General features: G+C 44.0%; 1 protein-coding gene and 1 long non-coding RNA gene across 3 annotated transcripts; both read right to left on the reverse strand.

Annotated features, from left to right (window-relative positions):
- Positions 1 to 14,109: 14,109 nt before the first annotated feature.
- On the reverse strand, positions 14,110 to 14,436 carry LOC123611378 (40S ribosomal protein S27-like). The gene has a single exon (XM_045503225.1). The coding sequence runs from the start codon at positions 14,416 to 14,418 to the stop codon at positions 14,164 to 14,166; it is 255 nt and encodes an 84-aa protein (XP_045359181.1). The 5' UTR covers positions 14,419 to 14,436; the 3' UTR covers positions 14,110 to 14,163.
- Positions 14,437 to 46,544: 32,108 nt separating this feature from the next.
- On the reverse strand, positions 46,545 to 58,575 carry LOC123611380. Of its 2 annotated transcripts, none has more exons than XR_006718641.1 (4): positions 58,069 to 58,575; positions 52,725 to 52,885; positions 49,294 to 52,282; positions 46,545 to 47,384 (listed from the first exon to the last, which is right to left on the reverse strand). It is a non-coding gene; the product is annotated as an uncharacterized LOC123611380 (long non-coding RNA). The 2 variants fall into 2 exon arrangements; XR_006718640.1 differs by having other exon boundaries at positions 52,725 to 52,889.
- Positions 58,576 to 72,089: the final 13,514 nt, after the last annotated feature.

Here is a 72,089-nt window from a genome sequence, read left to right on the forward strand (position 1 = left end):
GGCAAGGGCTTGAGGCCACATCTCCTGTAAATCTAGCAACCGTCAGGCCCCCAACCGCCAGCTCTTACGGCCTCTATCTGGGTCAGAAACTTTGCTGAAATGCCAGCCCTCCATCACAAGTCCTGGCTTTGATTTCTTTCTTCATTCCTTGCACCAGAGGAATTTTTTTCTGCCTTTCATGTCAAAATTTTATAAAATTCTTTTTTTTCATTCAGCCTTTCAATGAATCTGTTCTGCCATGCCGTCAGAACCAAAGATTACTTTGAAACCCTGAATTTCATACCCAGCATAAACTGGAAGGGGGCTTATGTGATTCTGCTTCTGCCCTTGCATAGTCAGTGAGAGAATCTGGCTCACAAACTGAGGCCAAAATGCAGCCAGTCTCAGGGGCCAGACTTGGATACCTAACCAAGTGTGAGTCACTTCTGATGCTAATCTAGTCTCATTGAAGGTGATTGGCACCAGGAGGCAAGGTGGAAATGAAATATTCATTGCCTATTCAATATTACCTAATTTGTATGTCCAAGTGTTGACAAAAGAGAGGCCTTTGCTGTCTACTTTATGAGTAATTGTAAATTAATATGCAACCCTGCACCCATTCTAGTGAGAAGAGAATAACTTCCATTTGCCAACTGTTCGACCACATGGCCTGGTTTCAACTGCAGATGTCACCCATCCTGCTGGAAATTCAGAGGGATGGAGAGACTTCCTAAGAGGAGCAACTTGGAATAACATTACAGAATGTGGAATCTAAGAATCTTAAATAGCCGAGGTCAAAAAAACAAACAAACAAACAAACAAACATTCAAGATCATCTTATTTAACAGGTGAGGAAGATGAGGCCCAACTTGGATTTCAGGTGTAGACATCTCTTCCAGCACCTTTACGGCACAGCCACACGGTCATTTTGCTCCTGAAGTGATTTCTCACTATATAGCTTACTAGACTTTGTTTTTCCACTGAAAAGTTGTATTGAACAGATCTTTGAATGTTCAATGCCTACACAGAACTTGCAGGCAGGACTAGCGTGTCACATCCATCAGGATGACATCCAGCCCAAAGACGGCAACCTGTTCTTCATTTGCATAATTAATACATCAGGCCTTAAGCTTTCCCAGGGCTTGATCAGGGAGGAGATGCCCAGGGCTTTGACACTTTGCAAATGTCAGTTTGAAGTTCCAGACATTTCTGCTAACCTGTAGGTTGTCAGCACAGGAGCCAGCACCCCCCCCCCCCCCCCCCCCCCCCCCCGCCGAACGCCAGCACAAAGCAGTTCCTGTATCACCTCCCCGCCAGAGCCCTCTTTAGGGGGTTTCAGCTCAAGTCAAGAGCTAGGAGTTCTGAATCTAATTTCTTCATTCAATAACAGAGGCAAGAGCCAGTGGGAGAGGGTACCAGAGGAATCAGGTGATGTGGGTGAAGGAGAAGGGAAAAGCAGGACTGTAACTGGAAAAGGGGAAACCGATCCTGATAAAACTGGTAGGCGTCGTTTGCGTCCTTTGCGTTCATTATCTTATTTAACCATTACCAAAATGCTGCGAGTGAAGTACTACTCTTAATCCCATTCTGCAGATGAGAATACTGAGGCACCAGGTAGTGGAGCAGGAGAACACACAGCTGGTTAAGTGGCAGAACCAGAATTTGATTCAGGCACTTTGACTTAAGAACCTCCAGTCTTAACCACTATGGGTGTTATGTCCTGTACTCTGAGGAGCAACATCATTCAAACTAATGTGTATCTGTCCTTGTGACACTTCCTAGGCATGCTCCCTTCTCTTAGTTTTAGATTTTAGTAATAGCAATGCCTAGATACTTCTGATAGAAAAACACTGAGTTGGAATAAATGCTTTATATGCACACCTTACCTCATTTGTCCTCACTGCTCTGTGAGATATTATTATTCCCATTTTACTGATAGGAAAACAAAGGCTGAAAGGAGGCTAGGTCACTAGCCCAACAGCAGACAGGTAGTAAGTGGTAGAGGCCACATTCAAATCCAGACCTTCTAATGTCAAAGTCTGATCTCTCGTTGCTATGGCAGTGGATTTCAAACTTCAATGTGTACCCTGAGAGTCTTTTAAGAAAGCAGATCCCAGGCCTCTCCTCCCAGATTCTGAATCAGTGGATCTGGGGAAATCCCAGGAATGTGCCTTCTTCAGCTTTTCAGAGCTGAGGACTCTGCTTTTCCAGCCCACACTGTGCCATAATGCCTCTATGACTGTAATAGATCAGGCATAAACTGGTCAGTTGGATTTTAGCTCTGACAGCATAGTATTGCTAAAACCTGCTCTCTGCTCCTGGCTGGATTATCCAAACCTTATTGCTCACTGTATTTGCTCAACACATTACGGATGTTCTTTTCTTCCCCCTTCCTGCACATAGCCCTGAGTACCAAGGTATCCGTGTTAGCTGGGACATTTTTCATTGAAAATGACAAAAATACAATTAATACAAAGTTTAGTGAAGGGGGAGAATTCAGTGGCCCACTGAACCGAAGACTCCAGGGGTGATCTTACCTTCAGGTATGGCTTGATCCAGGTGGCCAACTGGTGTCACCAGGAATTCATCTTTGTCCACTTTTCAGTATTGTTTTCCTCTGTATTTGCTTCATTCTCAGGTCCAGGCTCTCTTCAAGAACTGATGGCCATCTGAAACTTCAGGCTTACATTCATGTAATTTAGTGACTCCTGTGGAAAGAGGGAAACTCATTCTCAATTGTTTTGGCAAAAATCCCCAGGATGAGTCTCATTAAGCTGTGTTGATTTAAATTCTCATTCTTGAACCAAATACTGTGGCCTCTGGCTGTAAAATACTCCAATTGGCTAAACATTGTCTGCCCCTGGGAGGTGGGGTTGGGATATGCAGGAGCAGCTGGACCATAACCGCATGACCTGAGATGAGGGAGAGGTGGTTCTCTAAAAAAAGAATACTGAAGGGCATAAAAGGAATAGATAAGAGGCAGGTGAAATTTACCCAGGCCCAGCATTAGAGCAAGATGTCTGATTCCTGGGGCAGAAATAACCAGGCCACAATTGATTCTTCTCTGGGAAATTGACTCTTCAGGCTTTTCCCGTACTCATAAGCAAGTTAGGCTGGTTTGGGGACCCTAACGTTTTGAGTACTAACAAAACAAAACAAAATAAACTTGGCCCTTTACAAATGGAATAGAACACACAATAGAATTTCAGAGTTGAGAAGGATCTTATTGATCTTCCAGTCCAGCCATTTAATTTTGACATTTTAAAAAATCAACAGAATTAACCATTTTGAGTTAGAAAAATCAATAAACCATTCACTGAGCACACAAGTAAGGAGCAGGTTTGTTGATGTCTGTGGAAACAGCACTAGAAGGTTTGGAGTCTTGAGTTCTAGTTCCAGATGAAGGAGGCAGGTCCCTTAAGCAATGTGGGTCCCACCTTCTTCCACCTGGTGATTGGTGACACTTTTCTCAGTGACAATCATATTGGAGTCAGGACCACAACCCACGTCCCCTGGCCTAGAACTCTTTCTTTCGTCTTTGCAGTCCTTTTTTTTTTTTTTAATGTTTATTTGTTTTTGAGGGTAAGGCACACACATGCAGGAGTGTGCAGGGCAGGGGAGGAGCAGAGAGAGAGAAGGAGACAGCAGATCTGAAGCAAGCTCTGCCCTGATAGCCGAGCACCAGATGCGGGGCTCAAATTCACTGAACTGAACCAAAGTCTGATGCTTAGTTGACTGAGCCAGCCAGGCGCCCCTATCTTTGCAGCCCTGGTGGGAGCTCATGTCCCCTCCCTTTCTTGGTCCTACTTTCTTTGCTCTTTCCTCCTGTTATACTTTCTGCCAATCAAGGGTTTGCATCGCTCATGCAGCTGCATTTATGGACTTCACGAAGCATGTAAGGAAAGGAGTGACAAGGGAGACGCAGTTGGGCCCTCGAACGTACAACTGGGATGTCCTCAAGTTTCTTGGGAAACACTTCTTTCCTGCCAGTTCGTCCCCATTGCCACACAACCCCCTCAGTCTCAACAGTTCAGAGTCCTCCCCAGTCATTCTCATTCCTCAAAACACCTTCCTCCTCAGGGAGGTTGTGCAGAGACCAGCTCACTCCCTTTCTTGCTTTCCTGCCCCACAGGCACAGAGTAACCTTTCTCCAAGCTCGTTCAGGACCACCTGACACCATCCGTTAAAATTTAACGGCAAGTGCTTAGCAAAAAGATGACGAGCTTTACTGGCAATTCAAACCAGGTTATTGGGCACCATCTGCCTTCCTTCAAATTAATGGGAAGAAGGAATGGATCCTTTGGGCCTTGTTTATTTTTAGATCATTGCAAAGGAACCCAGAGGGCTGCCTCTTGATCATGTTAGTCCCCAGTTTAAATGAGGCCAAAATATCAAGAGGGAGAAGAAGTGACCATAAATAGGTATCTCTTCACATAGAGTAGTTGTGGGAAAAGCAGAATAAAGTGTTCCGGTGTCCCTGTCTTCCCTCTATCATCCCCACCCATCCCCGGACTCACTCGGAAAAAAGCAACTAGATGTATAACCCCAAGGAGGTAGCTGATTGAGACTTTGCTGGAGTAACAGGAGTACAGCAAGCACATCCCATCTCTCCAGCAGCCTACATCAGATTCAGGCCAAGTCAGTGGTTATAATTCACCTTCAATGTCAGCTCCTAAGGCAATCAGAACTCCAGAGACGAATCTCTCTGGAAAATGCTAGATAGGTCAAGTTTGGACTTGACTGAGCTTAGAAGGATGATTCCATAGGAGCTGTGGAGGAGACTGGGCTCCCATGGTTTTCAAACACGAGTGTGCACAGGATTCCTCTGGGACACTGTCAAAAGGCAGATCCAGACCACATTTGCAGAGATGTGATACAATGTATCCAAGTGAGAGGAGGGCGTGTGCTTTTAACAAGACCCTGGATAGTTCTGAGGCAGGAAATTATTCTGGGGGCCCCCTTGAGAAATTCTCTCCATCTCATACCCTCCTGCCCCCAGGCTGCCTTTCTAAAACTCTCCCCCTAGCAGGCATTGCTCTAGAAGGCTCCCATTAAAAATCAAACAGATTCCCCCAATGATGAACCAGTAACTCGTTAACAAATGCTAACCCTTCTACACAGATTGATGAGCAGACAGAAGCACTGCACTTAGAGGGACCAGTACAGGACTGATCAGGAATGAGCTAGGAAGTCCTGAACATGGGCCTCCCAGGAGCATGAACAGAGGGAAAGGAAAGATGGGGAAGGCTGGGGTGGGGGAAGGGGGATGAAGACACTGGGTCTTAAGGGGTTTGGAGACAAAGGTGGAGCCTTGCCAGGATAAGAAGAGAAGAGGGAAGTGATGGGGAGTTGGAAAAGTCATGGAAAAGGATAAGAAATTTCAATATAATTTTGGCTACCTTCCCATTTCTTCTAGCGCACTTTCTCCAGGATTGGAAAGAACAGCAGCGCATATGATTTTCCCATCCTTGATAAGTACCAGGTATTTGGGAGGGGGGAATATCTGTGTTAGCAACATTCACATTACTACATTACTAAGGGGCATCTGGGTGGGTCAGTTAGTTGAGCATCGGACTTCAGATCAGGTAGCAATTTCTCAGTTTGTGAGTTCGAGCCCCACATCAGGCTCTCTGCTATCAGCACAGAGCCTACTTTGGATTCTCTAGTCTCCTGTCTCCCTCCCCCACCTCTCAAAAATAAACAAACATTAAAATTTTTTTAAAAATACATCAATAAAATTATCCTATTGGCCTAACATGTTTATACATTATAAAGTATAAAAACAACTTTTGGCAATTCATTGGCAAATTATTTCATTTATTTATATGGCAATTATTACCTTCAGGAGCGTTTTGTGAGATCTACTTAATGCATTATATTTTACAAGCTCCCATTGGTGTCCTGTCAGAACCTCATCATTATAAAATTGTTTCATTGTTAAATAAGCTTGGGAAATGCTAAAGTCCAAATTGTCTTGTTTGCATACACCCAGTGATGGGGAACTCTTTTCCACCAGCAGTGAGACAGCTCAGTGTGCTGCTGGAAAACTCGACCGGGAAGAGCATTCTTCCTTATGTCCAATTAATGGTTCTGAAATTCTAGTGAACACCAGAATTAGTGGCGGGTTGGGGAAACACAGCTTGTGGGCCCCACCCCCAGAATTTCTGCCTCAGTACGTGTGTGGTGGGACCTGAGAACTTGCACCTAGGACATGTTCTCAGCTGCTGCTGCTGTGGCTGCTGGTCCAGGACCACATTTGGGAACCACTGGCCTAACCCTGGGCACCTCCCTGTAATTTCCACTCCATCTTCCCTAACTCTGATTCCCAGAATGACTGAGCAAGTCTAATTCCTTGTCTAAAACAAAGAACTTCAAACATGGGGCTTCAAACATGCAGCTTCCCAATGCCACGTAAGCACAAGCGTAAGGCTGGGTATGCAGCGTTCTCCTTTCTTTATTCACAGTGGCTCAAACAGTGCTGGCAACTTAGTGTGCATGCAAGAAAGATCTGTTGATTGACTGGCTGGCACACAGTAATCACTATATAATTGTAGCTCATTATTCTTATTACTTCTGAGGAATAATAATCTCACAAGGCAGATCTTCTTTCTAGAGGGCTCCAAGATAAGCTATAAATGCACTCTGACCCTGTCTGCTGCGTTTCCAGACCTCAGTAGGGCCTAGAACCATGCAAGGAGTGTCCTTTTGCCTCAGGGTAAGGAATTTCTAGAATTTTCCATACATGGGCCTGGCTCATATTATTCTACATTTCTTTAAAGAATGGGCTCACAAAAGGAATGATGTGATGAATATTTTCAGCAAAGAATTCTCTTACTGAATGGAAGAAAAGTGTGGAAGTCAGCAATCGGATGGGAGATGAAAGTGTGAAACCAGTATCCCACAGGGGATGTCCTCCAGACATCCTCAGTGTAATTTACCTCAACCCTCCACAGCTGAAAAAGAGCAAAAGAGAGGTTTTGCAAAGAGCCTGGGGTGTGTGCACAGCAGCTTCTTATTCAAGTCCTTCCCAAGGGAATGAACCTCTATCCAGTGTCATTTGTCATTATCAGTGTTCCCACCCTAGTGTTCACATCCCATTGTGTCCCTCGGTGATGAAGTTGGTTTGCATCTTGTAGCTGGCCTTGGTGGTTCACCAACCTGGTGCTTCAGTTTAAGGAAGAAGAAATAAAAAGGCTTTCAAATGACTAACTATAAAAGCAATTCATTTTTGTCCTAAAGCATAAGTAGGGTCTGGGAGAGTTGAATGGAAAACTTCCTTTTCAGAGCTCTTCCCAGGCTCAGGAACAAGTTATTCCAAAGCCATCACAGGCAAAGAGAAAAAACAGAAGAAACTATTGCTATAATTATTGCTAATTACAATCTCATGATTCCATTTAATCTCCACAGAAGAAGTTCACCAACTGGAGAATGCCATTGATCCTCTGTGCCCAAGCCAATTAGATATTTTGGTCCAATCCAGAATGGTTACCCAGCCTTTGCCAGAATGAAATTGTGTTTAGAATTTTATTTTTATAGTCTCTGAGGCATCCCAGATTTTAACAGGACATTGGATACCATCCATTTGTGGCACATCTGCTCCAACAAGATCTGCATATTTCAAAAATCATTAAGAAGTTAATACCAAAACCTGTTTTAACTCTCTCTCTCATGACAAGTGTTTTTTTTTTTTTTTTAATGTTCAAGCATTTAGATTTCCCTTCGAAAAATGAAAATGATTCCTTTACCTTGGGATTTTGATCCAGATAGCGGAGGAGGAAAGAGATTATAAGTGACATCTTAATTTGGGGCACCTCATTAGTCAGGGGGACTTGGTTTTTGATGATGCTCTTCTAATTGACTATCTGCAGACGGCCATTCTCTGGAGTGTTGGAGAACTCTAAGAATCCCACTTCCAGTCCTCCCGAGTTTGGCAGACTCCTGCCTTTCACTGCCTGAGGGTCCCTGGAGCTCCAGAAATCACAGAAGGGGGTGGGGCCTCAGTCATTTACCTCCCTGTAATCTGAAGCAAGTTGTTTATACCCTCTGACCCTCTGCTTTCTTGAGGTGTAAGATGAATAGAACGCTCCCTGCCTGAAAGTTTGCTGTGAGAATGGAAAATACAGCATCTGTTGTCCTAGGGCAGGGGACAGGGTCAGTGCCCAAAACAAAACTGTGTGTTTGTTTATTCAACCAAAAGTTAGGCACAAGAGTGAGTGCACAGTATATGGGCCCCGCTTTCCTGGTCATTATGGTCTGGTGGAGAAAACAGATTATGAGTCAAATAATCACTCAGTTTAATTAAAGATGGAAGTAAGTACAATAAAGGAGAATTTACAGCAGAGAAACTGCTACTTAGTTGGGGGTGAACAAGGGGTCAGGGTGGGGATTAGGGAAGAGGAGGAAGTAACTTTTGAGCTGAGATCTGAAAGACAGGGGTGGGGGAGCCACACTGCAGGGACCCTGGGGGACAGTGTCAGAGAAGCAGGCCCTTGGAGAGAACAAGGGGGTAGCTGCAGACGTTGGCCTTAATCAACCACTGGCAATTTCACATTAATCACTAGCAAGCTTTAGCTGGGGAAGCTTTTGATTTAAATGACAAAATTTTACAAGTATGTCTTAAGAACAAACCTTTAATGTTGTGTGAAATAAGATTTATTGACAGGAATACTTCTTGAGCCATTTCACTAATTTCTCTGAAAAAGTAATTAGTTTATATGAAAGAAAAAAAGGAAAAAGTATAGTTATATATAGCTACTTCATTACATACAGTAGATAGATAATGCATGAATGCATTAAAATTTATCATAAGTCATAAGGATAGGTGAACTGGAAGCATTTGGGATAGAGGCTCAACCGTGCTCATTACGAGTTGTATTATCTTTTTTTTAAAGTTTATTTTTATTTATTTTGAGACAGAGAGACAGAGAGCAAGTGGGGGAGGGGCAGAGAGAGAGGAGACAGAGGGTCTCCACACTATCAGTGCAGAGCCCAATGTGGGGCTTGAACTCACAGACCATGAGACCATGACCTGAGCCAAAATCAAGAGTTGGACACTTAACCGACTGAGCCACTCAGGCGCCCCACTAGTTATGTTTTCTCAAGCAAGTTGTTTACTTAGGGTTTTCTCTGCTTTTTTTTCTGTTTTTCTCTGTTTTCACTGTACTAAGAGCTTACATGACATATATTACCGAAGGTTCACAACTATTCAGTGCTATCAACGTCCTCCTCCTCATCATCATTAGCATTGTCTCCACTTTATGGAAGAGACAGAGGTTCAAAATATTAAGTAGTATGCCAAGTTTTACCTAGGTAATAAATAATAAGATTGGTATTTTAATCCTGGCAACCATTTCCCAAATCTGTGTTCTTAAAACCACAGCATCATTTGCTCTGTCCAGCCTGAAAGGTGGTCATGAACATGAAACAGTCGTGAAAGACACAACACCAATGTAAGAGACCACCAGGATGCACATTTCTGCTTTCCTGCCATGAAACCAGACCCTGTCAGGTTCGCCTCACCTTGATTCCAACCATCCAAGCTGGGACTTCAGAAGAGGTTTTTTAGCAGATGTATGCCCAGGGGCTCATGGGTCCACTGGAATCCTTGGTGAGGTATTCAATACACGTGCAGATGTACATTTTTTTTTGAGGTCAGTCACCCAAAACACTTACGAAGTTTTGGTAAGAAGAAGCCTCTCTCCAAATAATGACCCAATGAAGTGGATTAAGGACAATAAAGGACTGAGTTCAGGAGAGATTTTTAATTCAGTCTGGTCCCAAGCAATAAGCAATAATGACCTGCTCACTAGATACTTCAGGTAGGCCAATAATGTGCTAGTCCAGGGTTCTAACTGCAGTCAGACTCCTTTAAAAATTATTTCTGGCTTACACCCTTAAAAAAACGCTTCCTCAGTCCTCTACATAAATTTATACATTTAAGAGTTAGGTAACCTTGCAGAGAAAAAAAGAGCCTAAAAGACATTGAACTCTGAACTATCCACATCCTTCAAATTCTGTGCAGTCTTTGACAATATTTATTAAGATGACTTGCACAGCACTGTGATCAGTATATACATTCCCCTTTGCAGTGGTTTTTCATAAGTGGTATTTCACGTGAACACTTTCTTACATTCATGTGGTCCACACACTTGTGATTTTAATAACCTGATAGTATTCCATTCTGTTAACATTTCCTGAATACATTTAGGTCTCTTTACAAAACAGAAACCCTCAATTTTAGATCCTTAACTCACAGGTTTTCATTTTAAGATTTAAAAAAATCTGATATAGAAAATGCTAACAATGTATAACATAATGGTTTCCGAGCATGGGTCTTGGAACCCAACAGACCTGTATTTGAATCCCATTTCTGTCTCTTATGAGTTATGTGACGTTGAGCAATTCACTTAAACTCTCTGGGCCCCAGTCTCCTCATTGTAAAACGAGATAATAGCAATATCTCCCACTTCAAATTGTTGCAAGATTAGCAATATGAAATGCTTAATGTGTTTTGCCGAGTGCCTAGTACATGCTAAAAGCTTGGTAAGTGATAGCTATTGACATAATAGAAACTAGAGAACAGGGCCCACCTAGGGCCATTTCTTTAAGAGAGGTGAAAACATTATTTTTTCCAAGGTCACAAAGAAAGGAAATCTGGGGAAATAAGGAAGTTCAGTTGGCCACATGTTGGTATAATTTTACTTGCCAATTCCAAGTTTGGGTGTCTGAAACGAACATTTTCAGTCCTAAAATAAGATGGCAAACTTGGGGCTGGTGCACATGAATAAATATAGCCAGAGAATAAATACACCCCGCGTGTCCCTGGCATGGTGCATCTGTTCAGCCTTACCAATCCCCACCTCCCCGCAAAGCAAATTCTTCCAAACCAAGTCAGCCCTCCACCATCAAGGAGGATTTTCGGGCACCTCCCCCAACCAAATGCTTGAACATACAAGTGAGAAGAACCACAGCGATTCTCTCTTGTCCAACTCATTCACTTTATAGACCAGAAAAAGGGAGGCTTGGGCAAGTGACGTGCATTCCCAAGGTTGCATAACTCCTGAAGAGCAGAACTGGTCTAGAACTCCTTCCTGTTATTTTATTTAAGTGTGGACCTCCTAGACTAATATTTACTTAATTTTTAATTATCTCTTTCTTTTTTTTCCTAAAAGTAAATGTGAAAGGGAACTTTATATTACTATTAGTGGAAAATCCAGTATTACTCAACTTAAAAGATAATCATAAAAATAAGTAGCAGAACAGTGACACTGAATTCTAGCTAAAATATACAATGGTCTATCAAAAGATTGCAGCCTGAGGTGAAGCCTCTCCTCCGCAGAGAAGGAGATTAGCAAGAGTTCAAGTGCAGCTGAACAAGGACCACCAAACTTATAAATGAAAATGCCATCAAACTTTTCTCTCTGAGGGTGGAAAAGGAATGAGAAGGAAATAACTGCCTTGGCATGGTATGGGGGGTGTGAATTTGGAAACACCAGTCTGCTCCATTTTGCTTGGTTACTTTCTGGTGTCCCTACACTATTTTATGGGTCACTCAACTTAGAATGTTCCCTGGAAGCCTTCATTTTGAGGTCGATGCTAAGCTCCAACAAAGCAGTCCAATTCTTTGCTTCCCTTTTCAATCTCAAAGCTCCAGTCAAACCCTCAACATCCCTGTGCAGTTAAATTGTTCTCAGCCCACTTTGAGGCTCATTTTAGCCTCAGGTTAGTCTTGTTTGTATGCATTATCATATTCAATCTCCAATGATTTCTTTTTCTTTTTCTTTTTTTTTTTTTAGTTTTTTTAAAATTTGTTTAGAGAGAGAAGGAGCATGAGTCGGGGAGGGGCAGAGAGAGGAAGTGAGAGAATACCAAGCAAGCTGCACACTATCAGCACAGAACCTGATGCGGGTCTCAATCCCGCAAACCATGAGATCATGACCTGAGCCAAAATCAAGAGCCAGATGCTTAACTGATCGAGCCACGCAGGTGCCCAACCAGTGATACCTTTTTAAGTAGACACTGCTACAATCCTCATTTTACATATAAGGAAATTGAGGCTTGAAGAAATCACTGAACTCATCCAAGTCCTTAGCTGATAGCTCAGAGCTATGTGATTCAGTATTCTATGCTCTTTTTTTTTTTTTAAAGGTACTTTTTTTTTTTTTCAACGTTTATTTATTTTTGGGACAGAGAGAGACAGAGCATGAACGGGGGAGGGGCAGAGAGAGAGGGAGACACAGAATCGGAAACAGGCTCCAGGCTCTGAGCCATCAGCCCAGAGCCCGACGCAGGGCTCAAACTCATGGACCGCGAGATCGTGACCTGGCTGAAGTCGGACGCTTAACTGACTGCGCCACCCAGGCGCCCCTATGCTCTTTTTTTTTTTTAAGTTTATTTATTTTTGAGAGAGCAAGAGAGAGAGCATGAGTGGGAGAGGGGCAGAAAGAGAAGGAGACACAGAATATGAAGCAGGCTCCAGGCTCTGAGCTGTCAGCACAGAGCCCTATGTGGGGCTTGAACTCACAGACTGCGAGATCATGACCTGAGCCAAAGTCGGACGCTCAACTGACTGAGCCACCCATGCGCCCCATGGTATTCTATGCTCTTAATCACTGTGATATATTACCTTCCAGTCTAACTTCTATTATTTAATTTGCTTCAAAAATATTTACTGAATATTTCTTATGATCCCATCAACAGACTCAGTATAGTAGGGGCGAGCAAAGAAGGGTATAACACAGTCCTGGTCCTTGAGTTTTATATGCCATTAATACATTCAGCAAATACTTATTGGCCTACTGCCAAGTTGTAACCTTGTTGAAGACCCAAGACACATACACATAAAAAAGTGCATGAATAAATAATATAATCAAATACCAATATGTACGAGTAGTTGGTAAGAGTTGTGAGCAGGTCAGGAAGGAGATGCATTATGTGGTCTGGCACTACTGGGGAAGGCTTTATGGAAGACACAGCCCTTGGAAGGAGGGAGGACATTCCTTGTGAAAGTACAGAGTGAGCAAAAGGACAGAGGTGGTGGTACTAAGCCCAGGGCGACAGGAGGCTCCTTTTCTTAATACGTGATAAATTAACAACAACAGAACAAACAAACACACAAACCAGCCACAGGCTGGCAGGGTCTTACACTTGGCTACAATTTTCAGGAATCAGTTATAATAAACCCCTTGAGAAAAAAAGTTCCTCCGGTCTAAAGAGTAGCATTGGGTCAAAGGGGAGCTTTCCCCAAGGATGCTTTACATTTCAATTGTGTGCCTGAGAAAGTTCTGCCACTGGCATGGCCTAGCATATCAACTCAGGGGCAGGAAGCTTTCAGGCAGCCTCAGTGCGGTAGAAGGAGGAAAAAAAAATCTACTTATTAGGATTGTTCGCCTGAGAAGCCTTGAGGTACACTAGCAAGGCAAGAGCTTAGGAAATAAGACCTGCTCCTTACAGTTAAATGCCAAGTGCTGTCAATGACTTAGGGCTGGCTCATTATGGACCTATTTCAGCTAATCCTCCGCAGGCAACAATCCTCCTCTTTTCAGGGACTATGGAAGCCTGGGGAAGGCCATTTCTTTTCCAGTCAGGTGTGAGGGCAAAGAGCCATCCATCTTTAATAAATCTCTAGGCTCACAGGATTCTTCTCATTGTAGCTAATGCAGAATTTCTAGGTCTCTGAAATGTTCAACATCCATTCTGCCCCCTACTGATTAAACAACAACAGCAACCTGTCTATCTGACATCCTATCTCCTCTATTAGATGCTAAGTTTCTAGAATAGTCATCTATATATTCCCTTACCTGTGCATTAATTCGATCAACAACTGAGTACCTCAATTGCATGCACCTTTATGTTAGCACCAAAACACTTGATTGTACTCGTTGCTATTCGGGGTCTGGCCCTTACCTATATCTCTAGCTTCATCTCCCACTCTCCTGTGCCCAACCCTCTAGATTCCAGACACGCTGACTCTGCTCCCTCGTCTGACAGCCTCCTGCTTACCATAACCAACTCTTATAAGCTAACTCTTCTGCATGGACAGGGAACAAATATTCCTTTCCACCTCCCCACTTCATCTGGTTAGCTTCTCTGTCTCTGTCTCTGTCTCTCTCTCTCTCTCTTTTTTTTTAAATCCAAAATGTGTTTATTGGGATAGTTTCCCACTCATCTTGAGTCAAGGTGCTTTTAGTGCTGCTTCCGTCTGAAGGAGCATCCTTCTGTGAGCCTTGCTTTTCCTCCTGTAGGCTGGCCAAGGAAAATGGAGCAGCCAACACACAAAACTAGTGTTTGTGCCTGGCTAAAGATGGTGGTGATTTTGTAGCATCCTGGGCACTTCCCGTCCATGGAGTAAGAGTTGGGGCTGTGCACCAGGCACTTCTTCCTGTGTTTCCTCTTCTCCTCTTCTGGAGATAGGTGAGGGAGGCCCTCTGAGAGGGACATGTTCTTGTGGGGAGGCTGTCACTGCTGGAAACTCATCTGGTTAGCCTCTTCTCCTCATTCAAATCAGCTCGGGTCTTGCCTTGTCTCCCAGGCCTGACTCCCAGGCTAAGCCATGTTCTTGAGTTATAGGCAGGTGAACCTCTGTGCCCTCACTAGTCTGTGAGCTCCATGAGGCAAGGATCTTGTCTGCTTTTCTTCCCAACAGTTAGTGCAGTGTCTGGCCCATAGTAAGCATTCAACATAATTTGTTGTTTGAAGGAAGGATGGGAAGGAGGGAAGGAGGGAAGAAAGGAGGAAGGAAGGAAGGAAGAAAGTGTGGTCCTTTCACCCAGGATTCTGTAAGACCTTAAAGGCAGTGTTGGCATTTCTTGGTCCTAGTGCCCAGCACAATGCCTGGCATAAGAGCACTTAGAAAGTATGTGTTGAAACAAACAAAGAAAACTTCCCTGTGCAAGTTACCACTTCAAGGTACCGTGAAGGACCAAAAGTAAACAAAAAACAAACATTAAAAAGACAGACATATAAATACATGGTCCTAAACCTTATGGGGCTTTTAGTGAAAGAGAGGAAAGGGGGCAAGTACACAAATTAACCATAATACATAGTGAAAATAAATAGGTGTCTCAAGAGGAGTACAGACAAAGGGGCTTGGGAAGTTCAGTCAAGGAAGATCACATCTGAGGAAGGGGTTGGAGAAGGGGACAACACATGGCACAGGGAGATGAATGGAATTAGGCTTTAGGGAAGATGTGGCCCTAAACTCAGCCACTGTTCTAGTCTTTATCTGGAGCCATGTGTCCAGTGCGGTCGTGTAGGGCAATTCCTGGTCTGACTTGAGTGGATGGGCTACCCATCCATCACCACCCCACTTCTAAAGCTTTTCTCTATTTTATGAAGGCTCAAAACAGGGCAGACAATTTAAAAGACTACAGAGGCCAGAAAGCGAAGATAACCACAAGATATAAGTTGGCTCTAGGACCCTGGCCAATTGCAAAGCATATCGCTTGCACGACAAGCAGAGGCAACTGATTCTCAAATACTGCCAGTTGTCGTCACGTGTGAATATGGGCCCTCTGGAAGGATGTCTTCCCATTTTTCCCCCAAGGAGAAAACAGAAGTCTGGATTCTTTGGTGAAAGCTTCCGATATTCAAATGTTGGCAACTAATTCAATTTTTTGGTTCAAAAACTACCCTTTGGTCAAACAAAACACATCCATGGATGGCATGCAGACCGCAGGCTTCATGCAGCCATGCACAACCGGTTTGCAACCTCTGGCCTAAACAGATTGGACTCATGAAAATTCAAACTGCCATTTTGCACCCACAAGATTAGCAAATGTTAGGAAATCTGTTCAAATCAAACCTTGCCAAGAAAGTGGAGCAACAGGAACGCTCGGATGCAGCTGCTGTGGGTGGTGACTGGGACAGCTACTCTGGGAATCAGTGGAGTGATCCTGTAAACATAAGGATTTGCACATCCTATTACCTAAAGTTCCATTCCTATGCATAAGCTCTAGTGAAATTGTTGCAGAAGTGCACAAAGAAGCATATATGGGAATATTGATAGCTGCATTATTATAGCAAGAAATTGGAAACAAACCAAATGCCAATTTCCAGAAGAATATATAAGCTGTGGCACACTTGTAGAAGAGAATGAAAATAACCAAAGTGCTATGGATTAATATGGATCTGATGTCTGCAGGGATTAGGTTCATGTGACCTCTAACGTATTTCCATCTCTAAAATGAAGCTTTCCTAGATATTACTAACCTCCTGTTAGCAGAATTTTTATTCATTCAACAACTATGAGCATCTATATACCTGGCACTCTGCTAAATGCTGGGGAAGCAGTGGGGACCAGACAGAAACTGTCCCTGCCTTTACAGTGTGGTGGGAGACAGCAATACACAACCAAATAGGCACATAGAGAGTCACAACTGACGGAAGAGCAGGGTGCTCTAAGGGAGCACAATAGAGGAGGAGTGGTGTAGACAGCTGGGGTGGGCAGGGAGAGTATACGGAGTCAGGGAAGTCTTTTCTGTAGAAGCGATATTTAAATTGAAACCTGAGAAGTTAGCCAAGAAAAGAAGGCAGAAAAAACACACCGGGGCCTTCTCAGGGAGGGAACAGTCCTACAAAGGCCCTGAGTCAGGAAATAGCTTAGATGCTCAGGAACTGAGAGAAGCTCAGTGTGGCTACAGCATTGTGCACTACCACTCCAAGGCCTGCTAGCAATGAGGAATAATCGGTGTTCATTCTTCTACCCATTTTCAAGATGGCTGGCAAGCCAGAATAATGTATGAAATCTAAATAACAAAACAAAAGTAACTGGCTTTACCAGACAAGCTCTTGCTGCCTTAACATGGAATTCTACTAAACTACCCATCAGCTAGAAATAAGAGACTATGAGGTAAGCTCAAATGTCTTCCCTCTGCTTGTGCAAAGGGACCATGGTAAGGCTAAGTCTAGACATTCAGAGGATGAGAGTTCATGACACAAAATAGTTTCAGCTTTTGAAGATAAACAAATTCATGTGAAACACTCAGCCCCCTGCAAGAAAGGCATTACAACCAATGGTTGCTTTTCTCATGGTTTCTAATTCACAAATTGTTGTACCTGTGCACCATTTCCATATATCTCAACACCCATGCATACACATCTACCACCTATATACACAAATAACATCAGAATCTAATTTAAAATTTTTCTGTCTTCACTGAGGCAGGCTCAGTGGTTAAGTGTCAGGTGGCTCAGTTGGTTAAGTATCGGACTCCTGATTTGGGCTCAGGTCATAAACTCACAGTTCCAAGAGATCAAGCCCCATGTTGGGCCCCATGTTGGACCTCATGCTGATAGCACAAAGAACCTGCAAGGGATTCTCTCCCTCTCTCTCTCTGCCCCTTCCCCATTTGCTCTTTCTCTCTCGTTCTCTTCTCTCTCATAATAAATAAATACAATTAAAAAGTTTTCTTCTATCTTCACTGTTTAATTCTTGCTGGTTTGGCCATGAAACTTCAACTGAGCACAGCTCATACTACAGTTCAACTTGTTTTAAAAATTTCATCTCCTAGGTAATGGGAATGGGGCAAGAACAGTGGCCCTTGCAACGGTTCCCCAGGGGCCTCACAGTGTGGACCACCACCTTTTAGGAACAGGCAGGCAGTGTTTTAATCTCAGTAGTGGTTTTTGCCAAAAGCTCTCCATAACTAATTTTGCAGTCAGATTCCACAAGACCTATTCAGTGTCTGGCTAAATCTCATGGAACATCTCATTTCCTTTCAATTTTTCATTAGTTTGAATTAAAAATAAAAAAAGCTAACAAGCGTGGCTTGCATGGATATTTCTAAATTAAAACACAGCAGCATTCTTATTCGTTTTGTTGTTTACAGGGCTGACCCCCACCGCCTGCTCTCCCCCAGTCTGAACCGCCTCCAGTTTTGCAGTGACCTCTTTGTGCCCTTGGAGAGTGTGACTTGACCTTGTTCCAAGCGGAAGATGAGGATAATGGCTTCCTTCCTATCACACAGTTCTTTGATTTGTTAGGTGCTGGGCAATGAGCATTTGTGTCCTAATCTCACATTCATAGCTCCCATTTCTAAGGGATCTAAATGAAACTAGTAAGCAAGAAGGGGTGGGGTTCAGGGAGGATGCAGGGTAGAAGTGTCTTGGAACTTTGGACAAATGAATTATCTTGTAGGATCCACACCTGAAACGGGTGTGTCTGTGAGATTTCCCATGGAAAGAAGGTAGAAAATACTGTGCAGTCTAGTCATATGACCTCAGTGCGTTCATAAAGTCTCCTGTTTTCTGCTCCCAGATTCCTTTTGGAGGTCAAATTTTCCTTGAGTTTCTAAATACTGCGTGTCTTTTGATCTTCTCCTACCTCTCTGACCACGTTCATTCATTCATTCAACAAATTTTTTAGCACCTCTTAAGTGCCAAGGATTGTACTAGGCACGAAGATTATTCTGGTGGGATGGGGTAAATTATTGCCGCCAATCACACACTCCTACCACATCTCTATAAGAGAATTACATGCTCACCTAGCACCCTGCAACTTGCTATGCTTTCTGGAGGTTACTTTGGGCTTGGCTATGGGTCAAGCTCTGGCCAATGGAAGGAGGGCAGGCATGGTATATCCCACATCCAGGCAGAAGTTTTAGAGGCATCACCTGTTCCCGCAGACCTCTTGCTTCTCCTTTCCTCCCTGAAAACAGCATGTCCCAGCTGGAGGTGGGTTCTCTCCACCAAATCCTGGAGTGGGAAGACACATGGAGCAGATGGCTGCCTTGAACAGAGTCACTGCTGACCTACAGTGCAACATGCATGTTACAGGAGTGAAAAAAAAGTGTCCATTGGTGAAAGCCACAGAGATTATGAGGTAGTTACTGCAGCAAGCCGGACCAATGCACTCACCAATGCAGTAAAAGCAGACTTGACCCTTGCTCTTATGGATCTAATAGTCTAATCAGGGGAGCCAGACAACAAAGCAGATGAACCAACTAATAATCATGTAAGTATATAATAACATCCCTATGTTCACACTAACTCCTCTTCCTCACCCAACCAAATGTAGCTCCTGGCCCTCCTCTGTTATGGCCACATTCTCTCCTTTGACAACTCCATCTATTCCCATAGCTTCATATCTCTTCAAACGACCCGTTAATCTAGTTCCCTAGTCTGGCCAGACCCATGTTCCCAGCAGGCAGCTGGTTATCATGTCTGTAGGATCCATTTGTATACCTAACCTCAGCATAATTGGAACCAAATGCATCAATTATTTATCATGGTTTCTGTGGGTCAAGAATTCAGGAAGAGCTCAGCTGGGTGGCTCTTCTCTGGGATCTCTGAGTGGTGCTGGAACAATGAGGGGCTGCCCCCATGGGTCTGTTCAAGCATTTTCTCCCTTTTTCTGGGTTTGCTCTTAAGGTCTCTCTTTGTGGTTTTTCCATGAGGGCAAGTTTGGGCTGTCAAAGGTAAAATTATTCTAGACAGCAAGGTAGCACTTGAGTCACTTTTTATGACTTATGAGAAGTCACATGCGCCACATCCACCATCATTTGCAAGGAAATGATGAGCCCGCTCAGATTCAAGAGTAAGGGAATTAGACTTTATTTTCTTATGCGGTGGGAAGGAAGGCAATGTTGTGGCCATCTTTGGAAAATATAATTTGCCACATCGTCCCTCAGGTGCTTTTCCTGACTTCTTTTCTGTGACTGGTACCAAATTCTGCCATTTTACTTCCACCGCTTCCTCTGTTTTTTATTTTCAGAAGGCTCTCTTCATGATCAAGTTCCAGTAACTTTCAGTGTGAGTTAGTAGTGATGCTGTCTCTCTACTCCAATGTCTCTTCTTTCCTCTCCACTGCTACACAATCTCTTTTTCTAAAAGCACCACCCTGATCTTGCCGCACATCTGCAGTGTGAGCAGCACACAGTAGGTTTTCCTGGACAAGGGGCTTTCCTGAAAAATCTCTGAGGACCCTCCATGGTCTGTTGAATTAGGTACAAAGACGTTGTTGGCTTGATACTGAAAGTCTCCATAAGATTCACCAATTTATTCAACGAATATTTATTCAGTTTCCACTCTGCCAGACACTGTGCTAGGAGCTGGGAGAGGAGCATGTTTCCTGCCTTCATGGAGTTTCTGCCTAATGGGGAAAAGGGGTAAACCTTCATTCATTCATTCAAAAACTGTTTAACGTGTTGAACATACAACTGTTCCCCAGATACAGTCCTAATCTGCCCTAAGTGGGACAACGTTCATATAACATTAGTATGGCCACATTGTATCTGATTTGCCACAGTGAATTGAGTTGAATTGCCTTGAAATACACGTTCTGAATAACCCAGACTATCCATTTATTTTCTTTTTCTGCCCAGAAAGTTTCCATTTTCATTTTAGAGTATGCTGGTCTGTTTGTCTGGAATTCTCATTTCTCCCCAGGCTTCAAATTCTAACTCAAATCCTATATATTGTAAGGTATGTTTTCTCTACTCTGCAGTGAAGTGTGGGCTCTTCTTCCTTTACACCTCCCCAGTGTAGTTTACACCTCCTTCAGGCCACCTATGATGTTCTGCTTTATAGGATGGGCAATTATGTATGAATCTTGGCTCCCCTGCTGGTCTAGTAGGTGCTTGAAGGCAAGGAATGTGTCCTACTTATCTTTATTGGTCTTTGTTACCTATACTTACTGCAGATACTCAATATTTACCGAATTAATGGATAATCTGGGAACAAAGTTGAGAAAGTACCAACCTCATCCCTTGTTTTGAGACAAGGAGTATTAGCAGACTTGTTTGGTTCTAAGTTCCCAGAAATCCAATTCCAACTGGCCCTAACGAAAAATGAAAGTATTGGCTGATGTAACTGAGAAGTCCGTGGATGGTTCTGTGCCACTGAGAGTCCCCTCTCTCCCTCTGTTGGTTCTGCTTGTTACTGTGGCGCTTTGTTCTCAGACAGGTTCTCCAATTGTCCACAAGGCTTATTATCCTATTAGCTTAGCAACTCCTTAGGAAAGAGAATAATAACCTTTTGCTAAGTTCCAAGATCCAATGTCATTGGCTCGGCTGAAGTCACATGCACAACCCTGGACCAATCACTGTGGCCCAAGGCCATGGTCCTCTGCCTCGTGTAGGTGTTAGAGGCAATGCAGGACTGTCGAGGCTCTGGAGCAGAAGCAAGATGAATTGTCTAGCAGAGTTGTGAGGAAAACAATCCGATGGGAAAGCGAAAGATGGATTGATGACAATGACAGACAAAAGAGAGGAGTCCAAGCCTGGGACCTCAATTCCCACTCTGCGGAAAAGACCAGACAAAGTGGAGGAGCAGGAAGCATACAAAGAGACCTAAACCGAGGGGTGCCTGGGTGGCTCAGTCAGTTAAACCTCTGACTTCCCCTTAGGTCATGATCCCACAGCTTATGAGTTCGAGACCCGCGTCCAGCTCTGTGCTGACAGCTCAGAGCCTGGAGCCTTCTTCAGATTCTGTGTCTCCCTCTCTCTCTCTGTCCCTCCCCCACTCATGCTCTGTCTCTGTCTCTCAAAAATAAATAAACATTACAAAGAAACAAAACAAAAAACAAAGAGACCTAAACTGAAAGGCCCTGGGCAGCAGCTGAACAGGACTTACCGTCAGGCCTACACAGCAGCAAGGGAATCATGGATCGACAACAGAACAGGAGGCAGGAAACTTGAGTCACATCCCTGCCTCTGCCACTAACTCTCATGATCTTGAACAAATCACTTAACCTTTCTGGACCTCAGTTTCCTCGTTTCTAAAATAAGCTGTGAGGATTGCTGGTCACTGACTTCCTTTTCTGTTGTGACATTCTGCATTGCTATTTCTGGAGATGAGTATAGCTGATCCTTCCTTCATAATAGCTCTGGAATTCACTTCTCCCTGCCCAGTGGCCTAGGTCCTCACAGAGCCATTAAGAGTATGACTCCTTCCACTTACTAGCTGTGGGATCTCAGGCATATCATCTAATCTCTCTTGGCCCCAGGTTCCTCATCTATAAAACTTGGATAGTAACTGCCCCCGTCTCTTTGGTTTGCTGTCAGGATTAAATTAAGTGAATATATGTAAAATGCTTAGGACAGAGTGAGGCAAATTACTAAATCACTAAATAACTGTGAGCTATTACCAAAATTATTCACTGTGTTGTTTCCTGACTTCTCTTAGGATGAGGGACCCTTGAAACCAGGACGTGGGAAGGTGGACATTGTCTGAGAGTACAATCCCCTTGGTCATGTGAATAATTCAGGAGTGGCCATGGTGACAATCTCCTTTGGGCTTGAAGAAGTAAAGCAGTTCTTTAGGGGTACGGTGACCATATTTTCAGAACCTCAAATTAGGCCGTCTGATTTTACAAGTCTGATTACACTTATTAGGCAAGTGGGAAAGATCATTTGAAAGGAAAACTCTCCTACGTTCTTGACATACTTAAGAGAAGATTTCATTTGCCTGTATCCATGTTCTGTCCCTCAACAAACACTTTAATGGCCCAAAAAGAAATGCCACTTGCATTAGAACCAGACCCAGTCATACCATGCCCTTGCTCCCTGAGAAATGCTTTCTAGATGCTTCAGGGACAAAACAGCACTTACGGACATAAATCACACATACACACACACACACACACACACCCCTCCTTTTTTTCTCCCCAAGGCTGAAGTTCCACCAACTTCAGGCTCCTCCAGCAAATTCCAGATGAGTCATTTTCCAAAATCTCCTCTGTCGGTACTGCCTCTTAGTGCCAACTTCCTCTGTGCAGAAAATAAAATAAAAATAAAATAAAATAAGACATGAAATTGATGGGTCCTGCAGCCTTCTACAAACAACTCCATTTCATTTACGATGGTTATTGAGAATTGCTTCCAAAGCCCAGGTTCTTATGGTAGTGCCCTCTACTACAAAGTGGTCATGAAGCTGAGGGCAGAGGAAGAGAGACCCCCATTGGCCCTGAATGCTGAGGGTCTTGGTCCGAAGAGCAGTTCACATCTGTGTTTATGCTTCGAGGGCCTTTCATGTCTACGACTATATCCATTTCTCACATGTACCCTGTGGCTACATGCTATCATTATTGCCATTTCACAAGAGAGGCAACTGAGGCTCAGAAAAAGGAAAGGACTTGATAAAAAAAAAAAAAAAAATCCAAGTTTATGTTTCAACTGGACCAAAAATCTGTGTCTCCTTGGACTTCTACTTCATTGCTTTTCTCAAGAATAGCAAATAGGATTTTCCTCATGTGCCATTTCTAATCTATGGTGATGGTTGACCAGTGATTTAACATTGAAAAGGATTCAAAGGCCATGCCTGGGCTGTGATTGATTAATAATGTCTGACATGCCCTGGGTAAGAAAGTGGTGGTAAATGTGCCAGACATTTCCATCTTATGCTGTGTCATGATATCTATATTCTTAAACTGATCCCTGGATTCCAGCAATCTACACAGTTACATCTCAGAAGTGTCTCTTTTCATTGCAAGTAAGTTCAAATACACTTAAGCTGAAAAAGGAAATTTTATGATAAGAATACAGAAGTGTCTCTTAGAACCAATGACCAGAAATGCTGACCGGCCTGTCGGTGGACTAAAACCAAGAACTGGGATTGTCATTAGGAACCCAGGCAGACTTTGCCTGTTGCTTTCCTTGTCTCTGTCTCGTTCCCTCTCTCTAACTCTTTCTAGCCCCATCTCCACCCCCACTCCCACTCCTTCTCCTTAGTCTCCCTCTTCTCTTTCTCTCTCTCTCTCCTTCTGGAGCCACATGTTCATTTGTATTTGCATTTCTCTGACCATTCTTTTATTCTTCTTTCTCTGTGGATCAGTTTTCTCTCTTTCTCCAGGCACATGGGATAGATTAAGAGAAGCTTTTTCCAATAGAAATACAATGCAAGTCACAAATACAATTTAAAAAATTTTAATAGAAACATTAAAAAAATTTTTTTTAATGTTTACTTATTTTTTACAGAGAGAGAGAGACAGAGCATGAGTGGGGGAGGGGCAGAGAGAGAGAGGGAGACACAGAATCGGAAGCACGCTCCAGGCTCTGAGCCATCAGCCCAGAGCCCGACGTGGGGCTCGAACTCACGAACTGTGAGATAGTGACCTGAGCTGAAGTCGGACGCTCAACCGACTGAGCCACCCAGGCGCCCCTGACAGACATTTTAAAAAGGAAAGATTAGTTTAAAATATATACCTTTAATCAAGATATAAGTTAACGTAATGAATATAAAAAATTTAATGAGATGTTTTGAATTTTTTACTTCATGCTAAGTCTTTAAAATCTAATGTATAGTTTACACTCACAGACAATCTCAATTTGAATGGACCATATTTCATATGACCCATGTGTAGTGGCTACCAAACTGGACAGCAAAGACCTAGAGTTCATATTACTTTGATTCTAGCAACAGCTGGGAATGGCTAGCATCTATGAATACCCATTTCAGGCTTTCAGGACAGAGATTCTGTTTGGCCCACATTGAGTCAGGTGTCTGTATCTCATCCAATCAGTCTTGACCAGGAAGGGAAGGATCACATCCTATAAATATGGAGGTCGAGGGGGCAGAAAACTTGTTAGAAGAAACAGGTAGTGTCACCTGAATTCTCTAGAAGATTCCAGAAGTTCTCAATAATCTTACATTTGGGGGATATAAAACAGAAGCTCCTCAGACAAGAACAACCCAAGAAGAATAGTGTGCTGCCACCTGGGGGAAATAAACTGAGTATGCATCCCTAACTCAGTTGAGACCCAGAGCTACCTAGAGAGAAGACACCATCGTGCTGGATAAACTCAGCACTGGATCAGAAGTCTGAGGCAGAGGCTGGGAAAAAGGCAGTATTATGGTCACTTTCTCAAATTCAGGACTCATCTTCAAGAGTGAATTTAATCCAGAAAGAAAATCCCATGTAGCTTGGGAATCTGCCCTGGCCCTCTGGCCCCCCAGGCCTCGGGATAGAACATTTGTCATGCCATTCGCCAACACCCAGAGCTCCCCTTTATACAGACGCCTTTCAGTTACACAAACAATTTTTGTGGGAACATCCAGTAATCTCTGGTTTTGTTTATGGAAGCTCTTCAATATGAAGAAGGCTTAAGTCCTTAATGAGAGCAGAGAAAATAGCTGTTCTTTATCTCCTCAGGATACTGGGACTCCGAAGGAGCATATGCCCCTTATTTAGTCAGCCACAATCATTTTATGAGGTGATCATGTCAACCGTTTGTCACGGATCCTCACCCAAGCATGTTCACTTAGCCCTCAGTTAGTAACAGGGACAGAGAAAGTTAGCCACGACTGCACATTGCTCTGAGGAGAGCAAATGGTGGGGACAGGGTGGAAAGGCAATAAGGTGAGATTCCCGGAAGCCTGTTTCCTTGGCCGAGGCAAGGCCCCACGGTCAGTGTTTCTCAAAGCGTAGGATTATGGCTTTCTGCTGCTTCACTGCTTTCTAAGGCTTCACGTTTTTCTTAGGGTAAAGTCCAAACTCATCACTGTGGTCCCTGCCTATCTCTCTGACATCATCACGTAGCTCACTTTAGTCCAATACAGGTCTCCTTTCTGTTCCTTGAACACAGCAATCCATCAGAACCTCCTCTCCCCTAGCTCTGTGTGACCGTTTCACTCTCATGGTAGAGATCAACTCAAATGCCAGTTCTTTTTAAATTTTTTTTTTCAACGTTTATTTATTTTTGGGACAGAGAGAGACAGAGCATGAACGGGGGAGGGGCAGAGAGAGAGGGAGACACAGAATCGGAAACAGGCTCCAGGCTCTGAGCCATCAGCCCAGAGCCCGACGCGGGGCTCGAACTCACGGACTGCGAGATCGTGACCTGGCTGAAGTCGGACGCTCAACCGACTGCGCCACCCAGCCGCCCCTCAAATGCCAGTTCTTCAGAGAGTCACCCCCAACCCTCAAGCATACAGTAATCCCCCACCCCTTTCTCCCAGCCATTCTTCAATCCATCACCCACTTTGTAACGTTCTCCCCAGTTTGAAATGATCTTATTTATTCATCATTATCTGCTCCACTGCGATAGGTAATAAGGTTCTTCAGGGTAAAGACACATCTAGTTTATTAACTGCTGAACCCCAAGGTCCAAAACAGTGGCTGGCACACAGGAGGATCTTAAGAACTATCTGTTCAGTAAGTGAATCAACTATCGGCAAGTACCTCAGACCCGCTAAAGAATATCTTCTGGGAGCAGCGCCTGGAATCAGCATGGTTCACAAGAGCCTCAAACAATTTGTGAACACCTTGGGATTTGAAAAAATTTGTGTTGATTTTACTTACTTAGTCAACAGCCCACCTTTCTTTCTTATCCTCAACTTAAGGGTTCTGTACTACCTGACCCTGGGGAGAAATTGGAGGACATTTAAGTCTCTTTCAGCTTGGTGGCTCGATCTGTCCTTCCTCAACTGTTCATTGAACAATGATGCATCAGGAGTGTGGGATAATGAGCTCAATGAGGACAAGAGTCAAGTGAGTATTGTTTATCTTGGCACTGAGAGAGTGCCTACAATAAATATTTATTCAGTTTTATATATTATATAATATATAACACATGCAATATATATTAAATACATTAAAACATATTATAATATATATTATAAAATCTATAAATATTTTATAAAATATATTAAATATATTCTCTAAAATATATAAAATATAAATATATAATATATAAATATATCTCATAAAAACATGTATTATAAAATACATATAATATATATTAAATATATATTCTAAAATATATTAAATATGTATCATACAAATTTATATATTATATATAACATACATAATATATAAAAATATATTATAAAATATATTATTAGATACAGAATAGATATTATAAAATATGTATATTATAAAATATAAACTACAATAAGTATTTGTTAAATCAGTTAATAAAAAAAGTCATGAGCACTAGATGACATGCTAGCACCAAATATGACAGATCTACATACGAGTTGCTCTAAGTCTAGAGGGAAGACAAAAATGAAAATCTGTAATTAGAATATAAGCTCTATGTACAAAGTACTGTGGGTTTCTACATGAAGGTAAGGTTTGGGCTACATTGTTTTATTTCTTCTGCATCCCCTGTTACGTCAACTGACCTGAAGTAAATTATTTCAGTTTTCTGGAGAGGTAGAGAAGACTGGTAGTTTGCTTCTTGGCTTCATTTTCTTACCAACTGTGGAAAATGAAGCAAACCTCTCTAAACCTTGTTTTCCACCGCTTATGCCAACTTCATAGGGTTTAGGGAAGAGTTAGATAAATTACTTAATACACATGAAATGTTTATCCCAGTACCTGAGACACAGTAAGCACTCAAAATCCATCAGCTATTATTATCATGTAGTTTTAAGTGCCTCTAAACCCTGTATCCAGCCTCTCTTCATGCACATGGAAAAAATGCATTTTTACAAATTCATTTACCAATAGCTAAAGCAAAGGGGAATATCAGTCCCAGCCTCTGCCCAAGTTAATACAAATCCCAGGTTAGTGGAGTCTGAAATTACTTGGCTTTCTTCTCCTTGTAACATTGTAATTTAGAATGAGTCTGCTCCCTAGATGGGAGAGGAATTTCACTGTTACATCAGGGAGAATCAGTATACCCATGTCTTGCAGAAGCATTTGCAAAGAAAAATTCTGTTACAATGAAATCACATGTTCAAACCAAAATCTTTGGTTATGTGAAACTTTGACTTCAACGAAAAAGAAATCTTAAATAGGTAGATTATTGTCCATGCCTTGGAGGGGCTTTGAATCCCTTGAAATGTGGAGACAGTGGAGTTTGTTAATAGCTCCCATTAGCCAGTAGATTCCCAGACAATAGGATCTGGACTTTGTGGTTACAGAAACCACATGTCCTAGCTTGCCAGAGACAGTCACATTTTATGCCCATCCTTACTGTTTAATTAATAATAGCACTTTGGGGGCACCTGGGTGGTTCAGTTGGTTAAGCCTCTGACTCTTGATTTCAGCTCAGGTCATGATCGCGCGGTTCATGGGATCGAGCCCCATGTTGGGCTCTGTGCTGACACTGCACAACCCACTTGGAATTCTCTCTCCACACCCCACCCCCCACCCCTCCCCTGCTCCCTCTCTCTCTCTCTCAAGACAAATAAATTAACATTAAAAAAAATAATAACACTTTCTTGTACTCTTAAAATTATCCGTTTGAGTGACAATTATATGGCCACCCTAGTCATGGCTCTCTCTTTCCCCAGTGGAGAACCTAAGGTCCATAATGGAGAAATAATGATGAAAACATTTGTAAAGCCTTGCTATGTGCCAGGCATGTCTCATCACTCACCAGGCAACATTTCATTCACTCTCCCCAGCAAGGCTCAGATAAGACTTCCAGAAGGCTTGGACACAGAAGAGATTACAGTGGACTGACTGCCCTCCAACCATATTCAACATAAAAACAACTACATGTGGTAAATCAAATAAAGAAGACTGCATGCGTCTCAAAATTAAAATAGCTTCTTTCTAGATGTATCATTGCAAAATTTGGAACTCGTTCATCAAAGCTGAACTTTTCACATTTCCTTTCCTTCCTTGCTGGTACCTTAAGCAAACACTCAGTCTGCCTGAGCTCACAAATCTAGAACTGCTCTCAATGACCCAGCAAAATAGGTGTCATTGCACCCATTTCACAGATTAGACACCTAAGGTTTGGAGAAATCACCCCACTGTCACACCATTTTCTTGATTCTAAAACAGCATGTTTATTCCCCTTCACATTTGAACAACTCTGGAATCAAGATTGTCTTACAACCAATGAACACTTTTAGCGTAGCATTACTCCCCTGACCCAGTGATATATCTTATACCTGATGGCTTCTTAGGCTCCAGGATATATGATGAATGGTGGAGCTGACACTTAAATCTGTTCCATCGCCTTACCCTAACCACTGCACCACACTGCACTTAATGAATGTTTATTAAATATCATTATACGTGAAGTGAAAAACTAGTAGCAACACTTAGCTGGCCACGTGGTAGTCCAACAATTAGAAGACTCCCCACCTCTACAGTTCTCATCCTTTCAACGTCTTGTTTCTAGTATTCTGTGTAACCATTAGGGCTGGGAATAGGAGGAGGGGGCTGAGGAGAGGGGTCCAGAGAAAGCAGGGCATAAGGGCAAGGGTCCCCAAAGGAAGTTTTCTGATCCCACATTTTGCGGGGTACAGACACTGCAAATTGTTAGTAGATTAAGTCCTGCTTGACTTTGACCTTGGTTAATCACTCTGTCCCTCAGTTTCAGCATCTGTGAAGTGGCTACGACAAGAGCTGTGAGCCGTAAAGGAACATTACAGGCAAAGCCCTTAGAACAGTGCCTGGCGTACCGTTAAGTCCTCAAGAAGTGTTATCCATTACTGCTAGTCATCTCTTGAGCCTCATTTGGGGTCACCTCCCCAACACACACACACACACACACACACACACACATTTCCCAGCCATATTGGATTTCTTCCAGTCATTCCAACAAGCCAAGCTCTTTATCTCTTCAAAATTTTCATACATGCTGTTCCTTCATCCTGGGATGCTCTTCCTCTCCTCTTTGAAAGGCCAATTCATGCTCATGCTTTGAGCCTTACCTTAATTATCAGCTCCTCAAAGAGGCCTTTCTCGACCCCTCTTCAAATACAGTCTCATTCTGTCCCTTCCTATTATATTTCTCTGCTTATTTCTTTCCTAGCCTTTCTTGGATCTAAAATGGTCTTATTTATTCATTAGTTGAAATACTTATCACCTGCTACCACCCCTCCCAGGAATGTTAAATGTCTTGCTAGTCATGTGTCTCTGCACCTAGCATTGTGCCCGGCCTGATGGATGCTCAATAAAGATTTGTTGAATTGGATTTCCCAAACTCAATAAATGAAAACTTCAGATTCTAAATCCAGGTCAGGTTACAGCCAGAGGCACGACATAGAAAGGGAAATGGTGCGCTGTACAAATGGTTTTCTTTCCCACAGGAACCTCGGTCATCATCAAGGGCTCTGAGCCTATGACTCAACATTCCAACCCAGCCACCCTCTCCCCATTCATCTCCTGGCATGCATGCCCTGAAAGTAGAGTTATTGTCGTACTTCGATGATTTGAGTCCCGTTCTGACACCCTGCAGAGAAACAGGAGCCCTCCGATGGACATTTGCTGAGAAAGCAAGGAAAGCTGCCTCATAAAACTTATTGTCTGTGTTGTTTGGGGAGCGACAGTTTCATAGGACGCATCACCACATGGCTTCCTAAATTGAGCATATTTAAGCCAAACGTCTGTGGGATTTGGAAAACTCAAGTTGGCTTGGGGACTTTCCTGTCCTTGACAGAGACAGAGTGCAGGGTGATGAACTTTTGCATTGGTGAGAGTCACCTACAGATCTTAGGTGAAAATGCTCCTGCCCAGCATCCCACCTCCTAAGGAATCAGTGGAGATTTCATTATAGTAGAAGCTATCAGAGTAACTTTTATAACTGCAGACACATAGGTGCTGTGGCAAACAGCTTTACATATATTATTTGTTTTATACAACAGCAGCCCTATGAGGTGGGCATTACCTTCTCCCTCTTTATAGATAAAGAACCTGGCACTGAAAGAAATTACTTTCCCCGTGCCCACGGAGCTCATGAGTGGAGCTATGCCAAGTGTGGTCTGTGGACCAGCAGCTTCAGCATCACCTGGAAGTTTGTTAGAAATGCAGATTCTCGGGCTCCATCTCAGAACTCCTAACTCCGAATCTGCATTTTAACAAGATACTCCACTGACTAATGGCACATTCAAGTTTGAGAACCCTGCTCTAGTTTACTTGACTCAAAGCTGGCATCTTATTTTTTTAATGTTTTATTTATTTTTGAAGGAGGGAGAGACAGAGCGTGAGCAGGGAAGGGGCAGAGAGAGAGGGAGACACAGAATCCGAAGCAGGCTCCAGGCTCTGATCTGTCAGCACAGAGCCTGACGTGGGGCTCGAACTCACGAAATGTGAGTTCATGACCTGAGCCAAAGTCGGACGCTTAACTGACTGAGCCACCCAGAGCCCCAACGTTGGCGTCTTATTAAGAGCATGGGAGTTGGAGTCACAGACCTTAATACAGACCCAGTTTTTCTGCTCCTTAGCTGCATAACTTTGGGAAAGTCACCAAACCTACTTAAACCTAAGTTTCCTTGTATACAAAACAGAAGTCATGATAGTAACAGTCTCCAAAGGTTGTAATAAAAATAATACTATTACAATGCATTATTATTTTAAACACTGACACACATTTTTACAGCCCTGTTTGGTTTTTCAATGAGCTTGAGGTTGTTTTAATTGTTTTAAAGCCCCCTGAGGACAAGGGACTGTTCCTTGAACTCACTTATCAACCCACAGTTCCCAACTGGATAGCCCCAGTCATTGTTACTATGTTTGCCTACCAAGGGAGGGAAGAAACTCTTCTTCAAGGCATAGTTTCCCTGACCCGTGCCTCACCCTGTTTCTCCATTTACAGAGAGAAGGCAGAAATGTACAGAGAAACTTCTACCAACTGCGGAAGATGAACTTTGCTTTAGAGAAAAGTTACCTTGAAAAAGAATTAAACTGGGCATCACCAGCACTTTTCCCATCTTGGTTTGTGGTCTTGGGCAAATCACTTAGTCTCTCTTGGTCTCTATTTCTCTCCCTATTAAATAAGCAGGATGGTTGCTAACGTTTCTCCGGGCTCTTGCCAGTACTAACATTCTAATTCTGTAAATCCTTATTCAATGACTCTCAAATTGCCCACCCACCACTCTTAAGCTTCACTGTGGGATATTGATGGAGAATGACAAGGGTCTTGCCAGATGGGAGATGCACAAAATGTATTAAATATAATATCTATAAACCATTAGAGCTACTAAACATTGAGTGCCTACTATGTGCCACCCAGTAGTCTAGTGCCTGCACACAACTTTCACAGCAACCCTGAAAGGTGGGTTGCTACTCTGATTTTACAGATGAGGAAACTAAGGCTCAGAGAGCATAAGATGCACGCCCAAGGTCACACAGTGACATAGATAGGATTTGACCCCAGTTGTGTGTGTGTGTTTGTGTGTGTGTGTGTGTGATTCAGGATATATCATGAAGTTAAAAAAAGGCAAAATGGTTAATAATGTGTACAATATACTACAATTTATCTAAGAAAAGAGAGATATGGATACAAGTTAGACACATGAAACATTATTTGTCTGTCAACCTGAAAATAAAGAGCCAACAATGAGAGGCATCAAACATTTATTTGGGATACAAAGGTTGCAACTGGGAAAGCACAGATTCCAGCAATAACCAGGAAAGTGTCTCCTGCCTGCAGGGTGAAGACAAGGAGTTTTTATGAGAAAGAGGGAGGTGGGCAATTACATGACTTGGATAAAAGAGAAACAAATTGTCAATTGGTGCTAACAGGCTGGTTACATACTGATGGACTATACTACTGATATTAAACCATTCCTGGTATGCATTAGTTAGCTATTCTGTCTTCAGAAAGCCTGTACCAACAGTTTCATGGTCAGGAGGCTGCTTGTCCTATTGACTTTATGAACTATTGCCTGTAAAACCATTGCTGCTTCTGGCCTGGTCCAAGGGTCTTTATGCACAGTTCGAGAATCCATTAGCCATCTTTTCTAGCAAGGAAAATGGAGCTTTTGTCAAAACGGAGTCTGTCATGTCCAGAAACTTCATACAATCCCATGTGTCTATACCCATCTCAATATCGATGCAACAGAAAGATCCACTGTAAAAGTTTTTACGTGATTTCTTACAGGAAGATGGAAGGAACCGGGTGCAAGTGACAGGGGCTTCTTTTTAATATATCTTGTTTTAAAAAGCACTCCCTAAAAATTCCAAGATCAAATGAAGCAAAGGAATTTAAATGTGTAACCAGTTGTTGGCATAATCATATGACACGTTGAAGTGTCTTTAAAGCACCACTACCTGGCTACACGTCCCTACTAAGATTTATCCTAGGGACAAAGGACCTGGTGAAACAACTGTCTTTAGTAATTTAACTGGTAGTGGTAGTGTTGCTAGGGTTATTCCAAGACTGTTGTGAATGTAATGCGGGATAAATTGAATGAATACTCTTGTGAGTATCATGGAAAACCAGGACTTTCAACACAGGAGCAAAGAAGTACAGATGTAAGACAGATGGCGGTAAGGAAAAACCCTCTGAATAAAAGCAATCTGTATGATGCATATCAGTATGATACATATTTCCTAGTTCTATCCACTGAAAGGGCCTAGGAACAATAATCCAGAAGAAGTGAGCCCCGCTTGGTCTAGATTATTATCTCTAAACTCCATTTTTCACTAAAAGAAACCAGGGCTCCTTGGAGAAATGACTGATTTCATGTCCAGGCAGAAAATGTACAAAATAAGCCTGGAAAATTTGTCACACCAGGAAGCAAGGAAGCTATCAAAGATTACTAGGATTGTGTCAAAAGGACTCGGGAACCGACTTGCAGAGGCTCCCATTCACCAGAGTTGGAATAATTTGAGCATCTAACCTGCAAATCACATCTAATGTATTTAAATTCATGATGCTTAAAAATATTTATTAATCACCCTTACACGTTGCTGTAGAATCAACATATTATTTAGAAAACTGGAAAGTAAGAGGAAAGAATTAGCATTAATTATATTTTTTGGTAAGACTATGCCTTGACATAACCAGATAGTTGGTAAAGAGAAGTTTCTCCGCATAGAGGTATTCTAGCTAATTAAAAAAAAAAAAAAAAAGATGGAACTCAGAATTAGTCCTTCATCATTTTGCAATATGAATCAATGGATCCAAGCAACGATCAATGACTGCTCACATTGCAGAGACAATCAGACGCCGCAATCAAAGCACTACCAATGAAGCAGCCTTGCCGAAGAAGTGATTGTGAACTTAATCAAGATTCGACATCCAACTACCAAATTGCAGTAAACCCAAGGGACAGGGAATCCACCAGATGTCACCACTGAGAGGCTGTCAGTAAGATGGAGGTACGAGAAACCCTCCAGGACAACCCACGCAGGTTCAGAAAATCGGTTCCCCATGAGCACTGTGGGTCAGAGCGTTTACTTCATTCTTTAAACACGGAGATATCAGTCTGCGTCTGAACTGTCGCATTCAAGGTGACTCTATATCTGAAGTACAACCATCAACTATTTCATAATGCTTCCAGAATAGTCAGGTCTACATTTTTCTATATTGCAATTCTTATTACTCTATCTTAAATTATCTTTCTTTTCTTTTTTATTTATATTACAGAGAGGCATTACAATATCTTCTTTAAAAATTATGTATCTAAATGGATATTATGTTTGAACTTCATTTCACAATAACAAAGGGGGTGAGAGATATTTGTGATGAAAGGGTGTTCTGAATCTGGTGGGGTTGAGAGCATGGCTGTATCAGAACTGTAGTTACTCGTGCTCTCTGGCTCAAATTCCACATTCCTACCACAGATATGATATCAGCACCTATCTCACAGATTAGCTGTGAGGATTAAATACTAGCAATAGGCTTAATGAATGCAGTTATTATGATTAGGATTACAGTTACTGTTATTATAACTAATTACATAAAATCTCTCTTCACAGCTTTGTCTAATTGAAATTGGGCCTTTGTGACCTGGCCCCACCGACATTACACTATCCCAACCCTGTGGTCCGACCAAACATAACAACTTCCCATCCCCCGAGTGATCTGAGCAGTTAAAAGTCCTGGCCATGTGCATGCTGTTCTCTCTGCCTAGATGGCTCTTTCTGTGACCCCAATCCTTCCCACTTTTCCCTCAAGACTCCGTTCAACTAACACCTCTTCTGGGAAGCCTTCTTCCACCAGCAAATCTTATGTCGCTCTCTCCTTTATGTTCCAAACACTGTGTTTCCTGCCCCTCTCAAAGCTATATTATAATTAGTAGTTGATTCATCCATTTCCCGTATTAGACTGTGAATCCCTTGAGAGCATAGAGGGGGTTTTGTGTCTTTGAACTCTGGCACATGAGTTGGTGTTCAGTAAGTGTTTGTTGATTGACTGAATAAATGAGTAAGTGAGTGAAGGACGTGAAGGAATGAATGGTACCCATTGCCTAGAAACCCTTTCTAGGACTGATAATTAGCAAAGCCAGGCCTGAAATGTGCGTCTTTAAACATCCAACTCAGGGGGCCTTCCTGTAGTAACCCGGCTCACCACAGTGGTTTGGCCTGGTCAACAGAGCAGAACAAATATTTTCCCTCCTGGAAAGTTTTACTTCCAGTTCCAGGATTCCCAGCTGTGTTGGACAAAGTGCTACCTTCAAAACAGTGAGGAAGAGTACTCCTCCTCTTAGAAAATAAGTAGGGCCCAGGAAGTGTGAGGGCTCTCAGGAATCGAACATCCTTGGGCTTCCAATATACCCATCAGCTGTTCAGATTTTCTTCTGAGGGTTTGCCCTGATGAGGATTCTGGCCACTCCACCCCAGCCTCATATTCCAGGCAATTCTGCCTTTCCAGGAGGTACCTAATGGGACCCACTTAAGATTCTAACTTGACAACCACCATAAATTACCAGGCCCAACCAGGACTTGGGGAAACACCAAAATTGTTGCTTTTCTCACATTTGTGGCTGTTAGGCGATGGGTCAGTAGCAACCAGGTCCTTAGTGAATTCCAGGACCCCAATTTGGTGACCACTGGCAGAGTAGACTTGGCTACTGGCTTCCCCAGGTCAAGAGGATCCTTTTATTTTATTTATTCTTTTATTTTTGTTATTTTTTAATGTATTATTTATTTTTGAGAGAGGGCGAGAGACAGAGTACCAGCAGGGGAGGGACAGAGAGAGAGGGAGACACAGAATCCGAAGCAGGCTCCAGGCTCCGAGCTGTCAGCACAGAGCCCAACGCCGGGCTCCAACTGTGAACCGCGTGATCGTGACCCGAGCTGAAGTCAGACGCTCCACGAACTGAGCCACCCAGGCTCCCCCAGAGGCTCTTTTTTAAATGTTCATATTCTAGTGTTTCTGGTACCTGTTTTCGATTCCTTCCTTGCTTCCTGGGGAAGTAGAAAAAGTACCGAACTGTGAGGACCCAGTTCTAGACTTGGTTCTGCCATTGCACACATCTGTGGCCTTGAGGAAGTCACACAATTGGTCGGGGTTCTAGTTATCTAATTTGTGAAAAGATAGGATTCAAACTTATCTCTAAGATTGCTTCTAGTTCTAAGTACTCTACACACTTGCTACACAAAGTGTGGTCCACAGACCAGCAGCAGAGCGTCACCTGGGAGATGGTAGAAATGCCAAGTCTCACTCAGGCCCCACCTGGAGCTACTGAATTAGAATCTGCATTTTGCCAAGATCCCTATACCTTCAAAATTTAGAATGCATTGCTCTAGGACACCACATGTTTGATCACTAGACTGAGTTTCTCCTCCTTCTAGAAAAGTACTTTTGAATCCGGACAAGAACTGCATCTACCTAAGAGATGAGTGTCACTTAGATAGAGAGGAAAGATGGCTTTTTGAATAGGGTTTGTTCAGCTCATACTGCCTAAGCTCTAACCAGATTCTTCCTTTCCTTTCCTGACTTTCTACCTTCTTTCCTTCCTTTTTTCTTTCCTTCTGTCCTTCCCTTCTCTTCCTTCCTTCTCTCCTCCCTCCCTCCCTTCCTTCCTCCCTTCCATCTCTCCTTCCTTCCTTTCCCACTGGGAAAATGGGGAGAAAAAGAAAAGCCTTACTATCTTCCAACAAAAGAATTATCTTACTCCTGCTTCCCCAGGGCCCCTGGTCCCCTCTGGGATAAGCCCTGTAAGTGTGCTCTGACTCCTGCCCAAGAACACAGCCCCCTGTAGCCATCCAGCTGAGGAGGTAGAGGAGAGGCCCTGGAAGTTGGGGAATGAGAAGCAGGGGAGGGACTGAAAGGGCTCTGCAGGGAGCCAGGCCCCACTGAGTGAGCTTTTAAAAACAAACATTCCGATGGCTTTTCTCTACTCTTGCCAAAACTTCCCTTCTGGGAATGAGGCCACAGGACCCTCTATGGCACCCATCCTTAGGCAGCCACAGGGCAGATTCAGAGAGCAAAGCTACCCATTGCTGCATGCTGCTGGTATGCCCAGTCCCTGATAGAAGACTAATGTCCCCTTGCCTGGTGAGAAGTTGAAAATTAACACATGAGTGTTCCCAGTCCTCTCCTCATCTGCCCGATTAGGTTTTCCCTCTCCACACTCCTTCAGGGAGTCTGCTGCCATTGCCAGAAGGGTTCTTTGGTATGTGCACATGGCCAGAAAAGGGAAAGAGAGGTATGAGATTTAGGAGTCATAAAAGAAGATGGTTTTTTAGGTGAGTTTCAAAAAGAGATCATGAGGACAGCTAAAGGATGTGAGGGTTGTTGATGGGAGAGAAAAAACAGATGTTGTGTCCTTATAAACCAGTGGTTCTCAAAGTGAGGTCCCAAGACCCCTTGTATCAACATCATTTAAGAATGTGCTAGAGGGGCGCCTGGGTGGCGCAGTCGGTTAAGCGTCCGACTTCAGCCAGGTCACGATCTCGCGGTCCGTGAGTTTGAGCCCCGCGTCGGGCTCTGGGCTGATGGCTCAGAGCCTGGAGCCTGTTTCCGATTCTGTGTCTCCCTCTCTCTCTGCCCCTCCCCCGTTCATGCTCTGTCTCTCTCTGTCCCAAAAATAAATAAACGTTGAAAAAAAATTTTTTTTAAAAGAATGTGCTAGAAATACAAATTCTCAGGCCCTATCTCAGACCTATTGAATCAGATAGTCTGGGGTTGGGGCCCAGCAATCTCTTTTAAAATGTTTTCCAGGGGCGCCTGGGTGGCGCAGTCGGTTAAGCGTCCGACTTCAGCCAGGTCACGATCTCGCGGTCCGTGAGTTCGAGCCCCGCGTCAGGTTCTGGGCTGATGGCTCAGAGCCTGGAACCTGTTTCCGATTCTGTGTCTCCCTCTCTCTCTGCCCCTCCCCCGTTCATGCTCTCTCTCTCTGTCCCAAAAAGAAATAAACGTTGAAAAAAAATTAAAAAAAAAAAAAATGTTTTCCAGTTTGATGCCTGCTAAAGTTTGAGAATTATCATTATAAACTATGCATTATTTCCATACTAAATAAGAATTAGAGGGGAAAAAACGGGTTTATTTGAAACTATTGCACTCTTTCTTTGGCCACACACTTTGGCTCTCAGGTGGGAAGATGTGGATCACTGACATGATAGGGTTACACTTGTCTTGCTGGTGTTCATTGCAAGAAAGCATCTTCTCATGCCGTGCATCTTTGTTCTGCTCTTACAAAGAATCATCACACAGGATTTCTATCTCGTCCCCTGCATGGGCCGTAAGCAACAGGATGGTATGTAAAGTTGAAGGACTGTTCTTTTGCCCTTGGTGTTTTATGCTCAAGAACTGACATCTACAAAACCCTGTTTTCATTCAATAGTGGACAGCCTATTTAACTTGTGCCCCAGACTACAATTTTACCTAAAACTTTAACCAGAACTGACCAGAGTTGGGAGACTGGAGAGAAAGCATATATTCTCATGATCCAAGTTTTTCTAGATGCCACCAGCCTGTAAGCACAGGGGAGTTCAACACTCATCCAGATACTTCACTGTCTTGTTCCACTTTGTTCATGGAGGATCAGCTTCCCAAGCCTCCCTCCAGTACCTAATGTGATGTCATAAATCAGGCTGGCATTACCAAGTGCCATCCCTGCACAGGGATCCCTTCTGCTGGGTATCACCCTAACCAGTAAGTTCAGACTTATACGGAACACAGACATGTAAATAGGCTACTGTACTACAGGCGGATTTCTTCAAACCTTAAAAAAAGAAATAAATAAAAGACATGATTTAAAAAAACATAAATATAGTAAAATTGTATGAAACAAAAAGTGAAATTGCTTTCTCTCACTTTTAACTACCTTATTCCCAAAACGTTTTGTGTGAATCTTTCCAGAAATGTTTTATGCACATGCTAGCATATATATTCTTTCTTTCATTCGCACAGGGGACCACTTTGTGCATACAGTTCTGCACTTCAATTTTCTCCATCAATAGCTTGGAAACTGTTTAGCACATTCTTTTTTGTGGGTGTGTGATTTTTTTTTTAATTTTATTTTTAATTTTTTTTAATTTACATCCAAATTAGTTAGCATATAGTGCAACAATGATTTCAGGAGTAGATCCCTTAATGCCTCTTACCCATTTAGCCCTTCCCCCCCTCCCACATCTCCTCCAGCAACCCTCAGTTTGTTCTCCATATTTATGAGTCTCTTTTGTTTTGTCTCCCTCCCTGTTTTTATATTATTTTTGTTTCCCTTCCCATATGTTCATCTGTTTTGTCTCTTAAAGTCCTCATATGATAGCACATTCTTTTTAATGGCTGCATAATATTCCATCATATGGATGTGCCATGATTGTAATAACCAATCCTATTTATGGCCCTTTCCCGTTTTTACTTTCTAGAAACAATATTGCAGTGAACATTCCTGTAGTTATATTTGTGAATATATATATGTGGGTTAAACTATCACCCTTGGATCAAAAGGTATACGCACTTCCAATTATTGCCAAAATGCCTGACTAAAATATTATATCAGTTATATGCTCACTGACTGTGAATGCGTGTCTCTGTTTCCTTATTTACTCAACAACACGGAGTATTATCAAGCTTTTCAGATTTTTTCCAATCTGATAGGTGAAAAATGGCATCTCATTGCTGCCTAGATTTGCATGGCTTTAATTAGAAGAAAGCTGAACATCTTTTCGTGCATTTATTGGTTATTGCATTTTTTTTTCTGAACTGTCTTTTATATCCTTTGCCCATTTCTCGGTTGGTTTGTTCATATTTATTCTTATTGGTTTGTATGAGCTCTTTGTAAAGTAAGGAAATGACCTTCTTGTCTGTTCTACGTGTTGCAGATACCATGTACTGTTTTATCATTTGTCTCTACATTTTAATTTGTATTAATTTTTTTTCTTTCTGGAGACCAGCATGATGCGGGAAGAATCGGCAGTGAGATTGTCCATTTCAGAGAGCATTTCTTTGCCCGGCTGGTCCTTTGTGAAGCCAGAGACTCAGAGGTGACAGAGGCTGAGAGAGGGTGGATGGAAGGTGTGTGAGCCTGCGTCTTCCAGCTGTGAGTACCGGGGACGGTGCTGGGTCGGCCACTCCCACAGACCCAGCACAACACTTCTTTCATATCTCACCTTTGTAGCAAAACACAGCCCATCGGTCTGATCTTCACCATCAGAAAGAGTTCTCTTTCTGGGGCCTCGTGGCCCTTTCCACAATGGTGAGGTCACTACAGACCATCAAGCAAATTTTGATAACTTTGAACCTCCAGGAGATTAAGCTGGAATTTTTTGTCCCTTTCCTCCCAGGGGGCCACTGTGCTCCTAACTATATGGGTGTAAATAGGTCGGCCATCTCACGCAGGGGAAACCAAGGCCCCTTCATACTAAAGAGAGAGTTAGTAATGAGTCCCTGATTTGACCTGTTACAAAATTAATGAACTAACTGATCACCTCTTAAGCCTTTCAGAGGAATATTGGTGGGAGAGAATCTCATATTGGTGGCATTTCAAGGAATATAACAAGGGAGGTAGAAAATCATTCAGGTTCTGTAAGAAAGGATACCCTTGGGCCGGGTGGGAGGGAGGTGGGTGGTACAGGGATACACTCACCCTGCCCCGTGGTCTGCCTCCGAGTCAATGCCCACTTCCTAACCCATCCCACCTAACAAGGTCATTTTGACTTTATTTTTTATTTGTTTTTACTTTTATTTTTTTTAAACAGTAAGATTACGTCTTTATTTTTTAATGTTTATTTATTTTTGAGAGAGACAGAGACAGTGAGAGAGCATGAGTGGGGGAGGGGCAGAGAGAGCCGGAGAGAGAGAAGCCCAAGCAGGCTTTGTGCTACCAGCGCAGAGCCTGATGTGGGCCTCAAACCCACGAGTTGTGAAAGCACGACCTGAGCCAAAACCAAGAGTGGGATGCGTAACCGACTGAGCCACCCTGGCACCCCTGATTTCATTTTCTAAACCATGCCCACAGCAGTAGCTGTTGGGGGAAATGCTTAGAATCGCCTGTCAGAATGGAGATGGTGAGCTGGGAATTCTGTCTCCTCACTTTTTCAAGAGAATGGAGGAGAAGCAGCACAGAGCTACCTAAAGGCAGAAGCTCGTATCATTCTTACCCCACCGTAATCCTTATGTGATGACGGCAAGGAACGAGTATGAACTCTGCTTCAAAGCTCAGTTAGAAGGAACATCACGTTACTTCAAGTCTAATTAAGCCTAGCTCTTCAGCCCTCACTCACCAGGTTGATGGGAAATTCAATCTGAGTTATGATTTTGAGAGCCCTTCCACTCCCTGAATTCATACCAGATTCCAGGAACTTATTTGGACGTTGGGTAACAGGAGAAGCGTCCTGAGCCGCCTCACCCCAGTGACCCTTCTGATGACAAGAGGTAATGTCATCCTGCTCACACCTTTGGGCACTGGGTCTTTCCTGGAAGCTACAATCTGACTGTTCTCTGAGATTCTACAACATGTTCAGGGTGCTGGGTGTCACCAGCTACAGGACTTGCCAAAACCCTGACACTTACCCAGTTGTGGTGCTTTTAACACCCATCTGCAATTTCCTTAACATTCCTCCCATCAAAAGGGAGAATTTAATTCCCCTCCCTTTGAATATGGACTAGCTTTGGTGTTACAGGCTGAATTATGTCTCTCCCTCCACCGCTGCCCCTTAAAATTCATGCATTGAAGCCCTAATCCCCCAGTACCTAAGAACGTGACTGTTTGGAGATAGTGCCTTTAAAGAGGTAAATAAGTTAAATTGAGGCCATTTGGGTGGGTCCTTATGAGAAACGATTAGGACCCAAAAACACACACCAAGGGAAGACCAAATGAAGACACAGGGAGACGATAGTCTCCACAAGCCAAGGAGAGGGGCCTCGGAAGAAACCAATCCTGATAAAACCTTGATCTTGGAATTCCAGCCTCCAGAACTGTGAGAAATAAATTTCTGTTGCTTAAGCCTCCCAGTCTGTGGTGCTTTGCTATGGCAGCACTAGCAGATTAATACATGCGGTGACTAGAACGTAGTCCATGGGAGGCTGCGGGACTTCTCAGGCTAGGTTAGAAAAGGTAACACAGCTCCTGCCCGGCTCTCTCTCCCAAGATGCTTGCCCTTGGAGCCCAGCCACCATGTGGCAAGGAGGAAGCCCCGGCCATGAGAAGTGTACGTGTTCTGGCAGGCAGCCCCAGTGAAGGCCCCACTGACAGCCAGTATTAATTGTCAGGCATGTGAGCAAACAGACTTGAGAGGACTCCAGCCCCAACCTTCCAGACGCCCCAGCTGAGTGGAGACACAGAAAGAGAGAGAGAGAGGTGCATTGTTCCCACCAAACCCTGGCCAACCTGCCAATTCATGAGTAAAATAAATGTTGTTGTTCTAAGCCACCAAGTTTTGGGGTGTTCCTTTAAGAAGCAATAGATAGAAGGAACACCGGTCTCGAGGAGTCAACAACTTCTGGCTCTCTCTAGTCTTAAGAAATATTTCCTTTCTCCTCCTCCCATTGCAAAAGATCCCACATAATCTCCTTCAACTTGACTTTCACTATACAGTGTTGGCTTCTCTTTCTAGGGGGTAAGGGTGGGAGGACAGGTTTATACCAGTTTTTTTTTTCTTATTATTTCACACTAATACAGTAATCTGAGTGCTCTCTGTATATCACTTTTTTATTTCCTGTGGATGGTGAGATCTATAGAGGTAAGCAGGTCCCTGCATCTGTATACAGTCAATACGTGCAGGGGTCCCTTTGACTGCCTCTGCTCTGGCTTAAGGCCAACCTTGAGTTCACATTCAGCACTCTGCCACACCCCTCAGAACAAACTTAATTCCCCATACGCTGGAGATTAATGCAGGTGTCATTGTGAATTGAACCGGGGGGTGGAGAGAGGGTTATAACACATACTACCCAGAAAAACTGTTGGTCTACTATAGACATCACTACTTTCTCTTTCCGGTTTTCCCAGGATCCAACCCTCTCCCCTGGTGCCCGGTCCCCAGGGCTCTTGGCTCCACCCCTCCAACAGTGGAATTCTACCTCTCTTTAGCTAGCGTGCTACACACCCAGCAGAATACAAAACTTGGGGCAGCCAAACAGCAACAGTGCGGTTCCTGAAGCATGCCCCTAAGGCTTTCAGCTCTTTCCAACAGGCTTTCAATCTCATTTTCGTGTTGTTACTCATGTTACTTGTTTCTGTTTCTTTCCCTGGGAGCTCAAGGAAATTGGCAAGGGCTGCGCTGTTTTCTCTCTGTTGCTTTGAAGAATGTGACCATGGCAGCCCTCCTCCAAAGTCCCTGTTGCCAAAGTCAACACTGGGGTGCAGAAGCTAGAGCCGGTCACCAGCGCATGGCGGCCCGGTCCTGCTGTAGCAATAGCCTCACCCGACAAAAGGCACACAGGCCCCAAATAGCAAGGAGCCAAGGCAGACGCGAGAAGAAACGCTCCCTCTATGTACCTCTTTATTTTATTTGCCAGATAAAGGGTGTTAGAGTCTAGTTCTCACCCCAGAGGTGGAAAACTGCAGCAATCATGCCAGGAGGGGATGCCAAAGATAGTGGTTGGGGAAAGCCAGCCCCTCCCAAAGATGCAGCTATATGTAGCAATTATAACCAGAGTGCACAGCTCCCATTTGTTCAGCACTTACTGTGTGGCAGTCATGTCGAGTTCTTCATGCGCTATCTCACCTGATACTCAGAACAACCTTATGAGGCAGGTACCATTATTACTCCCACTTCACAGATGACAAAACAGAGGCTCAGACGGTGCTAAGTGGCTTAGCCAAGACTACAGAGCCAATGAGGACAGGAGACCAATGAGCAAGTGAGGACAGGTCTCTTCTCTCATCATCAGTATCAAAGGAATGTCAAACAAATCTGGTCCAAGAGGACAGGGACTGTCATGTTCCCCATAAGAAGAGGCACCATTCCCAAGCACTCACCACGTGCTAACCCTTTAAGGTGAGGTCTCTCCTTTATTACTCATGTCAACCTTAGGAAGTAGATGTGCTCATTATTCCTCATCTTACTGATGAGGATTTTAAACAAAGAAGGAGCACAACCTGATTTATATGTTGAAAGACCCTCTCCAGGTCTTTGCCCAAATCCCTAAAGTCACTTCCTGCTGTGTGGAGAATGGGTGCTTGGAGGCAGGGTGGAAGCAAGGAAAGCAGTTACAGCATGTGCAATCATACAGGTGATGAGGAGAGGTAGCAGGCAGACCACAGGGACCTTGTGGAGGGATGCATGGTGGAGCCACAAGCCTCCGTGACTCCATTTTCTCGGGCTTGCAGGGAGAATCACCGCTGTTGTAATGATTAGCCAGCACACCCCACCCTCAGGGCAAATGCCTGGCACAGAGCCAACACTGAATCCGTGATGGCAGGAGTGGCAGCCACATCAGGAGAGATGACAAAAGATAAGAACACAGTGCCTAGAAGGGAAAAAGAGTGCCCAAAGGAAAGATAGTTGACAGTTGCCAGTAGGAACCATTTTGCAGAGGCTGATCCTGATGACCACGTGGACAATAGAGAGAATGACAATTCCAGCCACCAACTCAGTGTGCGCCAGGGTTCAGGCACCTCGCCTTGCACGTTGAATTCATTCTCTCTGAATCCTCCTAAGAACTCAGTTAAGTAGATGCTACTAATACCCTCCATTTATGTTTGAGGAAGCAGGTTCAGGGAGCAGAAGCCAGGAGGCGACACAGCCAGGACCCTAACCCTCTCTGTTTGCCCAAGTAGTGAGCTCTCTGCACCACCTCTCCTCCCCACGCCCCAAACCATAAGGGTGCTGCCTCATCCTATGAACTCCCAGCCTCCTTCTGGGCAAGAAGGCTGGGCAATGCACTCTGTTCTTCTCTCTTCGGGGTCCGGAGGTCACGGCCCTGCAGCAAGCAGACAAGCCCCGGGCCAGGCAGGGCCAGATCTGAAGTCTTGCTATCTGCTTCATTTCATCAGGCTGCCAGCGGCCGAGCACAGGAAATTAAAAGCAACTCGTAGATCCCAGAGCGTGGCATCAAGTGATCTCAGACAGAATCTGTCCCCCTTCCCTCCCACTTCTCGCTTCTGCAAGAAGGTGGCTCTTAGCAGTCAGTAGCTGAACTTTGCAGAGAACAAGGGTGTCCTAGCTGCCGGAGCCCCAGAGGCAAATAAGGAGGCCTCGCCCTCAGTGGGTTCGGAGTCTGGGGAGGCAGGTCCTTAGAGTGACAGTGGTAGTGCGTGCGTGTGCGCGAGCGTGTGTGTGTGCACATGTGAGCATGCACATGTGTATTCTAGAAGGAGACACAGAAAAGAATGGTGGCAAACTGGACTCACAGGTGACGAGAAGCCAATTTTTCTCTTTATACCTTTTGCATAGTTGAACTTCATACCACGTGCTTACGTTAACTATTTTGATAAACAATATATACTTGGAAGATGAAATAAAATAAAGATATACGTAGAAGAGAGACACCTAACCCATGGGGAAGGGGACAGTTAGAGAAAGTTTCTTTCAGGTGATACTCTTGAGTCTTAAAGAACAAAATGAATTAACAGGTAGCAAAGAAAGGGGAAGGAATTTCAGGCAGAGGACACAGCTCAAGCAAAGGCTTAGAGGTGAGGGGGAGCCAGGGAGCTTACTGTAGGGAAAAGGCCGAGCACTGGAACACAAGGGACTGGATTTTCAGCTTCTCTCCTTCCTCCTCCATTTGCCAGCCACATGCTGGAGCATTGCTCAGGTCTAACCATAGGCCTGTTGTGAAATTAATTTCAAGACGTAGTGGGGGGGTTGGGTATCTTACCAATCCACCATTAAGTGCCAGCAGTAACATCTCATAGCTGAGACACCCTGTGAGTGCAGACATCTGCTATTTCTGCTTGCCTAACATCCCTTCCTCTGAGTCTTGGCTGAAGTACCCCCTTTCTTTCCTTTGAAAACCCTCCCCTTATTCTCTCACGTGGTTCCGAGAAGATGGTCAATGATGACACCCCTACTCCATGTTACTCCAGCCAAGTGAGGGGGTGGGTGGTGGCACAGCGGACCCAGACTTGTCCACAGGACTCCCTCTCTCTAGGATCTGATCTTGGCAGGAACCTCGTCAGCATGCCCAAAGGCTGGGCTGATTCTCTCCTTTGGGGATGCCCTGAAGTGGCAGGTTCCTGTTCATTGGGAACTGACTGTTGGATTTTTCCCTTCGCTTCTCTGAACTAAGCCACCTAATAAGTTGGCTTAGTTGCTTTTTAGCCTATTACTTACAACTAAAGAACCCTAGGGAATGCCCCTGCTCTTTGAGAGTCAAATAAAAATTGGTTTGAGACCCCATCCTACATGCGAAGCACAAACCTCATTCCTGTCCACCCTTCTGAGGATGTCCTTAATCACCTGCTTCCCAGAACTATTTTAGTTTATGGATAATCTCCCCATCCTGTGCAGGCTGTCAGTGCCAATACACATGAGGAATTCATGTTTTCCTCAATTTCTCTCTTCTTCCCTAAGACCCACTTATACAAGGGATGTGTGTGTGTGTGGGGGGGGGGATCTTTATCGAAGAGAGAGAATGGTTTACAGCACTCACAAATAAAAGCTGTGCAATCAAAAATTAGACATCCTTGTTCTTAAAATTTCCACAAGTATAAGTTTCAAGTTTCATTTCCCCCTGAGAAGTCCCCTCCTCCTGTACTTCCTCTCCTTCAGAGTCTCTCACCCAAAGTCCCTATTTATTTTTATGCACAAGACACCAGTTCTCTCTTCATCATTTTGTCTCTTGCCAACTTCGCCCTCAGGGTCTCAAGACAGTTCTCCTCCAGAAGAGAATTCTGGGGCCAGGCATTAGAATAGTCGCACCCCACTACAATGATTTCTTCAGACAGAAGATTAGAACCAGGCCAAAGAACTGCCGTGTCCCCTTCCAGTTCTAGAACAATGATTCTGGCCTCTGGAAAGGTCACAATCCTTTCTACTTGAGTTCACATTGAATTGGATGGGGTGATCACCTGTGCAAGAATGCAGGGCTCTCTCAAGGGCCACATTCATGTCTTCCCAGAGGCCAAAGCCCCCCAAGGGAAGGATGCTGTGGGAATTAGAGCCACAGGTGGGCTGAGGAAGTGACCAGTGACCAGTGACCAACCGTGATTCTGGTCAGGGAGGGTGTCTCAGTGGTACCCAGTTTCTCCTTCTGCTGAATCTTTGCCATGTTACTTTGTGTGTATCATTCTAGTCACTGGACACTTGGGGTCCTGAAAACATGAGATCCGCATGGTATTTACTCTTCATGGTGTTCACTCATGATCTCAGTGGTGCTTGATCCATGCCTGTAGAAGTAGCATATTCCCTCCCCAGAACTCATACTTCTCACTGACCATTCATTCAATAAACATGTGTCAAATTCCCCTTCTGTGCCAGCTCCTATCCACAAGAGTCTAAGAACCTAGTAGGGGATGTAGGGAAGAAACAGGCCATTATTTAAAAGTGAGATAAGTTCTGGATCATGAGTCCACTTTAAATAGCTATTGAGTATCTTCAGTGTGCTAGGCTTTGTCAAGGGAAATAAGACAGATCTCTGGAAAAAAGGGGGGAGAAAAGAAAAGAAAAGAAAAGAAAAGAAAAGAAAAGCAACCTGTGAGCTCGATTGTGTGTTGGGTGCCTGGAGGCAGGGAAAATGAGCAGGAGAAAATTCACAAGCACCTAACACAGTGCGAAGCACACGGAGTTACTCAGTAAATACTTACTGGATAAATACTGACTAAAATATAATTACAAAACATGGCACGGGCTATTCCAGAAGCAAAAAATCAGAGAACATCTTCGAAAATGGGATGGCATCCGAACCTTGCCTGAGCAGGGATGTGTGCTGAGTGGAGCACAAGTTTGGTGAGGGTGGTGGGGAAAAGGCGAATGATGGAGATGGAAAAAAGAAGTCTGGGGCTACAGTGCCGAAGGCTGTCTGTGACACAGTCACAGTTGAGAAGCCATCAGCCCCGACTTCCAGGCAGGATTGTGAGCAATTGCTGCCTCTACATGTCTGTGTTTTCACAACAGAAGGTGGAAGGCGCCACTCACCCACTTGATAACAGAGTAAATAGGAACGCGGGATTTATTTTTTTTATTTTTTATTTTTTTTTAAAGCATTTTTTTTTCAACGTTTATTTATTTTTGGGACAGAGAGAGACAGAGCATGAACGGGGGAGGGGCAGAGAGAGAGGGAGACACAGAATCGGAAACAGGCTCCAGGCTCTGAGCCATCAGCCCAGAGCCCGACGCGGGGCTCAAACCCACGGACCGCGAGATCGTGACCTGGCTGAAGTCGGACGCTTATCCGACTGCGCCACCCAGGCGCCCCAGGAACGCGGGATTTAGAATCAAGCAGACCAGGGTTCAAATCCCACCTCCACCACCATTTTAACACCAAGATGTTGAGCAAGTAATTTAACTTCTCTGAGCCTCAGTAGTTTCATCTCCATAATGGGAACCATAATGTCCACCCCCAAAGAGTATTATAAAGGATTACACCAGGTCATGTACCGTAAAATCATTCATAGAGTACCTGGCTCATAGTATTTTTTAAATGGTTGCTTTGTTGCTGTCATTTTGGTAATAATTATTACTACTGTCACTCTTTTTGGAATAATGTTGCTTCACATCCATCTGCCTATACTGCCTACGAGGAAACTTAACTTTGAGCCTCATCTCTTCTATATGGGTTATCTCAACAGAGCAAGTGAATTTAGATCCATCATTTGATGGGAAAGTGTGGATTACTCACAAAGAGAAATCCTCCAAGAGCATGTGGGCCAAGATTTCTCAACTTACCATTGAGGAGACTGAGGCCCACAGAAACTGAAGTCTTGGCCCTGGTCCCACCACGGCTCAGGGGGAAGAGGGGGGCCAATTCCCCGAGTGTCCAGATTCCTATGCTATGCCCCTCTGGTTCCAGCCCACTGTAATCCAGTTGACTCTATTGTTGTGTAGACAGGGCCAAGATTAAAATCAACTTCAAGTGCCAATCTTCCAAAGCCAAGTCCCCTGGAGGAGCCAGATCTCCTGCCCTGTCCCCCTCACAGGGGTGCCTGCTTTCCTCACACTCTCTCTGAAGCCTCCACAGGCAGCTCTGTGTCTGAGAATAGATGTTGCCCTGGAGGCCTCCTGACCCCTGGAGGAGGAGACGAGAGGCCCTTCCCGGCCAGTGTCAGCTTACAGTGGGAACAGGGCCTGGGGACAAGGCCAGAGCTGGGCTGACACGGGGAATGTTATTGCTTCCCCAGGCCCTCATCCCCAGCAGAGGCTGTGTACGAGTCACACTGCGGTGGCCTCACCGTAGCATGGGGTAGGTTTCTCACCAGCAGGCCTCGGTCGGTCGCTCTGGAGTCAGCCATTCTTTGGCAGTTGTGCAGGCTCCCGTAGCTTCCCAGAACTCCTCTCTTTGTCTGGGGTCACAGCGCTCCTCTGGAAGAGAAGCTCAAGGGGAGACCCTCAGCAGGACAGGAGTAGTTTGTCTTTTTCTGGAATTCCCCCAGTAGCTTTCCAAATCCTTCACTGAGGGCTCTAATGGGAGGATTCAAATGGTCTGGGCAAGCCACGTTAAGTGCCCAGCTGCTATTTGGTCCCCTTTGTGAGACTCAGAGAACTTGCCATACCCAGTCAAATTAAAGAACTCTTAACGCAAAAGAAGTGATTTTCTGCATCGTGGATCCCTACCCACATCTGGCCTGACCCACAGAGACCCAGGCTGTGGGCTAACTGAGGCCTGTGTGGGAGCCACTGCCTAGCCGATGGGACCCCCCTGGACTAGAGGATGACTGACCACCTGAACCAGTTAGATCCTCCCTCACTACCCTACTTCACTGAGTAGAGATTGAGGCTTTCTATGTGCCAGGTCCCATGGTACTATGGCAGGTCCCAGTGGTACAAAACTGGGAGGGGTTCCATAACCCCAGATAATTTTGCCCTCTGTAAGAATTCAGTGTATGACTCTTGTGCCATATTAGCAGCTTAGATTAGCTGTCAGGATTTTGTTGTGACATAAACACAACTCTCATTTATAAGGGGGCCATTACCTTAAATATACCAACACATTTATTAGAATCTTTGACTTCAAGGAACAGAAGCTGAACCCAATCTGGCTTAAGGAAAAGTCAGAACTCACTGGCTGTGAGAGACTACAGCTATCCCCAGGAAATCAAATGACAAGAGCATCTCTCTTGGCCTCCTTCCCCTGCTCCCTTCTCACCCCATATCTTAGCTCTCTGCTTCTCTCCATGTGTTGGACTCATTCTTTCTTGAGATGAAAGAGGTCTGTCCACACAGCAGAAGGCATGGCAGAGGCACCTCCAGGCTTCATCAACCCAGATTAGCAACATACACAGAGAAAGAGGATTTTGCTGTCCCAGACCCCGCGGGTAAAACTCAAGGGAAGGACCAAACTTGGGTCACAGGGCCACCACTGAGCCAATCACTGTGGCAAGGGGTATGACATATGACGACTGGTCCAGTCTTGGTCACATGATACCCCTCAGCCCACCCCAACCAGAGGTGAAAGAGGAACAGTTCTGTAAAGAAGAGAGTGTGTTCTTTCAATGGGCAAATGAAGCAGATGCTAAACAGGATGGGGGAGGGGGGAGAAATCTCTGTTACACCAGAAAGAATAAAAGGAAAAGCTATTTCTATACAGAAGAAAAAAGTAGGGAAGGCCTTTACCAAAGAGTAACTACCTTTAAGATTATTCCTAATGGCCAGCTTCTTTAGAATATGGAAAACATGAATATATTTAAAAATAGTCCATGGACTGGCAACTTTTATGGGATATATAGATGTGGTGAGTCAGTGCAGAGCTAATGCCTAGGGTGACAGAAAACAAATCAAGTGTCTTTGCGGGGAGGAAGAGAATTCACATCTACTGAACATCTACTGGGTGCTGGGCTTTGTGGGTCCATGTGACTCATGAAGCAATATGGCCACCCTATGAGGCAGGCACCATTGTTTCCCTCCATTTATAGGAGAGGGAACCGATGCTGAAAGATATTTTGAAAAGCCCATCTCACTGAAGGCCCCTCAGCAAGTGAATAGTGAAGTTGGGATGTGAACCCAAGTTTGTCTTATTCCAAAGTTTGCCCTGCCAGCCAAAGGCAAAATATAGCCCAGCTAAAAGGTGGAGGCGCAAACAATGAGTCCCTCCTCTATTTATACACAGAGAACAAAACCAGACTGCATAAAAGGGCAGAAGTGCCAAAAAGGGAAATAGTTTTTCCAGGTCCTTCATGAGGACATTCTTTGCTCCCAAAATGGAGACAGCGCTTGAAAGTAAGCTTACACATTATTCTGTGGCAGCCAGGAGACCACGGCCAAGAAAGGATAAGGGATTCAGCAGCCCAGGGGGCGCCCATGCCCTGCAAGAGTCAGCAGTGGAGGCCTGTGTCCAGACATGATATGTAAAGGGACTTAACATCTTAACTGGTCAAGAAAGGGAGCTTTCAAAGGTAAACCTCCTCATCTGAGAAGTGTGGTGATAAATGTGAAGATACCTGCATGTTTTTGAATTACAGGGAAACAATGACTGAAGAGGAAGGGTTAAAAGAATCAGATTTTAATGAAAACAAGTCCTTGCCTTATTACAGATACAAAAGCACTGGAAAGGACATGGCATGAACAACAGAAATAAAAATCCCAATTAACCTGCCCAGTGAAAACCCTGGGCTAGAAAAACAATGAGTCTGAACGATGACACAGTTCTCTGTTGGTTTGTCTTCCTTACACTCTTTCCGCACGTTTCCTGTGAACATCAAGTACAGACTGCTACACATAGGGTGCCATGTAAATGCTCTGGCCCCTCCTCATACTTTCTTCCACTGGATGCAGTAGTTGACTGACCTGATGTGACTCAAGCCAAGCCTGATGTTTCTCTGGGATCAACGTAAGAGTGTTAGGAGAGAGCAGTCCTCTCTCTCCACTGGGTTAGAACGGCCTCACATATCAGGAAACAGCCACAGGCAGCTCTAGGCTTCATCCATCCAGATTAGCAACAACCCAGACAACGGAGGATTTCTGTCCCTCAGAACACACACATAAAATTCAAGAGAAGACACCTCTCCTGACCATGTGAAGGGATCCCACCAAGTGGGAGGGAATGAGGCCAGCCCAGAGAAGGGGAGAGAGACAGAGACAGACAGGCAAACAGAAACAACATCCTTCAAAATTCTGACTCCAGTCATACCTGCTCTCCATCCTGGACTCCCCTCCTGGTAAGACAGCTAGAATTGGGCTTCTATAACAACAAAAATAGAGCCACTAACAGAACTACCATCAAAGCTTCAACCAATAGGATAGGGTACACTGTGAATAGAAATGAAAGTTGTGACGTGCTGGAGCCACTGAAAATGAATATCATAATAATTCTAAAAGATACGGGCCCCTGTCCTCAAGGAGTTCAAAGTTATGAGAAGTTCTTTTGCTTTCCTGCTATAGGTAGGAAATCCTTCAGACATATCAGTAATAGTGTATGTGTGGTCCGGGGAGGGGATGACAGAGTCTTGAGTATTTACAATCTTCCTCCAACAGGAAAATGATAATAACCGAGTTACTGGCTGGACGTGACAAATACACACAGAAACCAGAAAGGTGGCACACAGGGCTTTGTATGTTTCTCACACTCACAGGGACGCTCTCAATGGGCTTTCATAAAGCCTTCCTCTCAGGCTTAGCTTCTCTTTCCTGGGACTCCCTTGACATCCCTCTGCCCTCCTCCCAGGGCTCCCAGAAAACCAGTTCCACTCACCCCGTGAGCAGCTGGAGGCAGTCAGATCAGATTCCTCCAGAGAGGGGGCTCCAGGTCCTTCAGCAAAACATCAGAAGAGCTACAGATTGTTCCTGGATAATACTGTCTCTCTCAGAGCACTTCTTCCGTGAACAACCACTATGGAGGTGTCGATCTTTTCTCTGTCTTACAAAAAAAGGGGGGTGTGAAAAAGAAGATAATAGTGTAACACAGCACAGGGTGAGGGCCTCTGACAGTCCCCGTTTCCTACCACCGCAGAAACAATACCAGCTCTCATGCTTGACGCACCATTTACAACTAGAGAGCCACACTATAAAACACACACCACTTTTTAAAATCCTGCTAAAAAGTTTTTTCTGCATAGGTAATAAACCTTCAATAAGGAGGATGTTTACATTTGCAGCTTCCATTGGGTTTGAAAATTCTTTTTCAAAGTCAGAGACCAGCACTCCACCCTCCAACACACACACACTGGCTCACAGACCCTGCTGGTGACAAAATAAATGGATACAACATTAATGGTGAGCTGTCTGGCGATGTGTTTCGAAAGCCTTGAAAGATGTCATATATTTTGACTCAGTAATTTTATTTTTGCGTGTGATTATAGTTGACACACAATGTTATACCAGTTTCAGGTGCAGAACATCGTGACTCGACATCACTGTATATGTTATGCTACGCCCCCTACAAGTGTAGCCATCATCCGTCATCACGAAACCATGATTGGTCCGTTGACTCTATCCCCTATGCTGTACCTGTTACTCCCGTGACTGACTTATTCCGTAACTGGCGGCCTCCCATTTTGCCCAACTCCTCCACCCATTGTGGCCAACCCCTCACCCCCACCCCACCCTGAACTGGCAGCCATCAGTTTGTTCTCTGTATTTATAATTCACCCAGCAATTGTAATTACAGAGTGTGGACTCTGGAGCCACGTCGGCTTCACCACCAATCAGTCATGTGATTTAGCCTCTCTTGAGTCTCCGTTTCCTCATCTCTAAAGGAGGGATGATAACAGTATCTATCTCTCGGGTTGGTTTTGAGGATTAAAAGAAATAAATATATGCAATGCCTTAGAATGGTATCCAGCATAGGGTTACATGCTACATAAGTGTTAGCTAAGTAGGTGATTACAGATAGGAGTAGAAATACATCCCAGAATTATTTTAATCAGCAAAATTTTAGAAAACATCTAATAATGGGAACTGGTTAAAAACAATTAAGGTACATCCATGAGACAGAAAGCTACATAAGCAGTCTTTAAAATCATACTTTAAAGAATATTTATGGGGCGCCTGGGTGGCGCAGTCGGTTAAGCGTCCGACTTCAGCCAGGTCACGATCTCGCGGTCCGTGAGTTCGAGCCCCGCGTCAGGCTCTGGGCTGATGGCTCAGAGCCTGGAGCCTGTTTCCGATTCTGTGTCTCCCTCTCTCTCTGCCCCTCCCCCGTTCATGCTCTGTCTCTCTCTGTCCCAAAAATAAATAAACGTTGAAAAAAAAATTAAAAAAAAAAAAAAAAGAATATTTATGATTTGGAAGATGTTCATAACACAGTGTTAGGCCAAAGAAAACATAATCAAGTTTCAAATAGTATGTATAATATGGTACAAATATAAAACTGAAAAGTGAAGGAAATACTGTAAAGTGTTATTGGCAAGGGGATGGTTCAACCTTGCCTGCGATGCCAGAATCACCTCCAGAATTTAAAAAAAAAAAAAAACAAAACAAAACAAAACCCAATGCTGATGGATGACCCCATTTGTAGAAAATCTGATGTAATTGGCCTGGAATATCACCAGGGCCTCAAGATCTTTATTTTCTTCTGTGTGCTTGTTTCTTTCCCCCATTTTTTCCCCTGAAATTTTCTAAAATAAACACGTATCATTTTTGTAACTAGAAATTAAGACCATAAATGCTATTTAAAAGGCACTGCAATTAGTCCCATCAGAGTAGCTAGCTGACTGAGCAGCTATGCCAGTACCTGGTTTACCAGGTTGCCTTCTCCCCCGGGGGGTGCTCCTGGAGGGAAGCCGGGGCGGGCCAAAGACGGACAGGTGGCTTCAGAGTATGAGTCAGTGTCCTGCAGAACGGACCTGGGAGGGGGCAGCCGATGGGGAGGTGAGGGACTGGGGCGGCCCAGAATGCTTGAGGGCCCGGGGTAGGGGGGGCGGCCGGGAGGCCCCATGGCCGGCTGGCTCTGCTGGCAGAGCAGTGGTGCAATGTTATTTATGGCCTTCCTGCCAGAGGCCTTGCTCGGTGCCCGTTGTGATACTGGGATTTCATTTGCGTAAGTCAGCATCGCATTTTCTCTTTTCCAGCACACGCGCGTGCTAAGGGCCGAGAGGAGTGGAGAAACAAGGACAAAGGGAGCAAAGGAAGGTCTGCGGCTGCTAACAAATGTAACTGACAACGAGTCCGGGGCTGTTCCTATTTTTCTCCCTCGGTGTCTAATATTAAATGCTCTGGGTCTGCTGATTGAGCTTCTTCATCGGTGATAGCATTTATTTATTTTTTCCCCCCATCATTCAGCAAATCCTTATGGAACTCTGATTATGTGCCAAGCCCTGTGCCAAATACTTTTCATCATTTAATTCTTTTTTTTTTTTTTTAATTTTTTTTTTTCAACGTTTATTTATTTTTGGGACAGAGAGAGACAGAGCATGAACGGGGAGGGGCAGAGAGAGAGGGAGACACAGAATCGGAAACAGGCTCCAGGCTCTGAGCCATCAGCCCAGAGCCCGACGCGGGGCTCGAACTCACGGACCGCGAGATCGTGACCTGGCTGAAGTCGGACGCTTAACCGACTGCGCCACCCAGGCGCCCCCATTTAATTCTTATCTAGAGCTTTAAACTAATGACTCAGGTACTGTTATTAGCTTGCCTTTTACAGATGAACAGTTTGAAGCTCAGGGAAGTTATTGGCCTAAAGTTACCCAGCAAGTTGTTACTCAACACCATCATCATCAGAGTGGCTACCATTTACTGAGCACATACTATGTGCCAGGCACTATACAAAGAGCTTTATACCCATTATAATTGCCAACCCACCCCCTTACCCCACTCTACCCCACCCCTGCAATAGCCCCATGAAACAATTATTATTATTATTACCCCTGATTTTCAAGTGAGGAAACTTAGGCACAGAGAGAGAGAGCATTACTCAACTAAGGTCACGCAGCTTTTAGCAACAGAAAAGGATTTATATCCGAGAGTGTCAAACTCCTGGGTTCCTATTCTTCAGCCATAAATTAGGCTGCCCTCACAATTTAGTGCTGAGCTTCAGAAGTCAGGCCAGGCTTAATGCCTTTAGTATGCAGTGTATTAAGACGCTTACTTACATCAGTTCAAGATGTTCACCTGCCTTGGCCTGTTCTCGCCACCTGGGATTTCTTCATCCTACAAGCAAATAACATGAGGAGCTGGAAACCTACTCCAACCTAATTTGGGTTTTTTTTTTCCTCTTTTAATTCTAATTCTCTTTATAACTGCTATTTCAGGCATGTGCCCATTATCATCCACAAAGCCATGGCAGGAGAGAATTATGGGAAGATGAAAGAGAAGGCAAGAAAAGGGCACCTGCTGGTTGCCACGGTGAAATGTTCAAAGGAAGCAGGAGACAGCCATTAGCATTCAGTTTAATGGTGTGTTTAGCCCCATCCATAACTGGAAGTGTGTTTACTGTTTCATATATCCTTTGTAAGAGGGAGCCACAAATCTCATTCTCCATATTGAGAGCCAGTTAATGGTTCTAATTATGTGTCAGCTCACACTGTTCTTCAACCAAAGGATGGGGCAATCAGAGTTCCCCACTTACCCCAGCCTCTGCAAGCAAACACCTTGCACCTTGGTCCCACGGGACTACCTACTTGCTGATAATCCAGAAGTCCTGGGATGTGGCCCAGAGCACCACCACATGGAAACTGAAATCGGGTCACTTCAAAGCCCCAGGAGCACTTTCTCCCAATGCTTCCCATGTAAATGGCCCTCTACAAGCTGTTTACCCACCCAATGCTCTGCAATGTTGTCAAGCTCCGTTGCCCACACGCTGCAAATGGAGATACTGAGACAAAGGTGCACTACCTGGGATGTGAATCAGCCACTTCCAAGAAGGGAATGGAAAAGTTTCTAACCACAAGGAATTTGCTAAATCCCTCCCAAACCTCGTCCTCTCCTCAGTGGTCCTCAAGCCTGGAGGCCTATCAGAACCACCTGGGAAGCTCTGGCTCCATCCTCAATCCAGAGATCCAGAATTTCAGGGGGTCAGGACCAGACCTCTCTAGCTCATGAATGCTCCTCGGGCAATTCAGGCGCGCAGCAGGGAGTAAGAAGGCTGCTCTGATCCCTCTACAGTTTCTCACGGGCCCTGACTTACACATTTGCCATTTCACTCCCTCTGCCAAACAAGCTTCCTCGTTAAGCTAGAGTGTCCTGCAGAGAGCATGGTTCAGTGGTAAGCATGGGGCTGCTGACCCCCGGCTGGCCTGGGTTTGAATCCCAGCTCTGCCACTTCCTGGACAAGTAACTTAAACACACTGGGGCGTAATCTGCTGGTCTGCAGAACCAGAATGGGAATAGTGGCTGCCTTATGGGGCCATCGAAGGCATCAAGTTCCCGGCACACGGTTAACACTGGTAAAGGGTAGCCACCACCACGGTGATGATCTAAACTGTTTCTTACGGAGGACAGGGGAAGGAGGGCTGTCCTGGCCCAGTGGGTTTCTGCTGTGAGCAGGGGATGCAAAGTCTGGCTCTGCATTCGCCAATATTTTCAGCACACAACGGGAGGGTGCATTTTCCCCTGGTTCAGACACCGAGAGGCCTACCAGGACCGAGTAGGACCACAAACTGAGATAAACAGGTCTCAACAACACCACCCTTCTTTTTTCCAGTTCTGAAAACTGGGTAGGCAAAACATCCAGATGCACACGAACAAAAAAAAAAAAAAAAAGAAAGAAAGAAAGAAAGAAAAAGGAAAAGAAAAACCACCACCAATTACCTGGTTTGGGGCAGCACAGATTCAGATCATTGCCCCGACTTTGCAGTTTCCACATATGTATATAAGTTCCTCCTAGACAATATCTAATAAGCATTGAGTACTTGCTGTATATCAGAGCCAAGTAGTTTCTTCCTATGCCTCGTCTCATTCAATTCTCACAACGGGCCCCTAAGATAAATGCTGTTTTAAGTAAGCCACCAAGGCTCACAGAGGTTAAATAACTTACCCAAGATTACACAGTAAGTAAGTAAGTTGAGACCTAAACTCTACAAGCCCCACCTCTCAGGCTTCCATCGGGCAGAGTGAATACATGGTGATTATCCCATGGCCAATGGGTTGCAAAGACTTACCCACAACCAGGTGTCAATCCTCAAACTCTAGCTCAGCAGCTTGAATGTCACCTTCCTCCAACCTCTGATGGTCCTTCTTCCCCCGCAGGGCCTTTGGGAAGGAATAACAGCGTCTTTGCGTAGAGGTATTACAGTCCCACGGAAGTATCAGATGACCTGAAGTCCCCCCAGTCATCATGAACTCCGCTCAAGAAGCAGCACTGGCAACCTCTGTTTGCAAGAGTTCTCATGCTAGCTCCTACCTCTGATTGCATTCTACCCTGCAAACAAGCCTGTAGGTAGAGGTGTTCCCACCTGTACCTCCCACTGCCAAGAAAACACAAATGCAGCCACAGGGTGTGACAAGGGCCAGAAAGGCAGCCACCTCCTACTTTTTCTCACTCTCTTTTTTTTTTTGGTCCTTTGTCTCTGTTGCACTCTACCTCTGGGGAGGCAATGTCATATAGTATAAGAACGTCAAAGAGACAGCATGTGTGCCACTGGACTTCCTCCGTCACCCCTCACAGATGTGACATTATTGCCACGTTGCAGCACTCTCTCCACCCAGTCGGGAGACCACCCGATATTCTTCTAAAGGCTTCTGGCAGCAACTCCCGACCAATGCATGCAGGCACAGTACACACGGCATATTTCATTCCTGGTGTTGTGACTAACAGCATGTACTTTCGACTCAGTCAAACCTAGATTAGAGTCCCAGCTCTGACTGTGTGGCCATGACCATGTTACTTTTTGTTTTTTAAGTTTATTTATTTTGAGAGAAAGGGAGAGAGAGAGAGAGAGAGAGAGAGAGAGGATCCCAAGCAGGCTCCACACTGTCAGCACGGAGCCCAAAGCCTGATGTGGGGCTCGAACCCATGACCTGTGAGATTATGACCTGAGCTGAAACCAAGAGTCAGACACAATAGACTGAGCCACCCAGGCGCCTCCATGACCATGTTATTGAACCAGTCGGAGCTTTAGCTTACTTTTCAGCAAAATGAAGATTATCATCTTTCTTTCCCAGGATGATCATTAATTGAGGATGAGAAATGACTGCACAGCTCTGGGCTCCTCACCTGGCACACAGAGGGCCCTTCCTAAAAGGTATCCATCCCTCCCATGTCCCTAACATTTTTTGAGGATAACTAGCATTACTCTGTATCACTCTGCTAAGAGCTGGGACCCCGAGAGTGGGCAAGTAAAGTAAGCTTCCTGATCTCACGGCACATTCTAGGGGAGAGAGCCATTTTTGGTAAATAATTATTTATCAAATAATTTCAGTCTGTGGTAAGTGGCCTGAAAGAAAGGGCTTTGTGATGAGATAAAAAGCACCAGGATGGGTTGGGGAGCAACATGGGGGCGTCTCAGACACTACAGAAAGTTTCATCCCTCTCAAGTGCCGGCCCTTGAATCCCTGGCAGAGGAAAAAACAAATGGAAATGGGCCAGAGTGGTGTTTTGAAGCACTGTGATGGTAAAGGAGGCAGGTTATTCATAGTACTTCTGCCCTCTGACCCTCTCCGGTTTGATTGGCTCTGTCCCCAGGATGAGAGAAGTAGAACACTCAGAGCTGGATTCATGTGTTCTGATGAGGCCCCTTTTAAGTCCCGACTAATCTGCTACAATCAGCCTGCAATCTGCAGCACAGACCCAACCACCCCAGCAAATCAGCCCTGGACCCCTGGGAACCCATGCTGGCACACTGGCCCCTTCCTCTCTCATCCTCCCCCTTCCTCTGCTCCCAGTCCCACAACTTCCTCCCTCCACTTCCTCCTCCCCTCCTCCCTCTACTTCCCCATGCCTGGGGTACAGAGCCCATGGAGGCCTGGGGTGGGGGCCAAAGAATTACCTGCTGAGTGACCAGATTGCATTCCCTGGGTATGGGCTCAGCAGCCAGAGACAGAAACAAAAATCAATGGCCGGGGAAGGGACATTTCTAGAGAGGTGTAAGTCTGGGCTCCTCCAAAGGGCAACCCTAAGAATATATGCGCATTCAAAGGGAGACAGACCCAGATAATTCTCATCTGCTTGTACATGATACTTGACAAACCATTTTCATAACATTTATCTTTCCAGCAACCTTCCAAGGCATTAGGCAGGGGGAGGAAACAAGCCCAGGGGTCCTAAGAGTTTTGCCCAGGGCTGCTCAGCTGGGGAATGGAAGAACCAGGGCTAAGATCTGGGTTTTTTTTTTTAACACTCCCTCCCAACTCTCTACCCCCCAATATCCAGAGTGTGCTCCCTCTGCATCAGTCAGAGCTCTGCAGAGAAACAGAAGCAATAGGATATATATACAGTGAGAGAGAGAGATTTATTTTAAGGAACAGTTCACACAGTTGTGGGGGCTGGCAAGTCTGAAATCTGCAGGGCAGGCCAGCAGGCTGAAAAATCCAGGTAGGAGTCGATGTTGCAGTCTTGAGTCTGAAAACCACAAGGCAGCCCAGTACAGCTTGGAAACTGGGACAGGATCTCTGTGTTACAGTCTTGAGACAGAATTCTGTCTTTTCTGGAAAACGTCAGTGTTTGCTCTTAAAACTTCGGTGGATTATGTGAGGCCCAACTACATTATGGAGAGTAAGTAGTCTGTTTTACGTAAAGTCACCTGATTATAAATGTTAATCACATCTACAAAGTACCAGCAACATCTAGGCTAGTGTTTGACCAAATAATTAAGCGCTGCTGTCTAGCCATGTTGAAAATTAACCATCACACCCTCTTTGGGACATTTTCATGCATCATCCCACTTAATCTTCACAATAACCCATGAGGAGGCTGCTGACATGATGCCCATTTTACAGATGAGGAAACTGAGACTCAAAGAGCTAAAGTAACTTTTCCAGTCTCTCCTGTGGCTCAAGTGGCTGAGCCAGGAGGCAGCCTCCCACTACAGAGACTTCTCAAGGTCCAAATTCTATGGCTGGAAGGCAGCAATTTATCCCTAAAATTCAGGTAACTATAAAGTCATGAGACTGGTGTTTAGCATAAATATACCAGAATTTGCACAAAATCTAGTGATCTTAAAAGGCATTTTAAGCATTGATTGAATATATACAGATGATTCCTTTTTTTATTTTATTTTTTAAAATTTACATGCAAATTAGTTAGCATATAGTGACACAATGATTTCAGGAGTAGATTCCTTAATGCCCCTTACCCATTTAGCCCCTCCCCCCTCCCACAACCCCTCCGGTAACCCTCAGTTTGTTCTCCATTATTTATGAGTCTCTTCTGTTTTGTCCCCCTCCCTGTTTTATATTATTTTTGTTTCCCTTCCCTTATGTCCATCTGTTTTATCTCTTAAAGTCCTCAGATGAGTGAAGTCATATGATTTTTGTCTTTCTCTGACTGACTGATTTCACTCAGCATAATACCCTCCAGTTCCATCCACGGAGTTGCAAATGGCAAGATTTCATTCTTTTTCATTGGCAAGTAATACTCCATTATATATATATATATATGGCACATCTTCTTTATCCATTCATCCATCGATGGACATTTGGGCTCTTTCCATACTTTGGCTATCGTTGATAGTGCCGCTATAAACATGGGGGTGCATGTGTCCCTTCGAAACAGCACACCTGTATCCCGTGGATAAATGCCTAGTAGTGCAATTGCTGGGTCGTAGGGTAGTTCTGTTTTTAGTTTTTTGAGGAACCTCCATACTGTTTTCCAGAGTGGCTGCACCAGCTTACATTCCCACCAACAATGCAAAAGAGATCCTCTTTCTTCACATCCTCGCCAACATCTGTTGCTGCCTGAGTTGTTAATGTTAGCCATTCTGACAGGTATGAGGTGGTATCTCATTGTGGTTTTGATTTGTATTTCCCTGATGATGAGTGATGTTGAGCATTTTTTTCATGTGTCGGTTGGCCAACAGATGATTCTTTGAGCCTTCTTCAAAACATTTAAGGCCGTCCAGACTCTCCAGAAGGTAAACTGGGTGAATGGGGGATTCAAAAGGGGCTTTTAACTATTTATCCTATTATATAATATATATTACATATTATTATATATTAAATTTGGAATTGTATTTGAATTATATATATCTTTGAAATTTGACCAATGTGAATGTGTTGGTTATGAAATTAATGAAAGTAGAAACAGATAACTAAGACAAAACATTTAAAAAGATCTTACAAGGATCTCAGTCTCATGATTGCACTTTGCTCTGGACACAGAAAAAAGATGAGGCAGACAGTCATGCTAGCCAACCTGTTCATCAACACTTGGCACTCAGGGACTCTAGCTTCTTCCAAAATCAGAACCACTCTCAAAGAATGAGGATTTGCCACCAGTGAGGATGTTCAAAGAATTTGCTTTAGGCTCTGAAAACAATTCCAAGAGGAGTCTGAAAATCCTTTTGAGAAAAAGCAGTATCATATACTCTGACTGATGCAGAGTATACACCACCCCCAAGGTGAGACTTTGAAGGAGAAGAATTCACTGGACTATGTAAGTTCAAGGTCCATTTTTTTCCCCTTCCCTTCCTTTCCTTCCCCCCCACCCTAATTTGTCACAGTACAGTCTTCGAGTACCTAATCAACTATCACATGAAAAGATTAGACCAGACCAGGCATTGCAAAATCAAAACGCTTCCCAGTGCAGGCAGATAGCATAAACATAGGAAGCTCCCAGGAAGTATATCGGGAGTTGTGGGGACCACAGGAAAAAGACCCTGCCTGATCACCTGAAGCACCCGCACAACTTTATTCAAAACATCGTGTTGGGCAATGATCTTGTCTCAGGTCAGATATGGCGATAGTCTACCATTTTGCCTCTGCTGAATTAAGCTTTCTCTTTATGGATACAAGAGAACTGAAGCCAGCACAGAGTTAGGAGGAAGACTTCAGGTCACTGGAAGGACTGATAAGCTTAATAATGGAAGTCAATCAACAATGAAATGGTTAGTTACAGGAGGAATGAGTTTCCTGTTGCTGGAAGGTATTCGAGGACACTAGTTGATTTTATGCTGGGTAGGTGGTTGACAGAGTTTCAAGCATTCAGTGATCACTGTGGAATTGATGATCTGGAAATTTCTTTCCTACCTAGAGATTTGATGGGTATGTGACTGATGAATGACAGATTCAGGGGAATATTCACATCTAACCAATGTTATGTTCACAGCCTTCTCTCTCTGTTCCCTACTTCCCCCTCTGTTTCCAATGACCAGAAGTGCTTCTTGACGTAGATTTTTTTATATATTTGTAAAAGGGAAACAAAAGACCTTTCTTCTCTCTTTCTCTTGTCTTCCCTAATCTTCCTTTCCTTCCTTCTTCCTTCCTTCCTTCCTTCCTTCCTTCCTTCCTTCCTTCCTTTCTCTCCCTTTCTTTCTTTCTTTCTTTCTTTCTTTCTTTCTTTCCTTCCTCCTTTCCTCCCTCCCTCCTTTCTTTCTTTCTTTCTTTCTTTCTTTCTTTCTTTCTTTCTTTCTTTCTTTTCTCTTTCTCCCTTCCTCCTTTCCTCCCTCCCTCCCTCCTTTCTTTCTTTCTTTCTTCTTTCTTTCTTTCTTTCTCTCTCTCTTTCTTTCTTTCTTTCCTTCCTCCTTTCCTCCCTCCCTCCTTTCTTTCTTTCTTTCTTTCTTTCTTTCTTTCTTTCTTTCTTTCTTTCTTTCTCTTTCTCCCTTCCTTCCTTCCTTCTTCCCTCCCTCCTTTCTTTCTTTCTTTCTTTCTCTCAGTCCTCTTCTTCTGCTAATGTCCCCCCAAATTTCTCTAGGACACTATTCTGTCAGGTGGTTCTGATGAATCTCTACTTCCTACCCCAATATTGGACCATGTGACCCAGGCCTGTTCAATTGGTGGAATTTTATCCCTAGGCTACAGTGATTGATTCAGGCATATGATGGCCCAATCAGAGTGAATACAGGGACATGTAGCTTCAGGAAGACAACCCCTTTTTCCACTAGACATCAACATGGAGGACACAGAAATGGAGATGCTGCAGCCATCTTGCCACAATGTTTGGCCTGAGAATGAAGATTACCTGGAGGCCAGAGGAACTAAGAAATGGAGAGAGGCTGGGTCTGAAGCCTCTAGATTAACCTTTCTCTGGCTTTTTCTGTTATGTAAGATAATTCCTTATTTTGCTAAAGTCTTGAGTTGGGTTTTCTGTCATTTATCACCAAAATAGTTCTAATGAATACATTTGCCAGTAACAATATGTTCCTTTGGGTTTGAGAATAGAGAGAATTCTCAATCTGCCAAAATTCCCCATGAAAATGCAAATATTTTTGGGAAGGAGACTGATATAATGGGCAGAATCTAGGCCTTATAAAGATGGCAGGAATCTCAGAAATTTCCTTTCAGAAGTCCCCAATGATTTTCAAGTTTTCTTTCAGCAACAGAACACTTTTCAAAGAAAATCATACACAGAATCCTAATATTATAAATATATCTTTTCTTGCCCATTCTACACTGGTTGTACAACAGGGGTGCCACTAGGCCTTTGCACATGCTGTTTCCACTACCTAAAGTTGTTTCTACTGCCCATTTCCCCCTCCTCACCCTCAGCCAGTTTACTAAACAAATTCAACTTCTGGATAATTCCCTTTAAATAAATGGTACTTGCGTTGAGATGCCGTCTCTGAAGTTCGAGGTTTAGTGCCCTGCTAATATACTCCCACATGACCCTATACTCCTCACCACAGCACCTATAACACACTGAGCTACAATCCCTCACATCTTTACCTGCCTGCCCACCTGGAAGTTGGCTCTGAGGGTAGAGATCAGATCTTAAGCACTTCTCTATATAACGTATATCATGCACACAAGAATTTGTTGAATGAATGCATGCATGGATGAATGGATGAATGAGATCTTGTGCCCCCACAGTTTAACCTCCATGCAGAGATTGGGTTATAGAAGACAGAATTAATAGCAGTCTTCCCTACTTGCCTACAAACTATTCTTCCCCACCAGGCTTTCTCTGTTTCTAACAATTCTACTTCAGCATTTTGTTTCTTTGTGTTAAAGGACAGCAGTCGCTTCTCTGAGGGCAATCATGACATCTTGGGTCATCTTTGGGTGCGTGACATCAAATCCCACTGAGATGTAAGCCTCATGAAAGCAGGCCTTTGTTTCCTCTGTTTTGTACGGTGAACAGTGCCTGGTAGGTAACAGGGCTCCAGGAACATTCGTCAAATAAATAAATGGATCAGACGGCACTCCTGCTGCAACAGAATTTAGAAGGTAGACCATTCAGTGATTTCCAAAGGACTGTATTCTGAGGGACTAATATTTTGAGAAAAGAAGAGTCTGTGTCCAAATAAGTATGTGATCCTCTATGTGCGATCTCCCAGTTTTAATGACTCACAATGCATGTTAAAGACTAAATAATCCCTGTGGTGAAGATGCCCATTTAAGTTTCTTCAACCCAGAGGTTTCTAAATTTATTTGACCAGAACAATTGATGTTTATTTTGATGTCTTTAGTGTAACGCCCCTTGACCTCCCGCGGAACTGGTGTTTTAAGGAGCGCACTTTGGGAAACGTTACCCTAGAACAATTTGCTAATTTTTCAGTGGAATTATAATGGTTTACATCTGTACAAAAGTTTTCTATTTCAAGTGCTGGCTTTGCTACTATCTCCTTTAAGCCTCCCCAAACGCCAAGAGATCAATAAGATAGTCTTCCTATTTTGTAGATAAGAAAATCGAGGTCCAGACGGGTTAAGGGATTTACTCAAGGCCACACAGCTAGTTAGTGACAGAGATGAGAAGCGAATCCAAGTCTCATATTTATCCAGTTATCATTAATTAACACCTAGCAGGGGTCTGTCCAATCTTTTTCCATAACCAGGAAAGCAAGTTGAAAGCAGCATCTTTCTCAAAGAAACCTGAAATAGTCATTTTGGCTTGGGGGAGACAGAAATATTGAAGATGAGAATTATTGCTAAGAATTTGGATGGATCCTCCTCCTTGTTAAAAACTTCAAAAGATTAAGGGTGACCCCAGGTCTCCTGCTTGTCTTTACTGTCTGTCACATGCATTCTTCAAGCCCAGAGGTGGCACATTCATGGCACAATTGCCATCACGGCCCCTCCCTTGACCAAGACAGACATGGCTCAATCACTACCAACCACCGAGGCCCGGCATGGCCTGAGATTTCCTGAATCAAGGACTTCAGGCAGCCACTATTGACAGAGCAGAGCCGGCCCAAAGTTGAAGTCTGTTTGAGGGTTTTGCTTCTCCCTTCTACATAGTTCCCTTGGGCTAATGGGGTTTATAAATGTACTCCTTAAGTGTCGACTAAGGTTTCCTTTTTACTTGCCTGGAGGAGACATCTTTCAGACTTCAAAGAATTGGTGCTTATTTTTATAAGAATTCAGTGATACATATATATAAGTGAAAGAGCTTTGGAAACAAAGAATTAGACTACTAAAAGCATTATTATTGTGATTATTGCTCCTTTTCATCTGTCTAGACTAGAGACAGCATGCTTTATCTTCCTACTTTCTCTTTCTAATTTTGGCCCATTTGTTCTAACTATTGGTTGCTCCGTCCCAAATGACCTAAATAATTTTTTAAAAATCAACACTAAATTGAGCTTTACTTTAAATAGGCCATAGATACTCTAATAATTATAAACATTTTATTTAGAGTAACAGGTAACTTAAGACACAAGTTGAGAGCAAGCAGCACCCAGTTTAATTCCAACTATCATTGGATTTAGTACCTCCTTTAGACCCAGGCAAGAGGGCCCCTGCCCAGGTACCCACACTTTAGAGAGACCCATCTGGTCTCTCCTCCGACGACACCTCTCTCCGTGGAGTGAGGGCTCCTGGGGGCCAAGGACTCCTATCCAGCACCTGCACTCACCTCTTTCACACTAACTACCAAGCAGCCCAGGATTTCCTTTCTACGTGACCCTGATCTCACTTTTGGGACCATGCAGCTCTCTTCCCTGGAACCTACTCTTCTGAGAGGGTAGAAATAGAGCTTGGGGGTGGTGCTGGGTGTGCCCCCACCTGCACTCAAGGCCCCTTGTTGTGTGAGATGGAGCTGAGACTGGAAGACAAGGAGGGGTGGCCAGGTCAGACTCTCCCTGCCCTGTAGTGGTCTATGGGAGACTCTAAACCTGGTCTTCCAGAACATCATAAAGATCTATTTTTTTTTTTTAATTTTTTTTTTTCAACGTTTATTTATTTTTGGGACAGAGAGAGACAGAGCATGAACGGGGGAGGGGCAGAGAGAGAGGGAGACACAGAATCGGAAACAGGCTCCAGGCTCTGAGCCATCAGCCCAGAGCCCGACGCGGGGCTCGAACTCACAGACCGCGAGATCGTGACCTGGCTGAAGTCGGACGCTTAACCGACTGCGCCACCCAGGCGCCCCAAGATCTATTTATTAAAGTAGGAGGACAGAATATATTTTATTTCATAGTTTTCTGGCTTGGTTTATATATTTTCAATATTCATACATATGTAAGTGGGCCTCCATTTGTAAGTACTCTTACTTTGAGCCCCACATATCTTAGATGTGGACCTGATTGGATCCTGTTGGCTCTTTTAGTTCTCAAAACAGCCTTACCTGATGTTTTTGTATGTGGTCTGTCATTCAAGGTCAATCTGACATATAATCCTAACTCTGGAGGAAACATGCAGCGATGGCTCTGTCTCTACATTGCATTTAAAAAGGCATTCATTTATTTACTGAACACCCAGAAGGTTCTTCAGCTTTATGAGGGAGTTAAAATCTACTAGATGGTTTATCTTCTTTTCAATCAGATTATATAACATAGGTAGCAATGCTTGTAAACTGTAAAGTGTTATTCAAATATAAGGCATTTTTATCTCTGTTTTTCAGGGGGAAAAAAGCATCTTACAGAGAGGATGGGTTGTGATTTCCTTCATCACGGTATGACTGAGGTTGTCAGAGATCTCATTTGTGATTCTAATGAGAAGCAGGGAAATGAATGACTTTTAAAATGCCCTAGTTTTCCCATGGCCTTTTCATAAATGTGTATTTGGGGTCCCTATCACTGAAAATACATACCTGCATAAGGTAAATTATTTTCATTTCACATCCCTCAGGAGGACGTGTAGAAAGCCACAAGCAATACCAGCAAATGCATGGCTTTTGTATATTTCCACCTTTCCAGATTGTCTCCAAACATCTGAGCAGGTGCTCAATTTTCCCTGAAGCCTGGAAGCATATCAAGGCTGAGGAGCCTTCATCACGGCCAAGCAAATCAATCAAAACTGACTGAGAGCCCACATGACTGTCCAGGAGGCAGCAGACATAGTGGCTTAGGAGAGCCCAGGGTGAAAGGAGAGAACTTCACTCAAGAGCTGTTTCCCAGTTATCCAGGCAGTGAGGCATAGGAATAATAGAAACCCAGAGAGCTCCCAAAGTTTATTCCAGTCTACAGCTCCTGCCCCTTTCTTCCTCTATACCCTTTTAACTCAGGCATTGACAAGTAGGCCGTGGACTTGAGAAATTGCGATTCTCAGAACCAATTGATGTCTATTTATCTCTTAGGGCTCTTGGTTGGCAGAGATTTACTGTTCTGTATATTTTGGCTTAGCAGCTACTATGTGCCAGGTTCTGTCCTGAGCCCTGAGAATAGTGATGAGTAAGATGAATATGGTCCCTGCTTTCCTGGAATATATTTAATAAGTTTTTTACTCTTTAAAGTGTGGCCTTTTTGAGATGTCTTTCTTAAACCTTCACTTCACTCCTAACTTCCCGCCACCACCAAAAAAATTTTTTGACATGTACCAGGCAATAAAGTAAAAATGAAAACAAAATAAGTCACGTTATAAGTACTACCAAAGAATTAGACCAGGTGGTATAATAAGACTGGAGGGGGCACATGATTAGCCTAGCTGGCCAGAGAAGGCTTACCTGTTACACTGAGTTCAATGTAACACTGAGCTGACACCCTCCGGGTGGGGGCCCTTGCAGAGTGGCCGAGTCCTGGCTACCCTCCACTGTGACTACTCAGTTTATAGGAAACCCTTTTCTCCTGTCCCACAAATGACACAAGGATCATTGCTCGCACTGCTACTGTGTCTCCTGGCACCACTGTGACGAGCAGTTCCAGCCAGCCCTTGGCCTTCAGAGTCTTCTGGGCAGGGATATGCACCCCCAATACTGCCACATATTCATTCTTGGGGTTCTCTTGTATGCTTGGAAATAGTAAAGGCTGTTGGGGGGAGTTTTTAGTACTTTCTACTCCTAAGACATCCCTTCATTAAATCCCACGTTCTCAAATTGCTGATCTTCCTCCTACAGACACTGGGGTAAATGGCAGGCAGGAGGGAACCATTTTGCTGACTCTCAGTAGCTCTCCATGAATGGGTCTGGTGTCTAGCACCTTTTTCTCCCCCAGAAGCCATGGGTACTTATCACTCATTGCCCTCAACTCTGGTGACTCAGTTAAGCCTCTGAGAATACAATGAAAGTCAATATAACCTCCTGGTACATTAGTTTATAAGCTTAAAAGCACTTAACTTTAGGGGCACCTGTGTGGCTAAAGTTGGTTGAGCACCCTACCCTTGAATTTGGCTCAGGTCATGAGCCCAGCATCATGGGATCAAACCCCACGTTGGGCTCCGCTCAGAGTGAACCTGCTTGAGATTCTCTCTCTCTCTCTCTCTCTCTCTCTCTCCCTCTGCCCCCTCCCCTACTTGTGTACTCTCTCTCTCAAATAAATAAACCTAAAAAAATGAAAAATAAAAAATAAATAAAAGCATTCAATTTTATTCCATCAATTGTATTTAAGAAGTAATAGGATCTCTTATCTTTGGTGGGAGAAGTGACTTCTCATAAAGACAAGCTGGTAGCCACCTTTCAGCAAGAAGTGATTCAGTCCTTCCTCGAGTCTCTGACTGGCCATCTCAGCAGGAAAGAAAGCCATCTTCCATTAGTTCTGTCTGTTCCGGGCTTGGGAGGGGGAGTTGAGGCAAAAGTACCATGTATTTGCAATCCCTGGACTAGGGTCTTATATTTGTAAAGGTCTTATATAGAAAGAGCCTCAGTAAATGCTAACCTCCTGTGGACTATAATGAACTCCCTTCCAGACTAGCATGAGAACATGAACCACTCCATCACTGTATATTTTTCTGCATCATTCACATTAATGAGATTTGCTTAAATTAGACGAATATAAATGTGCATATATTTTCAGCCTTTCTCCAGAGGAAATGTGTTTGGGGGCACTTTATCTGCAGAATTGGATATAATCCAATTGGATTGTATCCAATTCTGGGCCTTGCCAGATATTTACTTAAGGAAAATTGAAACGATTCTGTGTTATATAAACTTTTCAATGAGCTTGACATTCTTTTACAACTAGGAAGGTTACCACTGCCTACTGTCCCGTGAATATGCACCATCGCCTGGACCTGGGGCCACATGGCCATGAGAGCATCCAACCAATCTGAGTTTGGCACCAACCTGGCTACCTGCCAAGCACAGACACCTAGTGATGGTTATTCACACCAGCGCTCCAAAATGAGGACTTATCTCTGGTCCTTGTGAGTGGAATACTTAATAAGGCACATAAACTCATTTAAAAAGGTGACTCACCCTGGTTAATGACCAACAATAAAATAATACAGTTATAACCCATTGTATAAATGTCTACAAGAGGAAAGAACTTGACAAGGGCAGAATGTTATAATCATATTATGCAAATAGAAAAAAAAAAGTGGCTTTCTTTGACAGAATTAAGCTTGTCTTATGCCTGTCTTTTGCCTAGGTCTAGCTAGCCCCAGAGAGGTCTGTGAGCCCTAGGGTGAGGGGAAAGATGTGTGTATTCATTCAGTTATTTCCTACCTGGCAACAAAGTGAAAGTGTCATTTGAAGTTGAGACAATGTTGAAAAATCCTAAGTAATGGTAGGATCTCCTGCTCACTGCCAGAAGGGGAAGTCCCCTTAAGATCCTGTGGGCTATCCCCCACACACATTGAAATCCAAAAAGGTGAAGTGACTTCTTCAAGGCCACATGGCTAGTTGATGACAAAGTAGAACCAGCATTCTGGGTCCCAGACTCCTCGTCAAGTGCTCCTTCCCAGACCCCAGTCAACACTCTTTTGATGGAAGCCCAGGTCCTAACATTTTCCACGTCTTTCAATTTCTTGCTAAAAAAAAAGATGTTCTTCTAAGTTAATACAAGAGTCCTGAAATATCTCATCACCTCTCTGGTGATGGGTTACTGGATTTGTACCACGGCTAAGGCTTTCCAAAAGGATCTGCTTCTGGACATGCGCTCTGCCGCTGCTTCTGGGAGGTCTGGGAGAGAGACGCTCAAGACAGCATCAGCAAGAGCCATATGCTGAAGGAGGGTGAGGCCTCCTCTCAGGACTTCACTCCCAGAATTCCAGCCTCTGTTATTTCAGACCCACTTACTGCTTTGTAAATACTTCTTTTTCAGAATGGAAAAAGAAACAGCTTCTCTACAGCATAATAAAAGAAGCAGCCCCCGAATTAATCAAATTAATGGGGAAGAAAATCAATAAAGGTAATTATCACAAATAAACTCAAGGAAATAAACAACTTATTTACTGAATTATTCACTTTGCCACTAGGTGCTTTGACTTCAAAGAAGAGTAATTTAAAGGAGGTACGGGCTGTTCAAATGAGACCAGACTAGACAGGAACGGACATAAAGATGTATAAAAACAAGAGAGCGCAATGTGGGGCATTGAAAACAGGCACACTCATACATACTCCAAGAGTAGTCTTAAACTAACCCGACTTTTCAGAAAAGTAATTCGGCAATATGTATCAAGAGACTTAAAAATGTTCACGGTCTTTCAAGTGGAAATTCCATTTCTAGGGAATTTCTCTTATGAAGATAATCAGAGAGAAGCTCAGGGATTTTGTAGAATAAAGTTCAATAGTTTTATATTACAAAGAAAAAAGGTGGGGGGAAAGGAAAGAACATACATATCTAATAATAGGAGAGTAGTGGATATTGCTGGGGCTTTGCTACCAGCCAAATCCTAGTGGCCTTCCTGTTTGGGGGAAGGCCCCAGCAGGTAAGTCTTGATGGAGTCAGGGCTCCACTTCTCACTACAAAATGTGTCTCCTTGTCGGTAGGGTGGG

This window comes from Leopardus geoffroyi, chromosome A1 (genome assembly GCF_018350155.1).
Source record: "Leopardus geoffroyi isolate Oge1 chromosome A1, O.geoffroyi_Oge1_pat1.0, whole genome shotgun sequence".
Taxonomy (NCBI): Eukaryota; Metazoa; Chordata; class Mammalia; order Carnivora; family Felidae; genus Leopardus; species Leopardus geoffroyi.

What these genes read in the sequence shown, in the direction of transcription:
- LOC123611378 (XM_045503225.1), bottom strand. Translation starts at nt 14,418, where the DNA reads ATGTCCCTCTCAGAGGGCCTCCCTCACCTATCTCCAGAAGAGGAGAAG.